The sequence below is a fragment of the Salvia miltiorrhiza genome, chromosome 4, assembly GCF_028751815.1.
Source record: "Salvia miltiorrhiza cultivar Shanhuang (shh) chromosome 4, IMPLAD_Smil_shh, whole genome shotgun sequence".
NCBI lineage: Eukaryota > Viridiplantae > Streptophyta > Magnoliopsida > Lamiales > Lamiaceae > Salvia > Salvia miltiorrhiza.
In genome coordinates this window covers 45,990,152-46,060,828 of record NC_080390.1, presented here as the reverse complement: position 1 = coordinate 46,060,828, position 70,677 = coordinate 45,990,152, and the positions used below count along the sequence as shown (strand labels likewise).

The following is a 70,677-nucleotide window of genomic DNA, read 5'->3' as shown; positions in this document are numbered from 1 at the left end:
CAACTACCTTTTATATACTCTCAATACACTCAACAATATTTTTTCTTAAAACCCGTGCCACTCCCTCCTAGGAAATTCTTTCATGGACGGAGGAAGTATATTTTATGTTATTCTTATGATAATTATATAAAATAATTTTTTATGTAAATTATTTATATAATTAATTAAATTAAATTAAATTAGTAATACATTTAAAATTATATTAATCTCAACAACTTTTAGCAATTAAATTATTAATTTTGTTGAGATCATAAAAATACTCATTAGTTTTCATATGAAATTTTATAAAAAGTTAACGCGTAAAAAAAAAAAAGAGTAGAAATACATATAAATTTGACATAGGTATGATGGCGGATCGATTTGTTGCATTTGTTGTTACAAGATTTATTAATTTTGTTCAATTTTTTTTTTATTTTGCCTTTTGACCATAATTTTATATGGAGTTTGAAAAATCATAATTGAATTGTGAGTATCATATAATTCCGAATTTCTAAAAGCATAACTAATTATGAAAATAATCTCGCCTGATATTTAAAAGACCATAACTGATTTATCGAACATTGTATCATTTGGAGTTTTAAGACCAACCAAGTTGTGGGCATCATCTCGTCGCAAACTTGACAGATCATCTCTAACTTCTGAGCATCATCTTGTCTGAAACTTAAAAGAGAATCATCTCGTCTAAAACTTGAAAGAGCATCATCTCGTCTGGAGTTTTGAGCATCATCTCATCTAGAGTTTGAGAGAGCATCATCAAATATGAAATTATATTCAACCATGACTCCAATTGTCAACTATCTAACAAACATAACTCTAACAATTTAGATATTTTATTTATATATGTAATTTTATTAGTTCAAACTATAGAGAGAAATGAAAGAGAAGAGTTCTTAAAGCAGTAAAAGAGAGAGCGTGTGCTTTATTTCATCATCGTAGGTATTTATAGGCATTACAGTCGGGGTAAAGTAGTAAATTCGTTTGGTCATCTATTCCGCATGCTCGCCATTAAACTAATTAAGGCTATTATTAGATTATAACTTGTCATGTCGTTGTCCCCTAATTACAGAGCTGGATTCTGTCCTCATCATCCCGCTCTGTCTAGTAGCTCTGGATTTCCTTCCTTGGGGCAGACTTTTACTCCTCCGCTCTGCTAAGTAGCTCCGCCTTCTGGCGAATTGTCTATGGCGTGTGGCTCCGCGCTCTGGCTCTAATAGCTTAGCTCTGACTCTGGATCTGGCGATTTGGCTCTGGCTCTGACTCTAACGACTTAGCTCTGACTCTGGATCTGGCGACTTAGCTCTGGCTCTGACTTTAATGACTTAGCTCTGGCATCTCTGCTCTGGCAACTTGGCTCTGGCCCTCTGCTCTGGTTAGCTCTGGCTCTGGCAGCTTTGCTCTGGAAGCTCTGCTTTGGCAACTCTGCTCTGGAAGCTTTGCTCTGGCATCTCTGCTCTGGTTAGCTCTGGCTCTGGCATCTCTGCTCTGGCTAGCTCTGGCTCTGGCATCTCTGCTCTGGTAGCTCTGCTCTGGCAGCTCAACTCAGCGGTGACTCGGCGGCGGACGAACCGCAAGCTCAGCGGCGACTATTTCGCCGGAGTCTAGAAGAAGGAACGATAACGGGTTATAGGAAAAAGAAATATTAGGGCTCTTGTATTAATTGCTTCGAATGGAGAATTCTCATGGGTTTAAGAAGTGGAAACCGAATCGAACTAATTAAGGAATGGAAGAGGGAGTCAGAGATGAGGCGGAGCAACGCCGCCCTTAGGACGGCGGCGACGCCTGAATTTAGAGAGAGAGAGAGGCGGGCAGTTTAAGGGGGGAATTAGGGCTCAATTTGAGTGTGCAATCGACTTTAGAGAGAGAAAAGGATTGAGAGAAGAGAGAGACAGTGAAGGGGGAGACGACGCCGACCTAATTCAGGGACGGCGGCGATGGGGTGAGGAAAAGGGAGTCGTGAGGAAGAGGGAGGCCTGACTTTTGTTTTAAAAGTGAGAATGAGAATATATAGATTGGATTCTCAAATGCCACGTTGGAGATTGAGATTGAAAAGAAAGAATTTGAGGCCTGCCACGTAGGCTAAGGCCTAATCGTAGTAGTATTATTATTATTATTATTATTATTATTATTATTATTATTATTATTATTATTATTATTATTATTATTATTATTATTATTATTATTATTATTGTTGTTGTTGTTGTTGTTGTTATTGTTGTTGTTGTTGTAGTAATGGACGAACAGAAACAAATAAAGTTTGCAGAAATGAAAAATATATTTTTCTTTCCTATATAAATAAAATGTATGGATTTATTTTATAAAAAATAAAAATAAAATTTTAATTATTTTGATAGACATATAATAAGATTTTGTTTTAAAGTAATCAGTTTATAGAGTTTGTGCCTTATTATGCAAACATGTAAATCAATGACCGGACCCGTTCATAATTTACATATATGTGCATGTCTCAATTCAAAATTAATTTTATTGAAAATTAAGAATATAAATATTACATATATATATGTATATATATATATATATATGTGGTGTGGTTCTAGAGAGAACTACATTATTCGTGAGAACGGGAGAACCATCAAATCTAATGCATTCACTGTAAAAATTAATGCATCCGCTGTTAAAATTAATGCACTAAAAAAAAAAATGCTCCCTTCAGGATTCGAACCCAGAATCTGCATTCATCCAACAAGATGATGCATCCACCGTAGATCTTGATGATCGAATGACTGAAAATGGTTCTCCGGTCTTCTTTTATTTATGGTTCTTTCCTGAACCTCTCCCTATATATATATATATATATATATATATATATATATATATATATATATATATATATTCATACAATATAATATATTGCAACATATACATATAATATGTACGCTATTGAGAAATATAAAATTAATAACAAATATACATCTAATCACTAACATTCAATTAAAATAATTTGTCGTACATAAATTATAATTTTTTTTCTTATCAGACATGTAAATCTAATTTTTATCTAGAAAAAATAAATAATAAAATTTATTAATTTAGATTATATGTAATGTTAATATTATTATTATTATATATATATTTATTATTAATTATATTTATTATGATTAATGAATCTTTATATAGAATGTAATAGTTAATTAATTAATAAATGATGAAGATTATATATGGTAAATTTTGAAATGGTGAGATTTTAGATATGCCATAGGTTAAGGCTTAATCCTATTATATAATAGATACTCCCTCCTGTCTCAATTATATAGGTGAAAAAGAACTGAAAATAAAAATATACTCCCTTCGTCCCAAACGAAATGTCTCATTTCTTTTCGGCACGGAGATTAAGAAATGTGTATAAAGTAGATAAAGTGGGTTGGTGGAAATTATTTAAATATTAAGTATAGAGAGAGAGTGTATTGCCAAAAAAGAAAACAAGGCATTTCGTTTGGGACAGTCCAAAAAGGAAAATAGGACATTTCGTTTGGGACGGAGGGCGTACAAGTAAACTTTCTAATATACCTATATTTATTATTTAATGATGAATTAAAATTAGAATAAAGTAAAAAATTATTAATAAATGAGTGAAAAAACATTGCCTTTTATGTTAGAATAAATTAAAGAATTAATAAAAAAAATGAGTGAAAAAAACATTGTCTTTTATGAAACAAACTTATATAAATAAGACGGATGGAGTATATATCATTAGATTATTCAATATTTGTAGATTCATCTCTTCATAATAATCTTAAATTCAAAGTAGATACTACTATATAACATAAAGAATGCAATTAATTGATATTAAATATCACTTTAAATGTTAAATTGAATTTATTTTATCTAAAATGTTTCGATATGTAAGAAATATTTATTTAAATATCAAATTACCAAATTGGTATCAATAATATCCCGAGCCCATTTTCCCTTTTTTGGCCTCGAAATCTTGTTGTGGATCACGGGATGCCTACTTTTAAATGATAGCACAAAACAAATACATCCTTCAGATTCAATTAACTTGATCAATATTCTTTTTTAAGTTGTCCCAATTAAATTGATCAATTTTCTTATATGGAATAAATATAAGCACGCTAATTCTCCTGTGCGACGGTCGCACAGGTGTGCGATGGGTCGACCCGGCCCAAACCCGCCCTCCTGACCCGGAACCCTGACCCGCGTGGGTTTGACCCATACTCATAATTATTACATTTGTTTATAATAATGGTTACTTTTAATAAACATAATATATACATTTGTTCATATAAATGTATACTGATATGTATAATATTTTATATTGAATGAAGGTAAATATTTATATTAATATAAGTATACATTTGTGCGACCAAATGTATATCTTATGCTTATTAAAAGTAAATACTCCTATTAGGGTTTAATGTTCAGACTTAGGGTTTAGTCTTCACCTATTAGGGTTTAGTGTTCACGCTTAGGGTTTAGTTTACAGGGTTTAGGGTTTAGTTTATAGAATTTAGGGTTTAGAAAATATAATACTGTATATTAAATGAAGAAAAATACCTATATTTATATAAGTATACATTTGTGCGAACAAATGTATATTTCATGCTTATTAAAAGTAATAATTATTATAAACAAATGTAATAATTTAGGATTTAAGATTTCGGGTCTGGATTGCGGGCCGGGTCGGGCGCGGGCCGGGGCAGACCCGTCGCACACTGTGCGACGGTCGCACCCAAGACCAGCCCATATAAGCAAGGCATATCTAATCATTTATCACTTTATTATCATACACACTTAAAACACTAGTTTCTTAAATTTCATGCCAAAAAGAAGTTGATCAACTTAATTGGGACGGAGGGAGTACCATTTTAAATCCCAAACTATACCCTTTTATCAAAAATATCACAAATTATAAGAAATATTTATCTAAACCTCAATCTATCAACTTTGTATCATAAATATCCCGCGTCCATTTTTTAGCCCTCAATCTCGACTTGACTCGACGATTGCCACTATTTTTCAGCCCTCAATCTTGACTTGCCTCGACAGATGCCACTCTCTAACTCTAATATATCAAATCATACATCATAAACTAATATATTTTCATTTATGATTTTTTTTTTGGAGAATCAAATTTATGATTCTTGTTATTACAGCGCCGTGCACAATAATATATTGGAAATATTAGACAATTGTGTTCCAATAGAATGGTCCTAGGTTTCCCATCCACATAATTCTTGTCCCCAAATGCAGGATTAAGATAGAAATAAGTTATAAACAGCATAACAAAATTGCAATGTCTGTACGTGAGTGCGTGTGCAGCAAGTATGAGAGTGATGTTGTGATCTAAGCAATATTATTAGTAAAAATGGTTAGGGCAGACGCAAGTGAGCTACAAATAACAAATCAGGTAGAAATATACAACAACAGAGATTGATGATACAAAGCTTCGCCTATATTAATATTACAGAATCCTTAGCTGTAAGTCCGGGTGACCAACCCTTGCTTTGTGTCGTTCGAAAAGATCTTGAAGCGCTTCCACAAACCGGGCATGGACCTCCGCAACCTTGTATTTGATGTTACACAAATCAAATAATCATACATATAAAACCTTTCCTAATGCACGTTATGTTTATTGAATGCTTCTACTGTTTCCTATCTTAATCTCAAGTTTACCCATGAGTTCCCATCACTAGTACAGACTCGTGAACTATTAGCAGCGCATTTTGAAACTCGGACATTTGAGGATGATCTACCTCACAGCATATACTATTTTTGTACACATATAGTTATAACTTATATCCATACAAGGGTATACCTCTTCTTTGGTAGGTTGTGGGTTTTTCTTCATCATAATCGGTTCACCGACCACCACGTGGAGCGGCTTTCTAAAAGGCAGAGGTGAACTGCAAAAGAATTGTCAAATTCAGCACAGATGAGAACTTTTTCTAACATCAAAATGGAAATCGAACTGCAGATTAGTACTTATTAACAGATGGCACTTAGTTTTCCTCGGTTTGAAATAAATGAAGAAAAAGAGTTGAGAAAAGATCTTATAGAAGGTATAAGGGCCAGGAGTCTGCGTTACACAGATACATCAGGTAGCACAAGAGCAAAAGAAAATTATGTGAAGACGGTTCTGTTAAAAGAATCTCCAGGCATTCATGATCTTAGAGATGAGATGATTATCAACATAGATCCTAGAACAACCAGACATCACATAAAATGCTCTTCACAATCAACCAATACTTTCCAATGATTGGAGCATATATAATCCAATGACAGAGCACCATTGACGTTGTTTCTCAATTTTAAGGCTTTCTGGTAAATTTTGAAATAATGAAGTCTTCCACCTTTCCCTATTTTTGTTAGTATATACGTCAAATCTTTTTCCCAATAAGTGATCATTTATGTTCCTCAATGTAAAAAGGACAAAGGGTTATAAAACTAAATTTCCCTCACTGAGATCTCTGACACTAGCAATTGGGCTTTAGTGGATGGCTATAGAACATCTTGATCTAAGATAAACCATTGAGGAGGTTAAAGATTCTTAAGAGCCTAAGGGTCGTGATTGCTCACATCATAAATTATTAATGGAACCTGTGGCCCTTGAAATCTCATATCATATACAATCGTGAGCATGATGGAAAGGGATAGGATTCAGTCAGTTACAATTATGAAGAAAAAAAGACACCTGCTACGCTGAAAATATTAAAGAATGAAATATGTCTTTCACGTCCTCAAAAAACCCCTCATTGACCTTCTAGTCTAAATCACACATTCAAATTCTAGATTCCTTTCCATTCTACATTTTAGGCTTATTTTAAAAAGTCTAAACTATCAATGACTCAGTATTTTCGAAATAACTAGCAAGGCTTCAAACAAGATCTAAATCGCATTCAAGAAGAAGAAACTTCAAGAATATCAAGAATTGAGTAACACAATTTTCCAAAATGAACATACCCTAGAACGCCCCAGAACACAAAGGGTGTGAACTTTATGGCTCTAGAGAATTCCCTGAAAAGTTTCCCACCTGGTTTCCACCATTTATATACATCACTCTGCAGAATAATTAAACCAAAGGGTCAGTAATGTTTTGAGTTTCTGGAAAGGGCTATAAACCATTACACAATTACAAAATATTACAATGCTCAAGGTGTAAGTAACTCAACATTAGTGTTAGTGCAAACAATAACTGCAGAGGCAAGTGCAACCACTTGCATAAACACTCAAGGCAATTTCACTCCAGGTTCTCGTTATTAATTTGCTTCATTACATTTCAAGTCTGTTTCTTTCTTTATTTTCTTTTTATAGCATGAAGTGCGTTGCTGGTATTTTTTTAAAAATTCCCTAGCATTTCATTAGCTAAATAAGAGATGCTGCACCATGTTCATCTTAAAGGAGAGAATCATTTAATGATTAAATTTGTTCAACACGCTCCTTTATGTGCTGGCAAATAAATATTTTAAATCCAAACATTGTGCATCGAATTGTTTTTTATGAACAGGTGATAGCGACAACGGCTTCACATTTTTTATATATGCTTGGTGCTGGGAGTTTCATCCACTGTTTCCTATGATCCCAGTCTTATTCTAACAGAGTTGGAGGGGTACACAGAGCATCCAAAGGTCATAACCCTCCAGCATGGCGACAAACTATCCCAAATTCATCAGGATGGTTATGATTCACCTCAACTCCGATCTAACTTATATTCAACCTACTAATTCTGGTAAGATAAAACCTGAATCAATAAAAATATGTGAACAAACTCATAAGAAATCCAGGCAGAAGCGCAAAAAAGCTGCTCGCTAGCAGTATTCCATTCGGAAAGTGTGTATTCATAGATATCCAATGCATGTCACATATATACGTAGTAGCACTGGTTTTTTCAAGTGCCTAATGGGTTACTCTTACAAATTTATAATACTATCGTCATTCCAAATGACGAGGGAAAGAATGAAAATTGACACACCTGACCAAAGCAGAAAACAGGAACAAGAGGTTTGCCGGTCTCCATAGCAATTCGCACAAATCCTTTTCTACTTTGAAGAAAGGCAACCTGTGCATGAAAGACAAGATAATTTAAACCAGCAGCTAGTTCACTGCAGCTTAAGGTAAGAAAACAGGGTAATTAGAATTGTTTTAACTAACTGTGATATTTAACAATGAAATCCAGCACTACCAACAGTCACACCAGCCACCCTTCAACATACAAGAGTAACATGAATTGTATACTGCCGTCAAATACATTTCCTGTCCCCAATTTGCCGTTACAATCTGAACAAAAGTGTGCAGACATGCATAGAGACTACATCAAACTATTCAAGTATAAAAGTCTCGCTTGCAAGTTTTGTGACAAACCCACAAATGGAAGCTTCTGGGCTTTTCACATCTTTCTTTTATAATATACAAAATAATCACACACACACACACACACACACACATATATGTATATTTCCTGCTGTTCCGTCTAATTAAATCTTCATCAATATAGGAAGCATGTATGGTTAAGAGGTGAGAATGTCATGAAGACAAAGTAGGTAAGATTTATTTACAGCAAGCTTCTTGAAAAGGTGAAAAGAAATGAAGATGGTAGAAGGACAAAAAATTATGTGATTAATTAATAGAGAAGCAATAGCAGAAAGTTTCTGAGTTGCTAAGGATCACCTCAGAGCCATGCTCCATGTAGCAGGCCTCCTGGACTCCCCCTGGTACTAAAATGCAGCTATAACCAGATGACAAAAGTGCAGTAAAATTTTTCCTTGTGGCAGATGAGAGTCCCAACCACGACCATATATGTCGCATGAATGGAGTGTAGAACACCTGAAAGGGTTATCCGTAATCAAATTTTGGATATGGAAAATCACTATTATGAGTTCAGGATATGTAAATGCATGTGATTCTTACAGCAGTACTCGCAAGAACCTTGATCTTCGGCAGAGGCATGAAACCGGTAAGATCTGCTAGTGCAACTACTCCAATAGGCCAAACTGAATGTGTTTCATAACCAAAAACTGCGACAAATAGAGGTCGGACTTTCAGGAAGCTGGGGATTCTCTTGTCTAAATATTTGGGCTATGAAAATTTAGCAAGACAAGGCACAAACTAGCTGAAAGAATAGCTCCCTAATTCCCTAGTAACATTCCACTAATGCAAATAATACGGACATACGGTAACCTTTACCTGTATGCTGTGATTGTACTTTGCTATAAAAAAAAACAATATTGGGGAAACTAAGTTGTATTATATTATTCATACAGCTCAAAGGTTTTGGACTTGACAATACTGATTCATACATATTAAAACTAGCTGAAAGAATAGCTCCCTACTTCCCTATTAACATTCCACTAAGGCAAATAATATGGTAACCTTTACCTGTGTGCGGTGATTGTACTTTGCTACCAAACAAAAAATTGGGGATTTTGTGTTATTATTCATGCAGTTCAAAGGCTTCGGACTCGGCATAATGATTCAGACATCTTAAGAAAGTGGTTGCCTGCTATTTAAATAAAAACTCTAACCTTCATTTAGGATAAATCCTGTTCAGATTACCAATAATATCAATTCCAGTTTGATAAAATTGTGTTATCTCAAAATGAAGCAACCAAGAGACTGTACTCTTGGTACTGCCACCATATTATCTTCCCTGAATTTCAAATTAGCATTCAACTTGAGCTCTCCATGCTCATTAGCATCGCAGAACTCCCTCGACTGGTCAATCTCAAATTTGTCGATTTCACTCAGATGAACTCTTTGCTATCGAGCCTACACTACCTTGCCAAGCTAATTAACTCAAGGATGATCCTAAATAACCATTTTAAGAAAAGCACATTTCCAGAAGTTGGATATCCTCAACTACAAGGAATGATCCGTGCAGCAGTCCCATTCACTACAGTTGACGGAGTTATTGACCCTCAGAATAAAACCTTTTACTTTGATTTAGGTAAATAACTCACAAGAAAAAGTGCTATATATGAAAAGAAAAAAAGGGACAAAATCACACTAGAAAAGAAGTAGCTTTACCATATGCCTCATTAGGATCGAAGGCTTTGATGTCTTCTACATGCAACGTCAACGGAAAGTAACCAACTGCATGCTTACATATATACCTGATAAATCATTCACCAACACATTCAATCCCACAAACGCATATAATTAAGAGCAAAAAAATGAATTCGCATATGCAAACTCCACAAGATAACCTGCCCAAATTCCGGCCCCATTTGCTGCGCTCATTGATTGGAATCACCATAAATATGAAGAGCAACACAATTCCTCTGCAACGAAGGCCGCGACAGATTCGTTAAAACCCAGAAAGGCGGAACCAAAACGCAGGCATTAATGATAACAGGGGTTACGAACCCGAGTGATTTGGGAAAGGGGAGGAAGATAAACGAGGCGAGGACGATGAAAACGATGAGATGGACGGAGCCCAGCCACAGAACAATTGCAAGAATCGAATGAATAAGAGATCCCCGAGTGCCCTTGAACTCGACCGCGGTATCCGCCTCTGGCTCTGACGAGGGCGATTTCCGCCTCCTGACGTCGCCGTTGGGCTCAGACGCCATTGGAGTAGAAGGAGCAGAATTGGAGAGAAGAAGACGTAAAAGCGATTGAAATGGGAGAGCTGGAAATGGCGTGTGGAAAACAACGCCACTTCACTATCTATTTATATCTCAGCGACTTTTCGTCCAACACTTTCTGGATGCTACCTAAAAGTTCTCACATAATCACATGTCAGCGCCGACACGTGCCATTCAATTTTCGATCTACAAGAAGAAAACAAAACTTCCAACTAATTTCTTACTGCCCAGTGTCCACTACTAACTATGGGTTAATTATAAGCTAGCGTCTGACCCGTGGAATTTCGACGGAAATTATTTTATATCATCATTTATAATTATTTTATGTTATTTTTATTACTATAATATAGGAGTATGAAATAGTTTATGTATAAATTATTTCTTTAATTAATTTAATATGATCAAATTAAATTAGTAATAATATTTGAAATAATATTAATCTTAATCACTTTCGCCAATTAAATGTATATTGTGATAATAGAAATGCATTTTTATATAAATATTCATTTGATGAAATTTATAAAAAGTTGATGTGGAATTAAAAATTTTAAAAGAAAAAAGTATGATACGATGTACGATTGATAGTGTCGCATCTGCTGTTAATCGTATATCGATAATATTTACTCTCTCCATCCCTCAAACATTTTTTTTTCTATTTTGGTTCCTCTCTCTCTTCCTGCAAATTTGCATCAAACAATTACTCAAGCAATACATGTATGTCTCTTGAAGGTCGTAGATAGCTGGTTGTCGTCTTTGATTCCTTGGAGAAGGAAGATGAACTGCATCCTTCACTGTCAATGATTCATCCTTGGCCAATATCCCGACCTCGAATGATTTTGCAATACAAGTTACTGTTAAAAATCTTCTGCGGTGAGCAACAATATCGCACAAAATTGAACTGTTCCTTCAAATTCTCGTCTTCCGCGCGTGTAGTGGATCGAACCGGATAGAAGACAAGTACAAGACTTTTCAAGTTAGGGCATCTCCAACCCTACTGCAAAAACCAAACGCATTTTGGGTTTTTCATCAGCTTTTGAACCGATAAATGTTAAATTTACTAGTTATTTATTTATTAATAATCAAGTGTTCTTGTAATATTTTATTTTATATGAAATTGGTGATTGAAATAGTTTGTGGACTAGTGTGTAATTTCAAAAACTATATAAATTTGATTGAAAAAAGGAATGTATAGAAAAAACAAACTTTTGAGTTCAAATCTATATTTATATAATAGCAAAATAAATTCTATCCTATGTGGCGCCGTATAATAACTCCATTTTATTTTTTCTCAATTTTCATTCATTTTTATTTTTATTTTTTAATTTTTAATCAATTTTCATATCTAAAAAATATTTATATTTGTATTTTATTTTATTATATAATATTAGTTTAAGTTTATCACATCATAATCACAAATTAATATGTATATATATATATATATATATATATAATACGTTGATATATAGATGTATTTATTTAAACAATTAACTATATATATATATATTACATATATGTGTGCATATCTTTTTATTTATAGTATATATTTTTGTATATATGATATATTTCATGAACGGATGAAGTATTTAAAATTTCTGATTGAATATGATTTCAAATTTTGGTGATGTTGCTTAAAGTTTGAGACGAGATGATGCTCATAACTCAATTTTCGTCTTTCAAGTTTTAGAGATGATACTCATAAGTAAGAGGCGAGATTACCAAAATTCAATTATGATCTTTCAAACTCTAGACGAGATGATGCTCACAAGTCAGTTATGATATTTCAAACTTCAGACAAGATAATGCTCAAAACTTAGTTATGACATCTTAAGTTTCATAAAAGATGATGCTCAAAACTAAGTTGTGATTTTTTAGGTTTCATATAAGAGGGTGCTCAAAAGTCAGAGATAACATGTCAAGATCCAAACGAGATTATTCTCATAATATGATTTTCAAAATTTTGACGTTTAAATGTCATATGTGGTCTTTAGAGCTTCAGATGATTATCTGGTCTTATTAGGTCCATATGAGATGATACTAAGATGACATATGTGTTTAATTAAATTATTTCTTACTCGTCAAATTTAAAGAATTTGTACAAACTTAATACTCCCTCCGTCCCCCAAACATCTTCATAAGAGCTAGAGGTTGACACGGGTTTTAATAAAAGTTAGTTATGTATTTGATAAGTGGAGAATGGGTCCCACAAAAAGTGAAATTATAAGAGTGATAGTTAGTGAAAGTGGAGAACGAGTCCCACAAAAAGTGAAATTATAAGAATAATAATTAGTGAAATTGTTTCCAATAATAGGTTAGGAAGATGTTTTGGGGACAAACCAAATAGAAAAAAAAATCTTTGAGGGACGAAGGGAGTAAATATTATCGATATACGATTAACAGCAGATGCGACACATCAATCGTACATCATATCATACTTCAAGTTTACATATTTTTTTCTTCTAAAATCTTAAATCCCACATCAAATTTTTATAAACTTCATCAAATGAATATTTATATAAAAATGTATTTCTATTATCACAACCTACATTTAATTGGCTAAAGTGATTAAGATTAATATTATTTCAAATATTGTACTACTAATTTAATTTGATCATATCAAATTAATTAAAGAAATAATTTATATATAAACTATTTCATTGGCTATAATAATAAAAATAACATAAAATAATTATAAATGATGATATAAAATAATTCCCGTCGAATTTCGACGGGTAAGAATGCTTAAAAAGATTATTATTGAAACACACAAATATATCCAATATATATATATATATATATATATATATAAATTTCGATAATTAAATTAAAAATTTATAATAATAATGATATAATTTTATCACAATTTAATTGTCGCATATGATAATCCAATTAGTAGTTTTGTATATAAAAAGTAAATATATAAACGTTCGCGTGCATCAGACTCTATTTGGTGTCTGACTAAGCTTACTCCTTAAAACATCTTATTGTTCAGGAATTTATAATAAACTCTTAAAAGCGTTTAACAAAATAAATTCTTAATAATTTAAAATTTATGTCTTCAAAAAAAAAAAAAAATTTATAGAAATAATCTTCAACAACTTATAAGCTATTTAAAAAATGAGTTCTCAAATCTAAATTTATTTTTCAATCTTATAAATAACAATTATTTTACAAAAATAAGTATTTGTTATTTTCAATGTATATATCATTTTAAATTCATCTTTTTTTTAACTTTCTATCTCTAACTAGTATTTTTTTTTCTCACTTTAACTTATAAATTTAATTATTTAAATAATTTAATAATTTACATTTTATAAACTTTTTTAAATATTTTATAAGAAGTTTGTTTAAATTAAAGCTTAATTAAACAGCTCCAAATATCGAGCATGGGGTTTCCAAGTTTATAACAAAATCCTAAACTGAAGATTGAAACACATGCACCATTGTAATTCAGTGCAACAGAAAGGGCAATTGAAGTAATTATGGAAAGCTATAAATAATGAGGAGATGAGAAGCAAGCACATAGCAGACCCCAGAAATATCTGAATCTCCCCTTCCTTTATCAGAATTCAAGAGCACAGAAAATCAGAAATCAATCAACTCAATCGCTATGGCTATTAGGTCGTTACCATAATTAACCTCTCAATACGCCTTCTCATTTTGTTTCGTCGCCTTCTCAATAATGTGAGCTTCGATTCTCTCTTCCACTTTTCGCTTCCGCTTTTAATTTTGACTCTAGATGTTTAATGGAAGTCAAAGTACTTTTGCCTTAATTTTGTATTCTAAGGTTATTTAATTTTTTTCTGGATCGGAAATGCTGATGATCGGAGGAAACTTCTCGTGTTAGATGATTAGTATTTCCTGGGTATTTATTTGTTTTCCGGATTGTGTATTTGTGTTTTTTTAGTTTCGTTTTTTTACGGGTACTGATATAGGCTGTGGACTTGTCGCAGTTCATACGTTTTTGTTTGGTAGAAGAGACTGATGCTAAATCGAATTATGATGTTTGCATTTGAATAGATGTGGTTACAGCTCTTTTTTCTTTTTTATTTTCTTTTTTGTGTGTGTGTTCTTTCAGACATAAGTTGTTGAATTTTTCATTCTCTAAATTGAGGTTCCTCAAATTATGCTAGTGTTGCAATCCTTAATGTCTGGTCAGTTTTTCTACGATATTTCCCCTATTTAGAAATACTCAGTTCATGGCAAATCCTCCGATTTTGGGAGGAAATGAGTGGAAGGTGTTGATAAAATAGTTTATTGTTTCTGACTGCTTAGTTTGCTGGCCAGCGTTTCAGATTGTCTATGCTAACAAGGAGGAGAGGGGGAGCATTTCTGCATTTTACATGGCTGATAATCGCAATGTTAATAATGCCAAGGCTGGAGCAAGTACAACCAGTCCCTTCACAATCAATCTTGAAAACTTCAGCAAACGGATAAAGGCACTGTACTCCCACTGGAATCACTTCAAGAATGATATGTGGGGTGGTTCCGAGGCGTTCTCCATAGCTACTCCTCCACGATCAGACGACCTCCGTTACCTAAAGTCGTCTGCCTTGAACATGTGGTTGGTCGGTTATGAGTTCCCAGACACAATCATGGTGTTCATGAAGAAAGAGATCCATTTGCTGTGTAGCCAAAAGAAAGTATCATTACTACAAGTTGTGAAAAAACCTGCTAGAGATGCTGTGGGTGTGGAAGTCATAATGCATGTGAAGGGTAGAAATGATGACGGTTCTGCATTAATGGATGATATACTGGAAGCTGTTCGTGCGGAGTCACGGGTGGATGGCTATGACAACCCCATTTTTGGGACCATTGCTAGAGAAACTCCTGAAGGGAGTCTTTTGGAGGTGTGGGATGAGAAGTTGAAGAATGCTAATTTTCAACTCACTGATGTAACTAATGGGTTCTCCGACCTGTTTGCTGTGAAAGATTCTGTTGAGATTACTAATGTGAAGAAGGCTGCATACCTGACTTCCTCCGTCTTGAAATATTTTGTGGTCCCGAAATTGGAGAAGATCATTGATGAGGAGAAGGAAGTTACTCATTCTTCCTTAACGGATGATACTGAAAAGGTCATAACTGAACCTGCGAGGATAAAGGTGAAGTTGAAAGCGGACAATGTTGATATCTGCTACCCACCAATTTTTCAGAGCGGAGGACAATTTGATCTGAAACCAAGTGCACAAAGCAACGATGACAATCTATTCTATGATAATACAGGTGTAATCATATGTGCAATGGGGTCTCGTTACTGTAACTATTGCTCAAATGTGGCTAGGACTTTCATGATTGATGCCAACTCGTTGCAGATCAAGGCATATGAGGTCCTCCTGAAGGCCCACGATGCAGCAATAGCTGCTTTAAAGCCGGGAAATAAGGCTGTAGATGCCTATTTAGCATCTGTTTCTGTAGTAAAAAATGAGGGACCTGAATTTGCTCCTCACTTGACAAAATCTGCAGGAACTGGAATAGGCCTCGAGTTTCGTGAGTCAAGCCTCAGTTTAAATGGAAAAAATGACAGGATATTGAAAACTGGAATGATCTTCAATGTGTCTTTGGGGTTTCAGAATTTGGAAATAGAGACCAACAATCCGAAAACACAGAAGTTTTCTTTATTGCTTGCAGACACAGTTATCATTGGTGGAACTGCCCCTGAAGTGGTGACTTCCCCATGTACGAAAGCTACCAAGGATGTGACATATTCATTTAATGACGAGGAAGAAGAGCCACTAAAAGCCAAATCCAGGCCTAAAGTTTCTGAGACACTCCCATCCAAGGCAACACTAAGATCGGTTAACCATGACGTATCGAAGGAGGAGTTAAGGAGGCAGCATCAGGCAGCACTGGCTCAACGGAAGAATGAAGAAACTGCAAGGAGACTTGCTGGTGGCGGTTCTGAAGGGAAAAATCATGGTCCCCTGAAACCCTCTGGTGAGTTGATTGCATATAAGAATGTCAACGATCTACCTCCTCCAAGGGACTTTATGATTCAAGTGGACCAGAAACATGAGGCCATCCTCTTACCTATCTATGGAAAGATGGTTCCTTTCCATATTGCTACCGTGAAGAGTGTGTCCAGTCAACAGGACACCAGTCGTACATGCTACATTCGGGTAATCTTTAATGTACCTGGTGCTCCTTTCGCTCAAAACGATCCCAACTTACAGAAATTTCATGATTCTATCTATGTCAAAGAAGTTTCATTTCACTCCAAGGACCCGAGGCATATTAGTGAAGTTGTTCAATCAATCAAGACTCTCCGCAGGCAGGTTGCCTCACGTGAATCAGAAAAGGCTGAAAGAGCTACTTTAGTCACACAAGAAAAACTCCAGGTTACTGGAGCAAAATTTAAGCCAATTAGGTTGTCGGACTTGTGGATCCGTCCAGTTTTTGGTGGTGGTGGAAGAAAGCTTGGTGGTTCCTTGGAAGCACATACAAATGGATTTCGTTATGCAACGTCTAGACATGATCAACGGGTGGATATCATGTTTGGCAACATTAAACATGCATTCTTCCAGCCGGCAGAGAAGGAAATGATAACTCTTGTGCATTTCCATCTGCACAACCACATAATGGTGGGAAACAAGAAAACAAAAGATGTTCAGTTTTATGTCGAAGTCATGGATGTTGTACAGACGATTGGAGGTGGAAAGAGATCTGCATATGACCCTGATGAGATTGAGGAGGAGCAGAGAGAGAAGGATAGAAAGAACAAAATTAACTTGGATTTTCAGAACTTTGTCAACAGAGTGAATGATCTTTGGGGACAACCTCAATTCAAGTCATTTGATTTAGAGTTTGATCAACCACTGAGAGAGCTTGGCTTCCATGGGGTGCCACATAAATCATCTGCATTCATAGTTCCAACATCAAGTTGCCTTGTTGAGCTCATTGAAATGCCCTTTGTGGTAATCACCCTTGGCGAGATTGAAATAGTTAACCTGGAGAGAGTTGGTCTTGGTCAGAAAAACTTTGACATGACCATTGTATTCAAGGACTTCAAGCGAGATGTAATGCGGATTGATTCAATCCCCACATCGTCACTAGATGGCATTAAGGAGTGGCTGGATACAACAGATCTCAAGTACTACGAGAGTAGGCTAAATCTTAACTGGAGGCAGATATTAAAAACAATCACCGACAACCCTGAACAATTCATCGAGGATGGTGGATGGGAATTCTTGAACTTGGAAGCTAGTGATTCGGATTCTGACAACTCACAGGAGTCAGATCAAGGATATGTCCCTTCAGATGTACAATCTGAGTCTGCTGCCTCAGAGGAGGAGGATGACGACAGCGAGTCACTAGTGGAGTCCGAGGATGGCGATGAAGATGATTCCGAAGAAGTGTCCGAGGAAGATGAAGGGAAAACCTGGGACGAGTTGGAAAGGGAAGCTAGTAATGCAGATAAAGAGAAGGGAAATGAGTCAGATAGTGAGGATGACAGGAAAAGGAGGAAAATGAAGGCTTTCGGGAAATCTCGGCCACCGGCAAGACGACCAGGAGGAGGAGGCACCCTCCCTAAGAAGGCCAGGTTTAGATAAAAAGGTAAGGTTTTGTGCCATGTGATTTATTTATTTATCATCTCTATGGCCTAGAATGTAAGAGGAAAACTGGAACTGATGTGTGCATCGTTTGTTTCAAAGAAAAATGGCTCAATCTTTCTTTCTTGATTGAAGTTGCCGCTAGATCCTACATAAGTAATTCTAACACTTATTTTCTATGATATTCCTATTCAGTGTTTTTGCTGTCTACTCGTTTAGAAACATGTCAAAATTGAATTTAAAATTTTGATTCTGCATATTGGTGATCACTGAGGATCATCTCTTAGTATGGAGGAAAAGTTGAGTTGAAATAACCGAATAGGTGTTTACATAATTTAACTGGAAAATGTTAGTATTCCAAACTGAATATAGACCAGTCAAGAGAGATTACTTTTTCAAGACCACTAGATTCTAATTCAATGTTGTGCAATTTATTCACACTAATAAACACAAAAACTTTTGTATTTTGTATGATATATCGGTACCATTACTAATTACTAATTATAATGAAGTATTAAATGAAATAGACACTTTAAGTAAATATGATGGACGTTACCTCCGTAGGCTCCTCGCGTGTCCCTTTGTATAATTGTTATATTTTTGCAGTATTTGTAATAGACGCTCTAATCCCTTTTATCAGAATGACAGGATAAACTAAGATTTAGGGGGGTGTATCTATTCAGATTTTATAAGATTTTTTTGTATTTTAAATGTCCGTAGGTATTCAATTTAGATTTGAGAGAGTCCTTAAAAATCTGTTGGTATTCAATTATAACTTTTAAATATCCATCTAAATCTAATAGTATTGAAATTTTTAAGGATTTTAATGTCATTGATTTTGTTGGATTTTAATGCCCTAATATAAATATAAAATCTCTACACAAATCCCACCTCTTCGTATGAGATTTCAAGTATTCTCACTCCCATGAGATACATGCGTCTTCTACAGAGCCGCGCCGGACTTCTTCAACCTCGTCGCCGTCGGCGATCTCTTCTCCGTCAGCCGCCCCGCCATATCGAAGCCGAGCAACATCTTCTCCTCGGCCTCGTGCCTCATCTCCGATTAAACCCTCTTCATCCCCATCAAGGGCGACGCCCTCTACTAGGACGCCCGTTACACCAAAGAAGTCGAATGTGGCTCCTTCAATTGGTACCAGCGCTATTAAGCTCTGCATCCCTTTATACGCAAATATATCCACCCAATTCGTGCGTGCTCATGGTTAGTTGTGGAAATGCTGGTAAATTACTTTTTTCTTTTTTCCTTTTGGAATTGCTGAGGAACTGATTTTGGCTTTGGTTTACCTAATTAGTGGTGTTGTATTTTTGAATTAGTTGTATTCTGTTCTTGGCCTTCCCAATAATGCCTGAGGATTCTGAAAATTGATCATTAAAACTTTTAAACTACTAACAAGTGAACTAGAAATTGATCCAAAGTGATGAGGATTAGGTGTATTATTTGAGTTTCACACAATTAATGTCGACAACTGGGAAATTTAGGGGGGAATTAGTCTTGTATAATTTATTTCTTGCTTATAGCTCAATGTGTAATTGAAGTGAGCTTCTCTAGCTGTTGATAAATTCCTAGTGAGGGTTAATATAATTTCTTAGTGAAGATCCAATCTTTAGAAGAATCATGGATTATCTTGAATTTCAAATGCTGGAAACAACCAGAATTGTGATTTTGTTTTGCTTCATTATTATGAAGGTGTTCATGCATATTAAGAACATGAGGTGGGAGAGTTGTGAACATTGGATGTGTTGTCTCTCAATCATTGTGATGCTATTCTTAGTTATTTTCTCGTTGTTCATTAGATAATGCTGGGTGTTCTTCAGTAAAGGACAATAAAACAATGATGGATAAAAGCACAATATAAGATTAGGACAAGTTTGCAAGTGGCAGATTTACCTGCTTTTCTTGCTGGTTAACACACACTTCTTTCATACTGCATAATCAAGGTTTTATGTGCATAGTTGTCTTAAGTAATTTCATAGTTCTTGCCTGTGAAGATTATCTATTTTCTGTGTGCATTGACATTGCACTTGAGGAGATGAACACTTAATTATTTGCATCTCTTTGTTAGCATTAACGATGACATAGCTTGACCTTTTTTCAACATTTTCCTTTCAGTGTCATTAGGCTGTTGCTATATATGGAGTGCATTGACAATGCAATAAGCATTGCAGGCACTTAAAAATTCAAGTGGGGGATATGTTGTATCTCAATTCAGCTCCTTATAGGCCACAGACGTTATTTGCAGCTGCTAATGCAAAGTTATCTCCTTATTTCTTTGGGCATTGAGGCAAAGGTGGGCACCGTGGTACATCGCTTGAAGCTTCAGCCGACTTAAGAATTGCAGTGACGCAGCATCCAGGCTCAGTAAATCGTCTGTGGTGATAATCACAGCAATAGCAACCACAGCTGCACTAGTCTCGTTGAAGCATAGGCGAGAAGCGTACAGAAGGGGCAGTGAAGTGGACTCAGCCTACTCTAGTTCATCACAGCAAAGGCGACCGCTGTTTGATAATGGCGGTGGCAGGTGTGATTTCAGATGGATGGATCCAATGGAAGCCACAAATAATCTGAGTGAGGAGATCATAATAGGAGCCATCTACAGAGCTGAATTGTTTAGTGGAGAGACAGTGGCGATCAAGAGGATAGCGAGCGAGGAAGAATGATCTGATGTTGGATAGAAGCTTTGTTTATCCTTGGTGTTTCTAACGTTTTCCAGTTTCTTCATTGAGTTTATGGAAATATATATATATATATAGGGTGCGGTTATAGTGAGAACCACACTTATCGTGAGAACATAAGAACCATTAAAATCAATGCATCTACTATATAAATTAATGCATTCGCTATTAAATATAATGCATCCGAAAATAATAAATTTTTTGCTCCCTTCAAGATTCGAACCCAGGATCTGCATTCATCCATCAAGATGATGCATCCACCGTAGATCTTGATGATCGAATGGTTTAAAATGGTTCTCTGTTCTAATTTTATTTAGTGGTTCTTATTTGAACCTCTCCCTATATATATATATATATATATATATATATATATAGGGAGAGGTTCAAGAAAGAACCATAAATAAAAGAAGACCGGAGAACCATTTTCAGCCATTCGATCATCAAGATCTACGGTGGATGCATCATCTTGTTGGATGAATGCAGATCCTGGGTTCGAATCCTGAAGGGAGCATTTTTATTTTATTTTTTTAGTGCATTAATTTTAACAGCGAATGCATTAATTTTTACAGTGGATGCATTAGATTTGATGGTTCTCCCGTTCTCACAAATAATGTAGTTCTCTCTAGAACCACACCCTTATATAGGGAGAGGTTCAGGAAAGAACCATAAATAAAAGAAGACCGGAGAACCATTTTCAGTCATTCGATCATTAAGATCTACGGTGGATGCATCATCTTGTTGGATGAATGCAGATCCTGGGTTCGAATCCTGAAGGGAGCATTTTTTTTATTTTTTTTAGTGCATTAATTTTAACAGCGGATGCATTAATTTTTACAGTGAATGCATTAGATTTGATGGTTCTCTCGTTCTCACAAATAATGTAGTTCTCTCTAGAACCACACCCTATATATATATATATATATATATATATATATATATATATATATATATATAGGGAGAGGTTCAGGAAAGAACCATAAATAAAAGAAGACCGGAGAACCATTTTCAGCCATTCGATCATTAAGATCTACGGTGGATGCATCATCTTGTTGGATGAATGCAGATCCTGGGTTCGAATCCTGAAGGGAGCATTTTTTTTATTTTTTTTAGTGCATTAATTTTAACAGCGGATGCATTAATTTTTACAGTGAATGCATTAGATTTGATGGTTCTCTCGTTCTCACAAATAATGTAGTTCTCTCTAGAACCACACCCTATATATATATTGAAATTCTTTTTTTTTTTTTTTTTTTTCTGACATGCAACCTTGGCGAATATTTGGGGCACCACAATGGTCAACTTGTGGTTTCTGTCTATAATTATTTAATAAGAAAAAACTACCCATTTGATATTTCCATGGTCTCCCCTTCCATTTGAATTATATTTTTGGTAGATACTGTTTGTAGTACCGTAATATCTTCATTAGGATAAGAATAATTTGATTATTTTTTATAGGTATTTTTTATTATAACAATCTATAGAAAATAGAGATAAATCAGTCTAACAGAATTTGTTAAACTCTACATAGAATTAATAGAATTCATAGATTATAAAAAATCTATTAAAATCTTTTAAATTCTTAATTGAATACACCCTCCTTAGTAAAGAAAATGTAGACCATAAGTAATACTTCCTCCGTCCACGAAAGAACTTCCTATATTTTCTTTTTGGGACGCCCACAAAAGAACTTCCTACCTATTTTTGAACTATACCCCATCACTTATAATCTTCTTACTTTTCACTTTTCACAACTCCCAATATTAATTATAACACTTTTTCACCACTCCCAATACACTCAACTACCTTTTATCCACTCTCAATACACTCAACAATATTTTTTCTTAAAATCCATGCCACTACCTCCTAAGAAGTTCTTTCATGGACGGAGGAAGTATTAGTAGAGGAGAATAGGTTCAAAAAAAAAAAATGCTAGTAGAGAAGAATAAAGAGTAGCAGAGAATTTGGTGTCCTAGAATTTAGAAATGAATGAACAACACATGCCTCACATTTTCATACGAGCACAACAGTCTATTTTTAATGAAATAACTTGTTAGCTACATACCAAACATGAAATAAACAATCTATGTTTAATGAAATAACTTGTTAGTTACATACCAAACATGAAATAACTTGTTAGCCACATACAAAACCATCGCATCATATCTTATCTCCTATATTTAATTATAATTTATAACTTTTTTTCCATTTTTAACTAATAATATTTATTTTATTTTTTTGTACTGACATTATCCCTACAAATTATACCTTTATTTTTCTTATAATAATGCTAACAACTTTATTAATATCCGTATTCATCTTTAAATGAGACTTTTTTCGTGGATCGAATGAGAAATACTCTTAAAAAAAGAAAATTTAAGCGATATATCTCAACTTGAACGAAAAATAATATAAAATAATGAACATAAAAGAAGTGTCCCCCCATGTAAAAAAAAAAGTGTTAAGAATTCGACTTGTTTATATATTTAGCATAACATATCTATTTATTATATAAAGCCAGGATAGTTTTGGCAAAAAAACGCAGTGAATCAGTGCAAAAACGCAACGCACATTCCCGCCTCTTTCTTCAGCCTTACAATTTTTTTTTCGTTTTGCGTGCGATGTGTTCCATGTGCACTAATTAATGTTCATTTAATTCTTCCCCTTTTCAAGCAAAAAAGGCATCTGACACCATTTATTACATCTCATTTTACTATTTCTCTCTCTTTACGTCTCCTCATTTTTCCTGATTCTTTCATTTTTATTTTTTCTCTACAATGCTCAGACTTCTTTCTTCTAATTTTATCTGCTGCTCTTGGTGAAAATCGTAATGGAGAAGGAGCTCATTCTCAAGGTGGAGTCGTCGCTAAGATCCAGGACAAGGAAGGTATCCCGCCGGACCAGCAGCGACTCATCTTCGCTGGGAACTGGAAAGCAGCTCGAAGACTGCCACACCCTCGCCGGCTACAATCGCCAGCAATCTCTCTATCTTTCTCCTGCCAAATAGATACCGTCGTTCGCCAGCGACAGCAGCACCAGCACCACCTTCTCCCTCCTCTTCCTCTTCGTTCTCTCACGTCAAACCGAGGTCTGCGTTGTTGGGCTCAAGATCTAAAATTTCTCTTAATCTTCGTTCTCTCATGTCAGTCAGCAGCCATAACTTAGCGACTTCTTCCGCCGCTGGCCACCATCGCCACCCCCATCAAATTCTACAAAAATAATGTGAATTGGGATTGTTATTCTCAGGAAAATGATTCCGTGGAAAATGAATCCTAATAGATTCATTTTCCAGTGTTTGGAAATACCAAAAATATTTATTAGTATTCTGGATTTGTATCATTAAATAAATATAATTAATCAATATATATAAGAATTAAATTGTAATTTAATCTTTATAATAAATTTCTCTATAATTTTTTTTTGTAACAACAAAGTACATTATTAAGGTTAATTATATGATTTATAATTCTAAAATTAAATTCAAATTTTCTTACATAATAATAATAATAATAATAATAATAATAATAATAATAATAATAATAATAATAATAATAATAATAATAATAATAATAATAATAAAGTGTGATTCATAGCTCTAAAATTTAATCTAGATTTGTTTATAATAATAATAATAATAATAATAATAATAATAATAATAATAATAATAATAATGTACATAAAGTATGATTTTTGTAGTTTTAAAAAATTAAATTAAGATTTTCTTAATAAAGTATGATCATAGTTCTAAGAATTAAATTATAATTTGCTTAAAATATTATTATTATTATTATTATTATTATTAATTTGATTCATAGTTATGAGAATTAAATTATTATTTGCTTAAAATAAATTATGAACTAATTAATCAATTAAATGATGATGATGATAATAATAATAATAATAATAATAATAATAATAATAATAATAATAATAATAATAATAATAATAATAATAATAATATAAAGTTGATACATAGTTACGAGAATTACATTATAATTTGCTTAAAATAAATTATGAACTAATTAAATAATAATAATAATAATAATAATAATAATAATAATAATAATAATAATAATAATAATAATAATAATAATAATAAGTTGATACATAGTTACGATAATTACATTATAATTTGCTTAAAATAAATTATGAACTAATTAAATAATAATAATAATAATAATAATAATAATAATAATAATAATAATAATAATAATAATAATAATAATAATAATAATAATAATAATAATAATAATAATAATAATAATAATAATAATAGAAACATTAAATTCCAACTAAATAAAAATTATAATTTACATTTTATTATAAAATAATACAAATAAATAAAAATCCTGAGAATAAGGAAAAAGAATACCTAAGAAAAGCTAGGGAATAAGAATCCTGGAAAGTTGCACTACTTTCCTTGTTTTCAGGATTCTTATTACTTTCCTTGACCCATAAAAATTTAACCAAACACATGAATTTAATATTTTGGAATCAGATTACTTTCCCAGGCCAGAATCCGTGCCAAACAAACATGCCCTAAATTCTCTCAAATTCTACAAAAATCCCTAAATTCTTGCAAGCTCCAGAGCAGAGCAGGCAGACGCCAGAGCCAGAGCCGGCAGAGCTGTGCAGCAGGGCCGAGCAGCCGAGCCAGAGAAGTGACAGAGCAGGCAACGTCAGAGCATGAAACTTCCAGAGCAGCCCACGGCAGGGCAGCAATCTCCAGAGCAGAGCGGTAAAGCCAGTGCAGACAATGCCAGAGTAGACCTCATCAGAGCAGCAAGCACCAGAGAAGCCAGCGGCCGCTCTCCAGAGCCAGAGCAGTCCAACATCAGCGTGGAAGCTCCAGAGCAGAGCAGCGGAGAAACATCACCTCCCGAACAGAGCTGTCCTCCAGAGTAGAGCAGACTTCCCTGGCTGAGAAGGCCTCGAGAGCAGAGGAGGTCTCCAGAGCAGAGGAGCTTTCCAGAGCAGAGCAGGGCTCCAGAGGACCTCCAGAGCAGCGTAGAGGCGACATCCAGAGCAGCGCGAACCAGCAAAACCAAACAACAACGAGAGAGGAAAGCAGAACAAAAGGGGCAACACCTCAAGAAGCTTCTTTTCTATCTTTAATGTTGGCAAATTCTTGCTTGAATGTCTACAATTTCTTTTCTCTAAACTTCTAGCTTTCGTTTTTTCATTTCAATTCAAAGCTCAAGCACAATTGAACATTCAAAATCAGCAATTCAATTTCAGAAATTGAAAATCTCACCAAATAAAATGGTTTATATCTTACAAACAAATCTTGCAAATTAAAAAACCTCACCAAATTAAGAATCATTACTCCTAAGAACGTGAGGCTTAGAGACGGAACTGAACGTCTCCACCTTGGAACGGTGACATCGCCGGATTCAAGCAGAGAAAGAGACGATTAGGGCTTGCCCCTTTTTTTTCCCCCTCGAGCGTGGAACTGAGATGAGGGGGAATGTGAGGCTTAGAACGGCGGGGCCAACAGATAGGCGACTTCCCATTGTCGGAGAAGTAGGCAACGCGGCGCCGGTAGCAGAATCGGACGGATGAGAGGGCTGGAACTGGATGGATGAGAAGTAGACAGTGTGTCTTTTATCTCTGATTAAGTACTATTCCTCTGGCGGTTGTGATTCCTCTGGCGATTGCGATTCCTCTGACGCGTGTGATTCCTCTGACGCGTGTGATTCATCTGGCGATTGTGATTCCTCTGGCGATTTTGATTCCTCTGGCGCGTCTGATTCCTCTGGCGAGTCTGATTTCTCTGGCGAGTCTGATTCCTATGGCGAGTCTGATCCTATGGCGAGCCTGATCTTCTGGCGAGTGTGATTCCTCTGACGAGTGTGATTCCTCTGACGAGCGTGATTCCTCTGACGAGTGTGATTCCTCTGGCGAGTGTGATTCCTATGGCGAGTCTGATTCCTCTGTCGAGTGTGATTTCTCTGGGGATGTGATTCCTCTGGCGAGGCTGATTCCTCTGACGAACGTGATTCCTCTGAAGAGTGTGATTCCTCTGGCGAGTGTGATTCCTCTGATGAGCGTGATTCCTCTGACGAGTGTGATTCGTCTGACGAGTGTGATTCCTCTGGCGAGCATGATTCCTCTGATGAGCGTGATTCCTCTGACGAGTGTGATTCCTCTGGCGAGTGTAATTCCTCTGACGAGGGTGATTCCTCTGGCGAGCTTGATTCCTCTGGCGAGTCTGATTCCTCTGGCGAATATGATTCCTCTGGTGAATTTGATTCCTCTGTCGAAAGCTATGTCGCTGCTCCCCGTGATTCCCCTGGTAAACTCATTCCTCTGTTCCGCATATATTACTCCTCATCAACTTCTTTCTCACAATATGAAATTTTATAGATTTTTTTTGAACCAACTATACTGAATTTTTGGAAAAAAAAAATAAAGTTAATGAATGTTTCTACATAGAGAATAGAGAAAAAAATATATACTGAATTTAAGGAGTACTCATAATTTCGTAATTAGATATGCTATATAGATAATTAATATATACTTTTTTGTATGTTATACTTTAATCTATTTTATTACTGCTCATTTTACTATTTCTCTCTCTCTTTACGAGCGTGCTTCCTCTGACGAGCGTGATTTCCTCTGACGTGCGTGATTCCTCTGGCGAGTGTGATTCCTCTGGCGAGTATGATTCCTCTGGCGATTGTGATTCCTCTGGCGAGCTTGATTCCTCTGGGGAGTGTGATTCCGCTGGCGAGTGTGATTCCTCTGGCGAGGTTGATTCTTCTGGCGAGTGTGATTCCTCTTACGAGTGTGATTCCTCAGGCGAGTGTGCTTCCTCTGGCGAGTGCGATTCCTCAGGCGAGTCTGATTCCTGATTCCTCTGGCGAGTCTGATTCCTGATTCCTCTGGCGAATGTGATTCCTCTGGCGAGTATGATTCCTCTGTCGAAAGCTATGTCGCTGCTCCCCGTGATTCCCCTGGTAAAGTCATTCCTCTGTTCCGCATATATTACTCCTCATCAACTTCTTTCTCACAATATGAAATTTTATAGATTTTTTTTGAACCAACTATACTGAATTTTTGGGAAAAAAAAATAAAGTTAATGAATGTTTGTACATAGAGAATAGAGAAAAAAATATATACTGAATTTAAGGAGAACTCATAATTTCGTAATTAGATATGCTATATAGATAATTAATATATACTTTTTTGTATGTTATACTTTAATCTATTTTATTACTGCTCATTTTACTATTTCTCTGATTCCTATGGCGAGTCCGATTCCTCTGTCGAGTGTGATTCCTATGGCGAGTGTGATTCCTCTGGCGAGTGTTATTTCTCTGGCGAGCATGATTCCTCTGGCGAGTATGATTTCATGGCAAACTTCAAAATCGACCCAAAGTTCATAATTTTTTACGTAATTAGCCCAAAAATATATTAAGTATTTTATCGAACAAAAAATTTCTGATTCATAACCCGTGCGTAGCACGGGTGCGGCACTAGTAGGGCAAATGGAGAAATATCCGTTATATTTTTTTTACCGTTTGCTAGGATAGGGACCTTCCTTTTCACCGGAATCTCTTTTTTTTTAAAATTATTGAGGGAGGCCACGGAATCATAATTACGTGAGATGCTAATGCAAGTAACGATTGAGTAAAGGATAATCCACATTACATTTGGAAATAAGTACAATTATTATTGTTTTCAGCTGGCCTGCTTTTAGGTTTGGTTTCAAAATGGCTTCATTCAAATAACATTAATTAGGGCTCATGTGAAACATTATTCCTTCAGTTATTGCTTTCTTTAGTAACTTTTTTGGATCTCAAAATATAACAACCACACCCTGTGCATTCGAATTGTGGTTAACTTTACATTCATTAAAAAATATATATATATATCTTTTTTTTAATTTTATAGTAACTGAAGAGATCAACGACATTGTGATGATCACGTGACCTAGTTTGTATAAAATTTTGGCAGAATCTCTCCAATTAACTCCATAATAGTCCAAGACAACAAATAAGTGACTTATTTCAAAATGCGTAAATATTAATATTATAATTAATGTTTTACGAAGTAATTGGAGTGTAGTACTAATTTCCTGAGTCTGAATCACGTGATATCTGAGGTTGAATCGTGTAAGCTTTAATGATGTACCACTTTGTCATAAAAAAAAATGATGTACCACTTTAAAGGCATCCTTATACAAATGCTATAATAATGACACAATGCAACGAAATATATAAGTAATCACAAATGTCAACGCAAGCCATCTCCGGTTTATTAGCACACAATATGTCAATGTACAAGTGCCTTACTTTTGAAAGTATAAGATAAATACTTCAAGGACTATATATTACTAAAATTACATTTTTTTTATAAGAATCTAAAAACACTGCACTCAACATTTACTACATTTTTTGCAAAATAAACTGCATTTGAAATTAAAATTGCCCAACATCAAGATATTGCATTCATCCATCAAACATTGCACTCAACATATAAAGTTACTACATTTTTTTACAAAATTAACTACATTTGAAAAGAAAATTGCCCAACATCAAGATATTGTATTCATCTATCAAGCATATGCATGCATACACCGTAGCGATCGAATAACTGGAAATGACTCTCAATTCTCACAATAATTAAGGGTTTTCATTTTAACCACTTCACACACACACACACAAATATATATATAGGGGATGACTAGCTAGGTTAAAAATAGCTCTTAGAGGTGACCTACTCATAGGGCTGGGAATTTCGGGTTCGGGTAATCGGGTACCCGATACCCGACCCGAAAAAATCGGGTATAGGGTACCCGATACCCGAAAAATTCGGGATCGGGTTCGGGATCGGGTATTTAGAGTAAGAAAAAATCGGGTATCGGGTATACCCGATCGGGTATCGGGTATACCCGAAATACCCGAATTGTTTAATTCCCAAATCCCAAATCCCATTTTCAATTCCCAAATTCCGTTCAATTCCCATTTTCCCAAATGTTGGGTATCGGGTTTTATGCACTAAGCTGCTCTCTTCCCATTTTCAATTCCCAAATCCCAAATCCCAATCCCAATCCCAGCCCTAGTCTATACTTCGTTCCCGTCTCCGGCGCCCCTCGCCCGCCCGCCGTTCTCCTCGGCCGTCGCCAGTGGGAAGCTCGTTCCCAGTCCCACCGCGACCCTCGCCCAGTCGCTCCGCCTCCGAGCTCCGACGACAGGTGAGCTTCTTCTTCTCCGACGACAGGTAAACCTCCATCCACGCAGCGTCACGCCGTAGCTGAACCTCCCACCCCGTCAGCCGTCCCATTCCCGTCGAATCGCCCCCACCGCGCCGCGCCTCCTATGTTAATCGCCCACACCGCGCCGAACCTCCCACGCCGTAGCTGAACCTCCTTTTCTTCTTCTTTTTTTTTTTTTTTTTTAAATACAGATTTTCTATGTATGATTTTCTTGAATCTTGATCTGTATGTATGATTTTCTTGATTCTTGATCTGTATGAATTTCGACTCAAGTATTGAATTGGAATTGATCTGAATTTCGACTGAATTTGGGCTGATTTTCATTGAATTGGAATTGAGCTGTATAATTTAACCGGGTATTAGGGTACCCGATTTTGTTTTCGGGGTCGGGGTCGGGTATAGGGTTTAGGGGATTTTCGGGTTCGGGTACCCGATTTTTTCGGGTAGGGTACCCGAACCCGACCCGATTCCCAGCCCTACCTACTCATAATCTAACGGTTGAAATTTAATCTTAGAAAAATCGTATGTAAATATATGAATTCTATGTAGAACACATATGAATTCATTATGTAAATGTCTTAATTGCGAAAATTAATTTTTTTTGCTACCTATGAGATTCGAACCCAGGACCATGAATTCATCCAATAAGGTGATCAACCGTAGATCTTGATGATATAAAAACTGAAAATGGTATCTATTTTATATTTTAAAATATGTTTTTATTTTAGCCCCCGTATATATAACAGTCATATGATACATTAAATCAACACCTACAAATCAATCTAAAATCTCATCATATATGAGAGATCTCCTTGGAACCATTCCCTATATATATATGGTTGAGATCCAGTGAGATTATTATATTTCGTGAGAATGATAACAACGAATAAGTCAATATAGATCCATGAATAAGCTGCTTGAAATGACATGAATAACATTCTCACTGAATTCAATCTCTTTCTCTATCATTGTCTCTCTCCATATATATAAATTAAACCTCATTTGAAAAATTATGAATCGCTTACACTTAACGTATAAATTATTTACAGTACTTATTAACTTATAAAGTTTTTGCACTTTCATGGTACATTGGTATTGGGTTTGAATCTCATATGAAGCACAATTCTAGTATCTTTACATGACCACAAAAGTGTAGTACGTTACTTTATACGTTAAGTGTAAGGTTTGTAATTTTTAAGTTAAATGAGATTAATTTTTAGTACTCCCTCCATCCCACGAATTTTGACATTTATTTCTTTTTGGGTCGTCCTACGAATCTTGACACATTTCTCAATAAAATAATAATTATTACATTCTCTCTCATACTTTATCACTTTTATACTTTATTAACTATACACTTAAAACACTAATCTACAACTCCTTAATTTCCGTGCCGAAACCAAACGTGTCAAGATTCGTGGGACGGAGGAAGTATAACTTAACCCTTATATATATAATATATATATCAGTAATATTCAGTTCTAGTATGATTTTTTTTAAGTTGGTTCTAGTTTCATCCTTAAGTACGCATTTTTCCTTTTTTCTTTTTTTTTATAGTAAGAGTAGCATATGTTTTTATACGATGGTTGATAAATCAGGGAAACAACTATTTTGATCTAAAAATTCGAAAAAAAATATCAAGTAACATGGCATGATGAGTATGAAAGCAGTGACCCACTGATTCATCTCACTCCATCACTAGTGTTTGAATATTGATCGATATAACAATGATCATTATAGTTGGTCACGTGAGTCCTCTAAGATGATTATTATTGCATATTGATCTTCATTTATGATAATGAATTTGTAATTAGTTCTGTAATACATCTATGATATCCGTTACACAACACTGCAAATATTAGGTGGTAGGAGTAGGACGTTGCATTGACAGCAATTTGAATCTTTCGGTAAAGAAAAGTGACATTTCATCATTTCTATATATATATATATATCATACAAATGATTACCATGATATATATAAAAGAAAAAGTTAATGATGACAAATTACAGCTAAGTAAAGTACTCCATCCAATTAATAAATTGAGGTCGAGTCGAGTCACGTATTATACATGAATGTTGTGAATGTTGATGTTGGTGAGTTATCACTAAAAAAAACAAAAAATTAGGGTAATATATAGTAATTGTTTTAGGATGGGTTGTGTTGTGTCATCCTTTTTGGCAACTTTCCCGTTAGAGCGGACACATGAATCTTAATGTCCGGATTCAAACCTCAAATTTCAATTTTAAGTAATAGGAAACAAGATTAATGCTTTATGTAGTACTAAAATTCAGAATTAATATTTTTCAGAATTTTCCCAGTCCAAGGACAATTTTATTTTGAGTGATTACAAAATGTCACTATCTTCTCGTGCCAAAAAAGAAATATTTTCTTGCATACAAGAACCTTTATTTTTCAATATTAAAACTAATATTTCTCAATTTAATTTCGAGTAAGGATGAATGGAACTTTTTTGAACCAGATACTTTTAGGAAGAAGAAATACACGTAAACAATCTGACTGGTCTTATTTTGTATATATACAATAAAATTGTGTCCAAATTCTGACATTTCTGGGCCGGGGGAGAAAAAAGAAAGGAAGCAGCACTACCCCAAGTGTGGGGATGTCAATATTGGCAAATGATAGATCCTGGAATTGGGAGTTCAAACTTGTGATTTATGTTCCACAAAATTACTAATCCTAATGTAGTAGTTCAACATGCACTCCAACTCCACCTTCTGTCTAACAAATTTAAACTTTCACCATCAAACAAGACCATGACTTCAATTTATAAATTTTGATCCTTTTTTTCGAATTTATGAGCTTCAACTGAAGCAGCAACTACACTTTTTGAGACTATTTCAGCATTAAGATGGATGTTCTATAGAAGCAAAGGAGGGAACAGAGAATACAGAGCCTAACAACAATGATGAATGTGTAAGCTCTGGAAATTGCTGGCTGCTTGTTTCAGTCTCAGTCTCAGAGATGTATTCTCATCTTTTGCTCTCCTAAACTCAGGCATACTCACTACAAAAGTTGTGATTCGCAGTTAAGTTTGCAATGATTCTACTATAATCTCCTCAGCAGCTGCAGCTACAGCCAAACTAAGCTTCTCCTAGAGTTCCAAACTACAAGACAACGATCATTTAACACGAATTCTGGCATAAGAATATGCAACATTCACATGTCCAAAACTCCGCTCTACGCTCTTTAACTTCCTCCATTACCAAACCGTATCTCTAACATACTTGACCTCAATTCGACTAAAATTCACAACATCAATACATGCCCAAAACTCCTTTCTTCAATACCAAATCCTATCTCTAGGGGCATAATAGTCAGCAAAAATCTAACTTGACCTAAATTGGATTATACATTCAGAAGAGCAGCACTGCCAGCACATGTTCAATAATCCACTTTTCACCCAAAATAACTTTCTTAACTTCCTCATTAGATAGTCATTACCAAATCCTATCTCTAGCAGCATAATAGGTAAGCAAAAATCTAACTTGACCTCAGCAGCATTTAAGCAAACACAAAACAGGCATTCCCATTTTCCAATTGATAATTTGATATACATTACTCATAACTTTAAAATTTAATTCGATATACATATTAAACTTTCAGAGAAAACAAACAATCATATACCAAAAACAGCAATGGATCATTGCAGAAAATATCCAGACAAGAAAAGAGCAAACCCTAGAAGCAAACCACCATAGATGAGCAGAAGTTTCTGACCAGACGTCAGCGCGTTGCCGCCCAATCCGAACTGCTGATTCTGCTCGAAGCCCGCAATCTCCATTCTCTTACTCTCGAAGAAGCTCTGCGACGCGCCGCAGGTGGGGCACCTCCAATCGTCGGGAAGCTTGTCGAAGGGCAGCCCCGGCGGAACCGGGTACGACGGGTCTCCGGCGGCCTCGTTGTATTTATACCCGCAGGATCTGCATTCGTAGATTCCAGTGTTCACGACGGCGAACTTCTCCTCCAATCGCCGCGCGCCGAGATTCGTCTCCGGCTCCTCATCCTCCGGCGGAGCCGGCAGGTCTTGGTCTTGGTCTTGCTTATCTTCTTTGGAGACGTCGATGGATTTTATGGAGGTGAGGGTTTTGGCGCGGTGGAGGAGCGTGGGGAATGCGGTGGGGGGTTTGAAGAGCAGCAGCGGCGGCGGCGGCGGCGGCGGACAAGGGGCGGAGATGGTGAAGAGTGTGAAGGAAGGTCTGGTGGTAGAGGAACACATTATCATTATTTTTTTCTGTTATTTTTGGTGCCTCTTTTTTTATTTTTGTTTTCTTTTTGGCTGTCGTTGCAATTTTGTTGAGGAAAAATAAATAAGAAAATAATTCCTTTTGTGGCTCCAAATTTGCCAGGAAATTGAAGATGAATTTTCTAAAGAGTATAAAGTGGAGTATATACCTACGTTGTTAAATGGGAAGTGGATAAGGCAACATATGCAGCTCCCAAGTTTTGAGTTTAGATAGTGATTTTAGATTAATAAAGTTTCTAATATGGTTTTGTTTTATCTCTGCTATTCCATTCAATCCGTTCACAAAAATATTTATCATAATTTATTATTTCCGTCTATTTTTTATTTTTTTTTTGAGAAAATTTCCGTCTATTTACCAAAATATGTTATAATTTATTTTAAAAATAATTTTACCGACTTTTTACCTTTTTTTTTTGACGAGTCATTTCTCCTGTAACTAATATACAATTATCTTTTCTTAAAATCCATGTCGACATCCCTTATTACTTTTACTAATTTTTGTATAATTTTTTTTTTCATTCACTAAATACACAACTTAATTTTCTCAAAATCTGTGCAACTTTCTTTAGTAGTACTTATTTTCGGGGATGAAGAAGTATTATATAAGAGATATTGAGATGCACAATGATAGTTTTATTTGTAAATAGTATGAATAAAACATCAGTCAATATTGTAGAATTATTCTATGATTTGATATGTCGAAGAAATGAACTTATTGGATATGATTATGTCATAACTAATAGAGAAGCTTGCAAGAGCATAGTGAACTCATAGAAATCAATTAAAGCTCTAAGCAAAAAACTATATACCGATATGTTAGAACTTAGAAGTATCTTTTTATAGAGATCCAAAAGTTAGCTATCAATAATTTTATGAAGGGTTAAGGTGCAGATAGGCCCCTCAAGTGGAGGCCCTTAGAGCGTTTCAGTCCCCTTACTAACTGTGTGTGCAAATTGGCTCCCGAACTCAAAAAAATGGTGCAGATCGGCCCCTCTGACTTAACACCGTTATGGGCCGTTAGTCAAGGGGGCGATCTGCACCGTTTTTTCGGAGTTCAGGGGCTAATCTGCACCTTTTAACTTTTTAATTAATTCATCTCTCTCGCTCAAAATTTGATCGTCGTTGTCGCTGATTCAAGCTCCGGCGAGGCCGGCGGAGGGCGCCGCCCCATTCTTTCTCTCTTGGGCCCTAAACCTCGGAGCTCGCTCGACTGCACACGCTTAGCGTCAAGGATGAGCCCTAATTCTCCCATTCCATCGGATATCGCCGCCGCAATATCCGGTGAACCCGCCGCCTGGCTTTTCTCGATGAGGAGTCGCCTAGCTTTTCTCGATAAGGAGTCGCCTCTTTCTCTCAAATCCGGCGAAATCCGGTGATAAAGGCCGACGATGCCCGTCGCCATCTACGCTATCGGCGTGCTATTGAAGAAGGACGCCTTCAAATCAGAGACCATGGCCAACATGATCTCGATCTCGATTGGGGTCACGATCACCGCCTACGGCGAGGCAAAGTTCGATTCGTTGGGGGTGATTCTGCAATTGAGGGCGGTGACGTTCGAGGGAGAATTCGAGTTTCCATTTCGATTATGTGATTTTCGGGAGCAATGACGCCGATTTGGAATTCCCGATTTGGGGCTTGGGAACTTGATTTCGTGATTTTCCTCATCTGACGGCGATTGACGCCGGAAAAGTTGGTCGGAGAAGATGAGATGTGATTTTTTTTAATGAACGGTGTGCAGATTAGCCCCCGAACTCCAAAAAGGGAAAAGCTGCAGATTAGCCCCTGAACTCCAAAAAAACGGTGCAGATCGCCCCCTCTGACTAACGGCCCATAACGGTGTTAAGTCAGAGGGGGCGATCTGCACCATTTTTTTGAGTTCGAGGGCCAATCTGCACACACAGTTAGTAAGAGGACTGAAATGCTCTAAGGGCCTTCACTTGAGGGGCCTATCTGCACCTTAACCCTTTTATGAAATGTGTCTCAAGGAATGGTCAGAACGGGCAGAAAGATGATAGAAAGCCATCAAGAGACCATTAGTTATCTAAAAGAAAGAGTAGAGCTTCCAATGATGAAGAATATTCGATTAAATTGTTTGATTGAGAAGCTACTCTTGACCGTCAGTGATAGAGCTAGAAGGTCAAATCGGTGAATTACCACCCAATGATTTTGCAGAAGCAAGGGAAAGTTAAGACGACGAAACCATGGATATAGTATATTCATGGATATAGTATATTCATGATTTTGTCAATGAATTAAAGTTGTCCTGAGCTTCCATTTCTTCTGCAAAATCATTGGGTGGTAATTCATCAATTTGACCTTCTAACTTCATCATTGCGATGAGTATATAAATTATATTCATTGTGGGATATCATACCGTAATTATTCAAGTCAATAATATGATAACACATATATGATTATAACATGCATACCCTTGATTATATTTAACAAGCCTCCGACGAAACATAACTCATAATCTCAAATGGCATTGTGCAATACCAAGGACTATGACGTCATATGCCCATTTAATCGCCAATAGCGATATATAATTCATAACTCAAAGAGTAAAAATATAATATTAATTAAAATGAAAAATAAATAGATCTATAACATGAATTAAATAAATTTCACATCTTAAATTTAAACTTTAAAAATTATTTTGAACAATTCAAATCAAATCAATATATGTCGCGCTGCACATGATCGCATAAAATGAAATATATGTCGCGCTGCACATGATCGCATAAAATGAAATAATAGTTATAACAATAATTATAAGGGCCTAACAAACTTAAAAGTCACTAACTAATTAAGAGAGCTAGGTAAATATACCTTAGTGTATTGTCAAGCCCTTAACTATAATTCAATATGTGATGATAGCTCAATTGTCAAAGATAAATGTGCATTCGTCTTATTATCCACACATTAAAAGCAAAACAGAGTTGACAGTCTTAGCCATAAATGTCGCACACTAAACCTCTCAAAATTCATTAAATTATCTCTAATTCACACAATCACAAACACAAACGAATACCGAACATGAATGAACCAAACTAAAAAATTGCAACACAAAAATGTAAACTCAAACAACTCCTAAACGAAATAAACAAGAAAAAACAAGCAGATAGGAGGATTTTCTCAGACCTCAAAACCGACGTATTACAGTGCGAGAAACTCGGTAATTCCTGAAACTACGAAATCTGGCAAGCAGATTATTGAGAAAACAAAAATCACCAACTAAGCATTTTCAATCCCAACTATGCAATTAAAATTGATACACCTATACAATTTCGATCCCAACTATTCAATTTCGATCCCTACTATGCAACAAATTCATACAACTATGCAATTAAAATATTCATTGTGCAACAATATCGAATCACACAGAAATGAGTGTAATTCAGTTTACCTTCCCTCCCCGAATTTGAAACCCACGCCTCCGCTATCTTCGGTAACTCATTGGTTCTTTCGAGAAACCCACACCTCCACCGCCAGGTCTTACAGAATCGCTGGTTATTTTGAGCACAAAAATCATGCCTCCGTCGCCGATTGTTACAGACTCACCATTTCGGTAAGTTAAATGGTAATATTGAGTTCAAACAATTGTAGTATAAATGCATGAATCGTGTAGATACTTAGATGGAGTTTGAGGATACGTGGAGGGAGATGATTGAAACGTATGAGTTAGAGAATCACAGCTGGTTTTCAGGTATTTATAGGCTTCGTAGTAGGTGGGCGACTATTTTCACAAGAGGCATTTTCACAGCAGGACTATTGGCAACATTACAGAGTGAGTCTATGAATAGGGTTTTGAAAGACGTATGTCGCGCCAGTTTGTCTTTATTTGAGTTTGTCAAAGAGTACAAAGCTATTCAATCCAGGTGGCGAGTTAAAGAACGGGAGGAAGACACGCATTGTATATTTCTACCTGGCCAATTTGTTGAAGGCAACGAGTTAGCGAAACAGGTCGCTATTGTGTACACACGAACTGTATACAAAATATTCGAGGGCGAAATGACGCATTCTTTCAATGTTATTCTGAATGAAGTTCTTGAGGAAGTTGGGTCGAAGTTGTTGTATTCTGATGCTTCAGCTGTTTCTGAGTCGTGTGTAAGGAATATTACATTTGATCTGATAAATAACCATGCTTGCTGCACTTATGGTATGTAGGAAGATCAAGGAATACTGTGCTGACATATTCGAAAGGTATACTATGTCAAGAATGTATTTAAGATTCTAGAAAATTTCATTTTAATGAGATGGTGTAAATCAGCAAAGCTACGAACATCTTTCCCGGCTAATGAAGCAATGGATGGTGATATAATGGAGTACATGCTCTTTGTCAACCAATGTATGCGTCAGGTGTATGATATAGCTACATCCACTAAGGATTGGATGCTGCTCGAGCATTGATCATAGAGCAACTACGTACATTGAGACTCGTAGTATCGGAACAACTTCAGGATGGAGATAACATTGGCGGGCCAAAGACCAAGAAGGTTAATAATTCTACTCAATTCCGAGATCCCAAGAAAATCAGACAATGAAATACCCGGAGAGTAGGTAACCACTTTGAAGCTGCAGAGCGTGGCCGGAAGAGGACCACCCCGCGTCGTAACGGTGTGTTTCTGAATTAATTCTTTTCCCCTATAGGTTTATTGTGACATGTTGAAAGTGATATACTTTTTTATGCAAGGTGGTTTGAAGAAGAAATCTGGTGAAGTAACTCAAGAATCCCTAGTCAGGAAGACAATAAATTTCTTATCCTAGGAGACAATCGTTAGTGAGAACGACGATTTAGTGACGCGGCTTTTGTAATAACAGTGTTGAGCTTTGGGATGTGATGAGCAACTAGTGTGCTATCACGATGGCTAGAAGGAGCTCATGCTTCACAACAACCCTCCACGGTGAAGCATAATGTAAAAGTTATTTGATCACACTGATCACCACTGTCAAATCTCATTCCAAGTTCTAGTACCAAGTTTCTATAATCACACATTGGATCATAGTGTAAAAGTTATTTCAGAATTGATTAGTCTACTGTACAACCAATAATGTTGAAAGTTATTTGTATTATAGTCGGTCAAAGGCTGTTGTGATATGATAGATAGAGAAATCTTCTTTAGTCTAATATAGAGGTAATGATGTTGTACATATAGAAGTAAATAATCAATTTTGTATTTTATAAGGATGTAACACCTTAGCATTATATTATGATGATCATGAATTCATTATAATTATATGCTTTAATCACATTTTAATTTAATTAATAAATTTAAATTACATATAATTTCCACAAATTTGTATTTAATTTTTATTCTAATCTAACGAAAGTCAGCATAGTAACAAAAACAATTTTTACCATATTAATGTGAACAAATTTCCACAAATTTTTAGATTAGTGTGAACAAATTGTAATAAAAATATTTTTGACCATATTAAATAAAAGCAAAGTAGTTAAAGTAAAAGAAAGTCAACGAAAAAACGTGTACACAATTTCTGTAGCATTAGTGAAAAAAACAATTAAAATGGAAGAAAGCCATTCTCGAAGAAGAAAATCAGCGAGAAAACGTGTACACGATTTTTGTAGCATCAACGAAAAAAATAATTAAAATGAAAGAAAGCCATTCTCGAAGTGCGCGTCAGACCATGGTTGAGCATTTGACTGTGGTGAATCCCTTTCCGCGTTAAAAATAAAGCCAAGCAAATTAAAAAACCACTTTACACGTGGCATCATCTAGAGAGACCTCATGCACTACATCTCATGTAGAATGGAACGTCCCATTTTTAATTATATTTTTTCAATTTTAATTTATTATATTTTAATATTATAAAAAATTAATTAACAAAGATTCACTCATCCAATTAGGATTTATAATTATTTTTTTTATATTTATTTGAATTCGTTAATTCAAAGTTAGGGTATTTAATTTTTTAAAATTTTAATTTTTATTTATAAATATTAATTAGAATTTATAATATAATAATATTTTTATTTTTATAAAAAATAATTATAAAATAAATAAATTAAGAATGGTGCACATAGGACAGATCCACGTTAAAGCGAGCGCCACATTCCTCTGGCTCCGTCTCACAACCCAAGACAAGAACAAGAACCCCACATTCCTCTGCCTCAATTTCCCCAGTGATGATGCCATGTTTCAGGAGCGTAACTATTAAAAAAATATGCACGAAACAACGACTAAGTTGATGGTGGAAGAACAAATGATTAAGTTAAGGAGGATGAGCGTGCAGGAATTACTGCGTTGGAAAAAGTGAAGTGGGGTGCATCGTGGGCTCTGTTGGTTTCAGTTTAACTTTAGGATTAAAGCAAGTGCCAACTTCATCTATCTACTCTTCACGTTTCATGTCTCACTGGGGTTTTCATTTTCAACTGTCCTATCCCTTGTGCTTTTATTTTGGATGCTTCTCTCTTCTTCTGTCTCTAATCAAACCCATTCGTCTTTGAGCGACGAGATTTCATATGGGTTCCATCAGAAATGCTCAGAAGTTGTTTCTTTTTCTGCATCTTTGTCTCTGTGTGTTTCTTGCAGTGATTGGCCCATCATTTTCCTCCAAGGTAATAACGCCTTTATATTGAGTGTGATGGTGAATGCTATGGGATTGGTTCTGATTTTGATTGATAAATTTGGTGCCTTTTGTTGTTTAGTTGTATGTGGTGTATATGGGCAGCAGAGGTGGCGATGGCCCAGATAAGATTTTGAGGCAGAACCACCAAATTCTTCATGATCTTCATAGGGGAAGGTTACTTCTTCACCCCCTCATTTCTTCTGCCTTTTGGGCCATTTCTAGTTCCTTGTTTTGCGTGTGTGTTTTTATCTAGTTAATGCCTCACTGTGTTTGTCCTGATCAATTGATTGTGTGTGTGTGTGTTCTGACTTTTACTGATCAATTTGATTTCTCTCTTGTGTGTGTGTGTGTGTATTAATGCAGTGTGGAAGAGGCCAAGGCTTCTCATGTGTATAGTTATAGACATGCTTTCAGAGGCTTTGCAGCTAGGTTGACTGAAGAGCAAGCTTCTCAAGTTGCAGGCAAGTACTTGATTCGGCTTAAATGCTACTTATGATTAAGATCAACAAAATAGATAGGCTGATTTATTGAAATTGTACTCTTTCTTGTTTCTGAAATTAATGCCGATGTCTGTACTAATAATGTTAGTGTGGTTGGGATGAATTAATGATACTCAGAAATGCCGGGAGTTGTGTCGGTTTTCCCCAATACTAGGAGGAATCTCCACACCACTCATTCTTGGGATTTCATGGGCCTCCTTGGTGAAGAAACTATGGAGATTCCTGGATATTCCACCAAGAACCAAGTTAATGTCATCATTGGTTTCATTGATACAGGTAACTACTTCATCAACAAGTTCAAATTCACAAGATTTTGGTTATCTTCTTATGGCCTTTTGCACAACTGTCATACAAGTTTATTCTTGGGAAGACTATTTTTCATGTTGTCCTTTGCTTATCCCTCTGCTGACTTGATATGTCGTAGAATCAAACTATCCACGCCTTACTTGCCTTCTGATGGATGTATACTTTTTCATTTTAAAAAATGAAGGCGCTACATGATCGATTTTTTTTTGCATTATGAGAACATGAAGGAACATGTTATGTATCTTGATCACGTTGCTGCCACACGGCCTCTCCTTTTTCTTGTCTCACCTTTCCACTCGTTTAATAGAACTTGGCATTCATGTAAAGAAGCTTATTACAGGTATTTGGCCGGAGTCCCCGAGTTTTAGTGATGCGGGCATGCCCCCTGTGCCGGCTGGATGGAAGGGACGTTGCCAACCGGGGGAAGGATTCAACTCTTCCACGTGCAATAGGTTGAAAACATTGTGCTTCTTCTTCACCAATCATTGCATTTCTTTTCATTGTCCATTGTCCCTTGCAAGAAGATGATGAAACTGTACTGAACTGTATGGGGTAATGTCTTCCTTCTAGGAAAGTGATTGGTGCAAGATACTACCTGAATGGCTATCAAGCTGAAGAAGAGCAGGAGAAGATAGTATCGTATAGATCTGCAAGGGACAGCGTTGGACACGGGAGTCACACTGCATCAACTGCTGCAGGTCGTTTTGTTGATAACATGAACTACAGCGGGTTGGCAGCGGGTGGTGCCAGAGGGGGAGCTCCGATGGCTAGGGTTGCTGTATACAAGACCTGTTGGAGGTCTGCTTGCTACGACGTCGACTTGTTGGCAGCATTTGATGATGCCATTAGGGATGGGGTGAATATCATATCCCTGTCTTTGGGTGGTGATTCACCACAGGGGGATTATTTCAGTGATGCCATTTCCATCGGGGCCTTCCACGCTGTTAGCCGCGGAGTGGTGGTAGTTGCTTCAGCTGGAAACGAAGGGAGTTCGGGGTCTGCAACAAATCTTGCTCCTTGGATCATCACTGTGGCAGCTAGCTCAACAGACAGAGACTTCACATCTGACATCATTCTTGGAAACGGAGCTCATTTTGCGGTAAATCATAATCTCCTGAATTTCCAAGCACTGCCAAGTAATTTTATTTCATCCTAAATAAGGCCTTTTATTCAACAGGGTGAGAGTCTGAGTATATCAAAGATGAACTCCCCGGCTAGGATCATATCCGCTGCTGAAGCTTACGGAGGATACTTCACTCCTTACCAATCCAGGTGAAGCAGAAAGGTAGTTTGTTGTGAGTACGTTCAGCATATCTATTTTCCACGTAGAAATTCAATTTTTTTTAGTCTTTCGTGTTCAAACCAGTTTTTGTTTGGAGAGTTCCTTGAATATCACAAAGGCGAAAGGTAAAGTTCTGGTTTGCCATCATGCTGGGAGCTCGACAGAGTCGAAGCTTGCAAAAGGTACTGTAGTGAAAGAAGCCGGTGGAGTCGGAATGATCCTCATTGATGAAGCTGATAGAGATGTCGCCATTCCTTTCGCAATCCCAGCAGCCATTGTTGGAAATAGAGTTGGATATAAGATCTTATCTTACATAAAAAACTCAAGGTTCTCTCTCTCTGCCTCTCTCTCTCTACTTAATTCTATCATATTTTTCATTTTACAACCTCGTTTCTAACTCACTTATTTGTACAAACAGAAAACCTACATCAAAAATTCTGTCTGCCAAGACTGTTCTAGGATTTCAATCTGCACCTCAAGTTGCTCCATTTTCTTCGAAGGGCCCAAATGCATTGACTCCGGAAATCCTTAAGGTGAAATGATGGATTCTTTTGCTTCATTTTTGGCTGCCCTTTTTGTTACTTGTCGAGTCTTTGGTCATAACAGGCATGTTTTTGGCCTATTTGATGAATTTGTAGCCCGATGTTCTAGCACCGGGACTCAATATCCTGGCTGCCTGGTCTCCAGCAACCGCGAATATGAACTTCAACATACTCTCGGGAACTTCCATGGCTTGTCCTCACGTAACAGGAATCGTAGCCTTGATAAAGTCCGTGCACCCGTCTTGGTCCCCGTCTGCCATCAAGTCTGCTATCATGACAACTGGTAAAAACTCTAGAGTTCCAACTTTTGAGTTGGTTTTGTGATCATAGTACAATATGCATTTTGCTCAAATTTGATCTGAAATGCCTCCACCAGAAACATGTTCTTCGATTAAAGAACATAACTTTATAACGTTTGATGCAGCTACGACATGGAACAAGCACCGGAAACCCATTAGGGCAGGCCCTGATGGTCGGAAGGCGAATCCATTCGACCTGGGCTCAGGCTTCGTGAGGCCAAAGCAAGTTCTTGATCCTGGTCTGGTATACGATGCAACACCCTCTGACTACAAAGCTTTTCTCTGCTCGATTGGCTACAGCAACAGGAAACTGCAGCTGATCACAAGAGACAACAGCACTTGTAGTAGCAAAGCATCGTCATCCGCCCTCAACTATCCATCCATCACGGTCCCAGATTTGAAAAGCTCGTTTTCAGTGTCCCGAACAGTGACGAATGTTGGGAGGCCGCGGAGCGTCTACAAAGCAGTGGTGTATCCTCCAACCGGCGTCAATGTCACCGTGGTACCTAAAAGGCTGGTGTTTTACAGGTACGGCCAGAAGATGAGATTCACCGTGAAATTTGAGGCGACTGCCCCGACCAAAGGCTATGTGTTTGGGTCGTTGTCGTGGAGGAACAGGAGATCATGGGTGACCACGCCGTTGGTTGTCCGTGTCGATCATTCGACGTAGGCTGCGCGCTCGGCTTGGATACAGAGAAGCCATACGATATGAAGGTGAAATTTTTGTGTGCGACTTTTGATTCGTCAGTAGAAATATGGTAGTTGTTGAACTCAATATATTCGTTGTTTAGAACTAGGAAAAGAGTAGGATATTATTGCAGCTGTTTCTTGTATTCAAAATATTCTTGAAAGCCTCATCTCATTTTTAGCAGTGAGTATAATTGTGTTGATGTTTAGTTGTATCTTTGAATGATATTACAATAAGGAATAAAAAAAAGTCTGTTGTGAAACTGTGTTCATATAGTCGAAGTTTTTGAGTAGGGATGGCAATCGGGTACGACGGGTACGGATACTGACTATCTATATCCATACCCACGAACTAAATAGATAGTGATTTTTAACCACAAAACTATTTATGGATATCAAATGATATCCAAACTCGCCACCCGCGGATACTCGTTACCCGTCGGGTATCCGCGAACCCGTTTTCCGGGGGTATCCGTCGGATACCCGCCACCCACTATCCGTCGGATACCCGCGAAACAAAATTTAAATATAAATTTATAACAAATTTAATTCAAAAAAAAAAAAATCAACACAAATAACATAGTTCAAATATATTTTAAATCTAAAATGTGGTGGCCCATATCTAATATGTAAATTTAAAGCTCATATTTTAAATATATTTTGTGGGTATTTCACGGATATATGATGGGTAATTGACGAGTATTTTTCGCGGGTAATCGGGTTTCGCGGGTATGGATAATAAGTATCCAAACTCATACTCACGAACTAAATGGATAGTGAATTGCAACCACGAAACTATCCGTGGATATCAAATGCCTCTCAAACCCACCCTAATAGGTTCAGATTTTCGCGGATATCTGTTACCCGCGGGTAGATTGACATCCCTATTCTTTAGATAGATTGGTGTAAAAGTGATAGTATCTACTATCTTGTTGTTGTAAAATCGATACGTTTCGAATTATAAGCTCATCAATAACTTATACATGTTCATAAAATTTAATAATAATTAGAAAACTCGTGATTAATTTAAATTTATAATTTTTTTGCACAATATGTACAAACTATCTCAAATTAACTGTATTTAATTACTATATAATATAAATTTCATCTGCATTTAGTTATACATTATCAATTGTAATAAGGAGTTCAATTAAGAAATTGCAATTTCAATTCACTATAAAAAAGTTAGTTTTTGTCTCCAAGGTAACACCAAGCAGTGCGAATTTCTGAATGTGAACAGTGAGGTATAGGGTTCAAATCACACCCATTCCTCTCTCCAAAATCAAAAATATAAAAAGTTAATTTTTCATTTGTATTACATCGATACCAATCATATTAATTTTATATTTATTTCATTTTGTAACTTAATCATCGTTGTGGGACAAATGAAGTATTATTCTTTAGAAAAAAATGGAGGATGAACGTAATATGATTGATACCTTAATCACCCACTCTTAGAAAATTGTTGATTTATCATGTTTGAATCTAAATCATAGTATATTAAAGGGTTAAGTATCAAATAAGCCCCTTAACATAGAGACTCTTATCACGTTTAGATCCATATAGTCGAAGTTGGTCCAACTAAATCCTCAAACTACTTAATTTCGAATAATCGGGCCCTCTGCCTTAACGGTGAGTTGACGCCGTTTGTTTTCAAAAAAAAAATTCTTTTTTTTTTTGTTCAGCACTTCAAACACGGATACCACCATCTGGTTGCCCTTGAGAAGGTCCAACGCCATGGCTAGTGTCTCGTCCATCGCTAAGGCCGTCACAATCAACACCATAAACAATTTCATCACAGATTGCAACAAGACAAAAAAGGGTGAAATAAAAAATCGTTTGCTGATGGATCCGAAGAACTCAAAGCAGTCGCAGGAGATGGCAAACCACAACAACAATAGCAGCAACAACGCTAAAAAAATCAAAGGTGCAGAGATGAAGGATTTCCAGATTGTAGTGGCGGAGAAAGACGAGTCCTAAGAAGCATGCTCTGGCTCCGAATCGGAGCTCCAACAAAGATCGTGAAATTATAAAACGACGATTAGATGTACGAGCGATGGTAACTGAAATTGAGGGGAGAGAGAGAAAGATAGGGGTGAGGGCGAGCGGTGGTGGCCATGGCTCCACCTGTGACGGTCGCCGTTGCCAAGGAAGTAGGAGGCGACGATTTGGGGAAAGGGGTTAGGGCCCAGTGTTTCAGAGTTTCAAAGGGAGTTGGCGGCGCTCATCGCTGATGAAGGAGAAGTGAGGGAGTCGGCGGCGGTGGCGCTCATCGGCGTTGAAGGAGAACGAAGATTGAGTATGAGAGATTGTATGAATATGTGTTTGAAGTGCTGAACAAAGAAAAGAAAAAAGATTGAAAACAAACGGCGTCTACTAACCGTTAGGGCATAGGGCCCAATAGTTCAAAATTAAGTAGTTTGAGGGTTTAGTTGGACCAACTTCGACTATAGGGATCTAAACGTAAAAAATGCCTCTATGTTAGAGGCTTATTTGATACTTAACCCTATATTTAAAAAAAAAAAAAACTCATCTAAAAAAATGAAAAAAAAAATAGATTAAAATATAGTAATTAATTAATCAATTGTTTACAAAATGAAACACTAAGGGTGCGTTCTCTTTGGTTGTAAATTTATCATGGAAAATGAGGGACAAATAAAATTTCACCTTTTAAATTCATCATTTTTTTCCACTCATTTTCTATTTGTCCCTTACTCATTCTTCCTTTACACTATAAAGGAGGGATAATATTATCCCTTCAAAAATAGGTGTGATTAACATTACTCCCGCCAGTCCCAACAAAAGCGGTGTGTATTCATTTTTTAGTTGTTTCAACGAAAGTGGTGCATTTCTTTTTTTGATAATAATTTTACACTACAAATAATGTGGACCCACACATCTTTACATATTTTTACACTACAATCTTATTCTCCTTAAATCTCGTGCCGAAAAGAAGCGCATCGCTTTCATTGAGACGGAGAGAGTATGACTCTTTTATAGTGAAAATGAGGAATGAGTAAGGATCAAATAGAAAATAAAGAAAAAGAAATAAAAGATTTAAAGAGCGAAATTTTGGTTGTTCCTTATTTTTTTTGATGAAAATTGGAATAGTGAAAATACAAATACTATTTTAAAATATTTTGTTTCTGGTACTAAAATTGGGATAGTGGATGTTGAAGTGGATGGATATTGACCATCAGCTTTTTCTCACAACCAAACCATACATTATTTTCCAAATGGAAATGGAAAATATCTGAAAGCTCCGCTTTCTTCCTCCTCCAACCTCGAACTGTGTCCATGGCCGCATTAGCCTCTTCTCTCCATTTATCAGCACCACTATTCAACTTATGTAGCAGTAGCAGTAGCAGGGCGAAAGCTCATTCAAAGAAGCAGAATTTGAAGCAAATTCATCTGAGAGTGAGGTGCAAAGGGAAAGACGATGAAGACCCCTCAGTTCCTGCGTGGGCCCGGCCCGGTTCGAAAGAGCCTCCTCCGTGGGCCCGGCAAGAAGCCCAGAAAGACACCTCGGGCTTTGAGGTTCCGTTCTACGTTTACTTGATCGCATCCAGCATCACCGCCATTGCTGCGGTAATTGCATTCTTACTTGTTATTTACCTTTGAGACTTTGCATTGAGATTATTTTTCAAGGGTATTTTTGGTTGCAGATTGGATCTGTTTTTGAGTACGTGAATGAGAAGCCAGTTTTTGGAGTATTGAGTTCAGACAGCATATTTTATGCTCCAGTGCTGGGATTCTTCGTATTCACCGGCATCCCCTCTTCTGTAAGTTCATGAGATAACTATGATAACATTCATCTTTGATTTCAACAAAACCAAAAGGCATGGTAAAACCTAGGAAAGACAATATAGCATATCAGAAAATGAGGTTAGGATTAGGAAGGTATATATAGTTGTGCATTACTATTTTCTTTGTGAGATTTTAATAAAGTGTAGTTTTGTTATGATGGGAATGTTATGCAGGCATTTCTTTGGTACAAATCCGTTGAAGCCGCTAATAAAGAGGCGGAGGAACAAGATCGGAGGGATGGATTTCTCTGAACTTCAACTATTTCCCTTTCTATCACATCACTTCTCTTATATAGGAGTATCAATTTTGTGAATCACCATCCACCACTTTTCTTTCTCAAACCATTTTTGTCATGAAACAAATGATCATAACCCATCCCACTTTTATAATTGTTGTTTACTAATGTGGATTGGAATATCCTGAGGCTCATAATTTCTACAACTTGCTTCATTCATATTCAATTCAAAGATATACTAGTGTGTGCTAATCAATCTTGATTAGTATAAATGTGATGATGGGTAGATAGTTAAAACATATGGTTGAGTATTTGAAGGATTAGATGATCAAACAAATTCAAAGTTAATCAATAGTAACATTAAATTAAATGGTAGATTAATCTATCACACATAGTAAACAAGTCTTGCTTTTGGGTGGATATATTTTTTGCATGAAGATTCTTGTTGCTCCATGGGAGAAGAAGTAGTTTCAGGTTCTGGTTTAAGATGTAAGGGATGTTCCATTAAGGAGGATTGTTGACCTACTTGGATTGTATCATTCTTGAAACCTTGGTTTGTTGGTTTATGCCAAGATGGAAGATTCTTGTTTATCCTGAACAAAACATCAAGTCGTTTTATTGATTAAAAACCAAGTTCCCATTTTATTGGTGGTTTAAACAACAGAGCAACGTAGAGTTATGTCCACAAAATAAGGTATCTTGTGCTCTTGTTCCAATTAACAATTGGCTTAGTTTGTAACGTGTTGTCATTCGTCGACACCACCTAAGGGAAATGCATAGTAGGATCCTAATTATATATGAGTTCGCGTGGTCTGCACTAGGAAGCCACACTCCTCCCCTTATCCCACTTCCTTCCATGGCTGAAATCAAGCTCCCCGTCGCGGAAGACGAATGCCGGAGGACTAGCCTTGTGCGCGCCCAATGGCTCAGAGCAGCCATTCTCGGGGCTAACGACGGCCTCCTCTCCACCACCTCCCTCATGCTAGGTGTGGGCGCTGCTAAAGAGGATCGCAGCCTCATGATCGTCTCAGGCATTGCCGGAGCTGTTGCCGGAGCCTGCAGCATGGCCGTGGGAGAATTCGTCTCTGTCTCCACCCAAAGAGACATTGAAAAGATGAGTCTGAACAAGTCCAATGTAGAATGTGAAGATGTCAAGATTCAAGAATCTCCTGCGGCTCCGTCCCCAGCGCGATCCCCCTTCATGAAGGCGTTGGCAATGCGAGGGGATGAGGCCGAGGTGGAGGAGACGCTGCCAAATCCGTACAAGGCTGCTGGAGCGTCTGCTCTGGCATTCTTGTGCGGATCACTTGTCCCTATAGCGACAGCATTGGTATTTTCCAAACAAAGGACGAGGTGCGTCGCCATAGTAGTTGTCACCACTCTGGCTCTGCTCGTTTTCGGTGGGGCCGGGGCTCGGATCGGCGGCTCCCCGGTTCGGATATCAGCCCTCAGAGTTCTAGTTGGAGGTTGGATTTCGATGGCTGTCACCTACGGATTGCTCAAGCCTTTGGACAAAGACCATGACTAAACCTTATCTATTTCATCATACTCTAATACTTACAAATATTAGAATGGCTGTAAAAATGTGTGTCTGAATACTATGGTCTATGATATATGCATTGAATAGAAGAAAAAGAATTACTATGGTTGTTATTACTTGTATGAGCATAGTATAGCAAGTGGTTTTTATTGGAGGCAGAATGGATATACCCAATTTTGATTTTACTGAGAACAAAATATAGGGAAAATGAAGAACAATGATTGATCTTACTTAAAATAGACAATTATACTTATTCTTATAAAAACATACTGTAAAAAATGCCTATTTTCTATATTTATAAGATGTCAGTGTTTACAATCTTAACTTCGCTATTACTATATTGTTCAATATGTTAACAAATTTATAGTGATTATAGATTGATCGTTTTTAGTTTTTACTAGCCTGTCTTTTAGGTCCTGAATCAACAAAACACTTCAAATATAATAAGATAGTAGCCATGCTTTCAACAGAAAATCCCACATCGTCATGGTGCTTGATTATACCTTACAATCATTTGGTGCAGGAAAAATTAAGCTTAATTTTATTTTACTAGTGAAGTAAGATTACTGGATGTTACAATTTGCGAGTAAATTTGGTTCTGTAAATATTTTCGACGAATGAATATTGAGGTGAAAGTTGAGAACCGTCAACAAACTTAAACGCAAGTCTTTCTAAATGACGTAGCTTGATATTAAGTAGATGACACTACAGGAACACAAAAATATATTAATGAATCAACAAGAAGTGAGACAAGCAACCATAGAAGTTCTAATACATTTTTGTGTTCATATAGTGTAATCTAAGTAATGTCCAAATTCGTCGTTTATAAAAACTTCTTTTTAATCCACATATATGGTTCAGACTTTCACATCAATATTCATTCGCTGAAAATATTCATCGTTTGCAAAATTAGAGAATATATGAAAATTTATATATTTGAAAATAAGATTTTATGTTTGTTTTATAAGACCAAAAATGTATGTAGCCAAACAGTGTTAGTACCTCTTTAACTCTCTTTTGACTGCAATATTGATTGTTTCATTGTGAATTTTTGATAGAGTATAACTAAATTTGAATCATTTTTTCGAGTCTATTTATATTTCAGACTGAATGAATTGGAATTCAATAATATTTTGGGAATTTAGAGTAGTCAGAGCGGGACTCGTTAGCAGACTCAAGTCGTGCTCCAGCGAGCCCTGCCCCCAGGCTCGAGAGGGGGTGCTCTGAAACGAGACGAGCGCAATAAAGCAATCAAGACCCATTAACCAATAGTTAAAAACTTAAATCTAATATCCAATTTTCTTTTTTGAATTAAATCTAATATTCATTGGATAAAGCAAATTCTTTGCTTTAATATACATATAGATATAGATAGATTTATTTTGATTGTTTTCAATTAAAAATCATTAAATATGTGGTTCTCATATTTACGATTTTACTATATTACCCTTTTAGTTTTTTCTGGTAGTTAACTAATTCTTCAAGCAGTGGTGTACACACACATAAATACGCGCCGACTCTCCTTTTCGAAAAAAGAGGTGGCCGAAAAAAGCCTCATCCCTCAAAATTAACACAGAAATACTTGGAAAAAGGGGAACTATATAAATAAAAATCGAATCTTGGAGCTTTTCCGTCGTCTTTCCGTCCCACCACGGCCCTCTCTCTCGTCTCCGGCCTCTCTCCCTCCGACTTCTTTGGAAAATTTCCAATTTCCAATTTAAAGGTGATTACTTTAGATCCACCCTCTTTATTATTTCCGAGGATTGAGATCTTCCTGCGTAGATGTAATAGTTGTAAATTTTATCTGAGAACCTGTATAAGAATTGCTTTATTTGCCGAACATGGATGTGAATTTGATGATTTGTTGAGGAATATAAGCGTTGCGATACTGTTTTCTGCAGGGTGCGTGAAGGGTTTATAGCAGATTTCTTAATTCTTGGGACAAGATTGATTCTTTGAGTTGTCACATTGTAGAAGTGGGAAAAGATTAAACGGAGAGAAATGGGTTTTACTTTGTTTTCGTCTTCAAAGGAGATTTCATTTTCTTGCTTAGAGAGCATTTCTCAGAACAGGAATTGGAAACATGTTTTGCCCAAGACTTTCAGTCGACTCGGTGAGCTGAACAGAGAGGAAAAAGGTGATGGTGTTGTGAAGAAGGGGTCTGTGTCGAGTCATTTAGTACGAGGACACTTGGAAGGGTCGTTTGTCTGGAAGAAACAGCTCAAAGAAGCATCATCGAAGCTGGATTTTGTACGCACGTTGCTGATTGATAACTATGATAGTTACACGTATAACATTTATCAAGAGTTATCCGTCATTAATGGATGTAAGATATGTCACTTGTTGCTGTTCCTTATGCTTGGTACTTTTGCAATATGTGGTGGTTGAATTGCAATTTTTGTCTGTTTATTTCTATGATGAGAAGATGCATTTTGTGTGTGATTATTTATAGAGTGATGCGATGGTAGTTTTGAATGTAAACTTTAATTATGCATGTATTTAAAGCTGGAAAATGATAGGGAGAATGAGGGACTGAAGTTAGTTTCTAATATACAATTCAGCGAGATTGGTTAAAGGAAGATCGGGTTATTGGATTTCTACAAGAGTGTTTTTACAAAAACAGAAGCTGGAATTAGTTTTGTCTTTGCATGATTACCTTCATTCACATCTTTGCTAACGTTATTAAATCAGCTAGATTATAATAGGTCTTTGTGTTAGTTGATTTTGGATGACAATTGCTTTGACACTACTATAAAAGGTTCTATGATAGTAGTCCCAATGGTTTTCTAGTCCAAGCAAGTCAAGCCTATGACTCATACTCTCTTTTTTGATGTGGATATTATACCAGTGCCACCGGTGGTGATCCGTAATGATGAGTGGTCATGGGAAGAAGTTTTCCACTACCTGTATGAAGAAAAGCTATTTGACAACATCGTGATATCTCCTGGCCCTGGTTCTCCAACCTGTGCTGCTGATATAGGTTGGAACTGAAAACTGCGTTCCAAACACTTTTACAATTTATATATTCACCATGTGAACTATTGTGTTTATTGGAATCATCGCTATCTTCCAAGCATCTCATATAGGAAGGCCAACATGCACCATCCTATGCATGAATTGCTAATCTTATTTTCGTTGTGTACAAACAACTCACCTTTGCAGCAAAAAAAATAGAAGCACTTAGCAAGGTGAAAAGACGAGTTTGTTGGATCTTCGTTGATGCGTTAGATTCTTAGGACAAAAACTAATCCAAGAAACATGAACTATTCCATCCGCATATTATGAAGTTAGCCAAAACTAATATTTGTGCAATATGTGTTATATTCAAGGTTAAATGTGTCTGTGATCTCAAAGCTTCAAAATCGATGCTTAATGGTGCTAACCTTTTGTAATCACACTTTTGCTGGATATAAAAAGAATATTCTCGTTTAAACTGGTTTGTAGCGAAAAAGAACTTCTGCTCTGCTTTGGAGCATTTGTGATTGCTCCAATATGTTATATCAGTCATAAAAACTCTATAGCCTTCTGTTAACATTTGATGCTGTTATTTGTTAATTTGTCTTGACTTTGAATTCTGAATTGTTGTTCGTTGCAGGAATATGCCTCAGGCTACTGCTTGAATGCAGTGACATCCCAATTCTAGGTGTTTGCCTGGGCCATCAGGTATATTTTGTCACCATAGCCTAAGTTTATAGTACGTGTTTTTACTTTTTACGGATTTCTATCTTTCTAATGTATGATAAAATTAAGCTTAGAGCCGATGATGTTCTGATGAGCCTGCTTGTACATCGACCATCAACTTCTTACTCGTTCAAATGTTTAACTCATTTGTTGACATGGGAAATTGTACAGGCTTTAGGTTATGTGCATGGTGCTCGGATCATCCACGCCCCCGAACCTATTCATGGACGGCTAAGGTAAGATATATGTTTGCTCTCTTTTTGGCGTGCTGAAGGTCTTAGATTTTGTATGAAGAGTCCTATCTTCATTCTTCAAATACTGACACAGTTGAAGGTGTTTGTGATCAAAACTAAAGTTTTCTGTAATATGGACTGCTGGATTCTTAAATCTATAATGCAGAGTTAATTTCAAAATTCTTGTGGCTGACTTGAATTATTTTCTTGCGACTTCTACAGTGATATCGAGCATAATGCTAGTGAACTATTTAATGAGATTCCTTCTGGACAAAATTCAGGATTTAAGGTGACAATTACATATCTTATCTTTATGTATGTATGAATTGGTAGTTCATGATGGTGTTTAGCATCTTGCATGGCTCTACTATAACATCACTGCGACATGGTGGAAATTGCTGAACGTCTATTGTGTTGACCTTATGCAGGTGGTCCGGTACCATTCTCTCGTGATAGACCCAAGCTCACTTCCAAAAAAACTTGTACCTATAGCCTGGACATCATCCCACGAAACAATCCCATTTCTTGGACTCCAAAATCTTGATTCCTGCCTTGATGGTTTTGAGAGACGAGGTGACCTGAAATTTTTTGCTAAATCTGTATCTACGAAGTCAGAGATGCAGACTAGCAATATTCTTATGGGCATTATGCACTCTAGTAGACCTCATTATGGCCTGCAGGTGAATGTTTGTCCCAATTATAATTTTTTCGACTTGGTGTAATTTATTCCAAAATTGATTTGTTTTATTTATTTGGTTGTAGTTTCATCCAGAGAGTGTTGCTACTTGCCATGGGAGGCAAATATTCAAAAATTTCGTAGAGATCACAAAAGACCACTGGTCTCAATTGAGATCATCCTCGGAAAGCATGAGGGACGTTTATTGTTCTGGTAATCTACATGAATAAATAAGACGAGTTTGTCATTTTATTCGTTTAGAATATCCAGACATGGAAACCACCGTAGAAATTGGTGAAAGTTGTCAATCTTGATTGGTGCTATATTGCAATATGTAATAGGAGTTTCCATATCCATGGTAGTGTGCCCTTTCAGTCGCTCTGAGCAGTGAACTTTACTTAGCGCGCATGCAGGTTCCTACGGTAAATCAACTATTCCAAGATGTAGCGAGGAGCAAGCATTTGATGAATGGATTTGGTAACCTGAAGCATGCCAGCCTCTGCAACTTAATGAAGTCATCATCACACTCGAGATTTGCAAAATATTTGAAGTTGCAATGGAGAAAACTCGAGTGTTCTGCCAACCAAGTTGGTGGTGCAGGAAGCATATTCTCCGAGCTGTTTGGAAGCCATCGTGCTGAAAACACATTTTGGCTGGATAGTTCCTCGACTGAGATGGTTTCCTTCTCCTTCCTCTTCTTCTCTTCTTTTCATTTTGTTCATTTAGAAGTACATATTCAGTTTGCATTTTTTTAATCTCTGATGATAAACCATCTTGTCTTTGTAGAACAGAGCTCGCTTTTCATTTATGGGGGGCAAAGGTGGATCACTATGGAAACAAGTGACATTTAGATTGTCGAATAAGAGGTTAGCCCACAATCTTTATGGTTAAAAGGTACGACTGTCTTAAACAATGATTTCACTTACAAGATCCATCTGTGGATACCAGTGGCGGTGATACGTCATTTACTCATGGAGGCTATATGTCAGTTGAAGATCGCGAGGGCTCTATTACAAACACTTATTTGCAGAAAGGATTTTTCGACTTTCTGGATCAGGTAATTCTCAAGAATCTGGTGTTTGTTACCAGCCTTCTCATGTTTTCTTGGTCTTACGTCCCTACAAAATTTATATTTTTATTATCTTTGCACTTATTTAATCGTGGTTGTTGGTTGCCCATAGTCCTATAATAATGAGTGTATGTGTCTTCAGACAGTCATTGGCTTTGGGTTTAGTAACACTAGCATATCATTGTGGCACGTATTTATGTTGTGAGCTATGCATTCCCTTGTAAGACTGCACATTGCAAAGGCTCTATTTGTGGGGAGTCGTATACTTTTATCAATTGGTTTGTGATATAGGGCAGTGCCATGTCTTACCCCGTGTATGCATGTGTTACTCGTTCGCCTGCATTTACACTGATACATTGCGTTATCTCACTCTTTCTTGCATTGCACATATATTTTCTTTCAGATTTGTGTAGGAAAATGCTTATCTGTATAAAGATTTAGAGGGTGTTTGGTTGAGCTTATTTTAAAGAGCTTATAAGCTCTTAGAGCATATAAGATGTTTCAAGAACTTACAAGAAGCACTAGTTTCTTAAGAGCTTATATGTTGTCAAAGTGTTTGGATAATTGAGCTTATAAGCTAGAGAGAGAATTTTTAGTTAGAAAGAGAAAATTGAAGAGAGAGATGAGATTATAATGATGTATGATTAAAATAAAAAATTATAGTTAAGTTATTTTTGCAAAATGAGTGCTGCTTATAAGATAATGAGAAAATAAGTTGGGGTAGAGGAACTTATTTTTTTGGGGAGCTTATAAGCTGTTTTAAAAAGTTTATAAGCTCAGCCAAACACCCTCTTAGTACCTCTTGGAGCAGTTTTTTGCACACATGGAGATTTGTATTAATTCATCTCTGTCTTCATGCTTCAGGAGCTCAAATCAATCTGCTACGATGCTGCAGATTTTGATGGACTGCCTTTCGATTTTTATGGTGGCTATATTGGTTACATTGGGTATGCCAGCTATGTCGACACATCTATTAACACGACTTTTACGAATATTCTGATTTACGACATAGACTTTTGATTTTTTGCACAAAAAACATGACCTTATCCAATTCCTAGTCAGGCCAAAGTGACATGACATACATTGACATCTACTGTCATACATTATTTTCGTCAAGATTTGCCTTAATCAACGCACAAATCCTAGATATATCGGTGTTGTAAATTGCATAAATTATAAAGGTTGTATTTTGGTGCAACAATTTAGAAGTCGTGTTGTAAACTGAAAAATTGTGTTAACAGATGCAATTAACCTTATAAATATGCATCCATGAATTATATTTTCATGATTGCATAAGCTTGATTGTGATGTTTCACACATAAACGACTTGTTTTTTAAGTGTCTGAGAATGCATCATTTGCATGCAGGTATGATCTTAAAGTCGAATGTGGCGCGTCTCTGAGTCGCCACAAGTCGAGCACCCCCGATGCTTGCCTTTTCTTCACGGACAATCTAGTCGTGATAGATCATCACTGCGATGATGTTTATGTCATGTCCTTACACGATGAAGGCACGGGCACGACTTCATGGATGGACGAGGTTGAGCAGAAGGTGCTCCACATGAAACCCCATCGTCGTCCAACAAAGCCCATCTCTGTTGCATCAGCAGGTTTCTCCCCAACACAAGGATTCTCAGCTGAGAAATCAAGGCAGCAGTACATCACGGACGTCGAGAAATGCCAGAAGTTCATCAGAGACGGCGACAGCTACGAGCTGTGTCTCACTACGCAGATGAGGAGAAGCGTGGGCGAGCTGCATTCCCTCACGCTTTATCTAGAGATGCGCGAGAAAAATCCAGCTCCCTATGCCGCGTGGCTTAGCTTTCCTAAAGAGAAGTTGTGCATCTGCTGTTCCTCACCCGAGAGGTTCCTGCGTTTGGATAGGGATGGCGTGGTGGAAGCGAAGCCGATCAAGGGAACCGTAGCTCGTGGAGCCTCTCCGGAGGTGGATGAGCTGCTCAAGCAACAGCTGCAGTACAGGCAAGTCTGCTAAATCAAGAAACTTTTCATTTTAGTAGGCCCTATAAGCATGACTTGTTGTATATATCATCACCTATGTATTTGTGTGAATATAAGGCTCAATTCTTTTATTAAGAAACTACATAGTGCAACATTTAAGTACCTCATAATTAATTGTTGCACTTTTGAATATAATAGACTACTTTTATCAAAATTTTGAATAATTTTAGATACGAAAGGATTATATAAAATAAGTATGGGGATTAGAATTAATATCAAATTTTTGTAAGAATAGCCACTCTTATAATGGTCTGTTTTTACTTCTCTTTGCAGCGAGAAGGACCAGGCCGAAAACCTGATGATCGTGGATCTTCTGAGGAACGATCTGGGACGCGTGTGTGAGCCCGGCTCTGTGCACGTGCCTCATCTCATGGAGGTCGAGTCCTACGCCACTGTCCACACGATGGTGAGCACGATACGGGGGCAGAAGCAGCCTGACGCCAGCGCGGTCGACTGTGTTCGTGCTGCGTTCCCCGGTGGCTCGATGACAGGTGCACCGAAGTTGAGATCGATGGAGATTCTTGATTCCTTGGAGACCAGCTCCCGGGGCGTCTACTCTGGGTGCATAGGGTACTTCTCTTACAACCAGACGTTCGACCTCAACATTGTCATCAGAAGTGTCGTCATCCACGAAGGCGAGGCCTCCATAGGAGCCGGAGGTGCCATCACGGCTCTCTCGAATCCATCCGACGAGTACGAGGAAATGGTGCTCAAAACCAGAGCACCAACCAAAGCTGTTATGGAGTATCAGAACAGCATTCTCTCTATAGATGATGAGCCATAGCGGAGCGCGATCCGATCCCACTAAGTTCGTCTTAGGCGATGTCGTTTGGCTTCGTGTTGATTCACCCATTATAGGAGAAATTGGTGTGCAGATCAAAGGCTCAAGCGGAACTGTGTCCCACACAAATATATTGAAGTAAGAAGCAATAGCTTCTGATTTGAGACCAAGTATCGATACGAGTTTGTTGGTATTCGAAATTTTAAGTCAAAATTACATGAGATTTTTTTTTAAAGATAAACGATTCTTCATTTTCTTTACTCGAGATTGGTCGGTAGAAGTAGTATTTAGAATTGTATCAGAAAATATTACTCCACAAATTTGAAGTAAAAACACTATGAGATGTGTTTTTTGGTAGTTGTGTCATTTTCTCTAGTTAGTTAATTGTACTTTCTTGCAAAGTGGAGTGGTGTAGTGATAATTTTGTGTATAAATTGAGTTTTGTGTGAAATTGTGATGTTTTAGGTGTGGAAGGAAAGATATTGACGTTAAAGCGTTTAAAGATTTTGAAGTAAGCTTACAATGATGCAAAAGAGAGTGTGCAAATCTTGCTAAACGTGGCGCACAATGAACCTAGGTGACTAGTTGAAGAAAATTGAACAAAAAATGCACGCTGACTTTTAGAAGAAAAGCGGACAGAATGCCTAGTCAACCGTGGCTCACTGTCAACCGAGCTAACTGGGACGGTTTTTAACTTAAACCGTCCTAACTTATTTCTGACAGGATTTTGGTCTTCAATCTTCATAAACAATTTTTAGCAATTCAAATACTAAGCTTTCACCTTCAACTTTTATCTTTTATCTCTTATGAAGCAAGAACTTTAGGAAAACCTCAGTTTATCATTTAATTTCAATTTCTCTACGCATTGGGAACGAACTTGCACTTTAATTTAGTAAGAATTATTTTATCTTTCTTCTTTACTTTCATTCTATGGATTGCTTTTTCTCCTATTTTAATTTCTACAACATTATGAACTAATTTAATTGATTAATCTTTGTAAACGATGAATGAGATCGATAGATGAATTTATTGTTGGATCATGGTTTAATTAACGTTGGATTTGATCGAAAACGTGTAATCTAATTGATTTGTTAGTTCTAGCTAATTATTTTGCATAGTCATGAATACGAAAGTTATTGCATTGAGTTCCTATGTGAATGTGTTGTTATGATTGATAGATTGTGTTCATCTTTTGTTAACGTGTTAACTCTCGAAGCGAATATTCCTAGACACTAGACTCGTTTTTCCTCTTGTTATTCGTTTTATAATCAATTTTGTCTTTGCTTTAAATTTGCTTTTGATTCTTTAGAAATAAACATTGAACTAGTTGGATAGAATGTTTGGGATGTATTTATTTTCCGTGTGTGAAATATAGATTGGTAGCTCTGTTAAGCCTTCTTCGTAGATACAACTTGAATAATTTATCACTCTATGATTGACCTTGTTCTCTTGCGAGCAATCTAAAGGTACACTTTAGATTGAACAAGATGAGCAGGTACTAAAATTCATGTTGGAACATTTAAAAAGCCGATTCATTTTAACGACATTTTGAAACGAATAAACATGACCTCACCCTCAAGTACATGATGCCTAACTTAAATTGATTGTTTATTTATTTTAGAAAAAATCATTTTGTGCTATATTATTTTAAAATAAAAATTTAATTACACCATGTTATCTGACAAGTTACATCAAGATTTCGAGGGTAAAAAAATGGATGCCAATTTTTTTGGGGCTAATTGTCTGTAAATCCCTAACGTTTACACGGAATTGGTTTTTGCACCAATTTTTATTTTTCTACTTTTAAATACCTAACCTTTCGTTTTTGTCTCAAATTTATCCGGTGACCGATTTTTTCTTATGCCGGCGCTGGAAATGCCACTGTGGCTGCCGGAACTGATGAGGTGGCAGCCGAAAATTAACATGGTGTCACTTTTGTGACATGTGGAAAAAATATATAAAAAAATTAAATAAAAAAAACATGTGGAAAAAAAAGAAAAGAAAAGAAAATTTCTCCCCTCCCCCCATCGTCTTTTCCCCCCTTCCCCCCCTCCCCCACCCGGCGCGCCCCCTGCCACCTCCACCACCGCTAGCGCCGCCACCACCACCAGTGCCCGTCGACCTTCAACGCTTCAATTGTGGTGTCGCCTTCCCCCTCCCCCTTTTCAGACCCGCGTCAGCCCTCCCCCCTTCCCCACCTCGGCGCGACCACTTCACCCTCCGCCTCCCCCTTTCCAAACCCGTGTGGAGACCTTTTTCTCATTCTCAATTTCATCGTGCTCGGAGGATTTGATGACAGAATTTGGTGGGAATTTGATGTTTGCTGGGAATTTGATGATGAAATTTGGTTCTGGTGGTGGGAAGGACTGACGGAATTTGGTGGTGGTGGTGGGCCGTTGTTCACGCCTGCGAGCAATTGAACACTACGAGGCGGCAACGCCGCCCCCTCCATCAATTGAGCGCCCAGATCCACCCATCGTCTTCCCCTTTCTCTTCCCCACCCCCAAACTCTAGTTTTCTGAAATTTCACGGAATTGTGTGGGGGGTACTGGCGGCGTCGCGCGACTCCACGAGGCCGAGGCGCAGCGCCTCCGCAACGACCTCCAGCACGGCTGCGTTGGTCGGCTCTGGGATGGAGAGGGTGGTGGTGGCGGCAGGGGGCGACGCTGGTGGTGGTGGCGCCGGCGTGTGGTGGTGGCAGGGGGAGAGGAAGAAGACGAGGGGGGGGGGATTTTACTTTTTAAAAAAAAAAAATTTGCCACGTGTCAATGAATAGGCTATGTGTCAATTTCCGGCTGCCAAATCAGCGATTCCGGCTGCCACAATGGCATTTCCGACGCCGGCGTAAGAAAAAACTGGTGATCGGACAAATTTGAGATAAAAACGAAAGGTTAGGTATTTAAAAGTAGAAAAATAAAAATAGGTGCAAAAACCAATTCTGTGTAAACGTTAGGAATTTACAGGCAATTAGCCCATTTTTTTGCTATAAAAGTTGATAGTTTGGGGTTTAAATAAAAATTTCCTATGGTTGAAGACATTTTTAATCAATTTGGTGAATAAAAAGTGATATTCATTTATGTTATGTCATTTACATATTCCATCCGTCCACTAAATATAGTCATTTTTTGTTATTTTGGAAGTCCACAAAAATTAGTCTATTTTTATTTTTAGATAATTTTCCGCAACTTATTATCCTTAATACATTTATTCATTACATTATACTATATTAGTATGCATTTAGTTATTTATATTTTAAGAGCTATACGTACTAATTCTTTTAGGTGATTTGAATATATAAATATATTAATTGGAAGGAAAACATCTTACTAGCATAATTAAATTGTAATCTACATACAATACAAATAGTTATTTGATTACACATTTAGATGCAATTCTGTTTCAAATTTATTTAATCACTAATCTTAGGAAGATTAGCTTACCTATGTTATACTCAATTTGTTAATTGAGAAGTGGAGAGTGCTGAAGTATGTAATCGAAGTATTATTTGTCTATTTGTCTCCGTCCCATTTTAAATATTTTTTATTTTTGACACAATTATTTAGAATGAGGTTAATTAGATTATCAAATAGTGAAGTTTAAAAAGAGTAACCCCTAAAGATTCTCACTTGATTAATCAAACATATCAATCGGGGTGTAATCGAATCGAGCCGAACCAAATAGTGATGTGTTCAAATTTGATTTGTTTAGTATCGAGTCAAATCCCAAAACTTGTTTATCAAATATTTTGAAGCTCACAAACTTAATCGAGCTTATACGAACTTTCTAAATTTATATATTTGTATTCAAAATATTGATTAGTTCCTATTGAAAATAAATCATTTCATTCAATTCCTTGCGGTGGGAATTGATGTATTTCTTGAGATCGGTGTCGAGATACTCAAGGACGAGGTAGAGGAGCGGCTTGCCATTCTTGTTGTCGACGTGCTCGACGCGGAGAAGGCGCACGACGTAGAGTTCTTGAGAGAGCATTTGGAGGAGAGAGACCTCGCAGTTTCGTCTGCATTTTTGGGGCTGGTCTTCTTGCATTTTTTTTTTGTTCAATCATGGTTTAGTTTAAATTTCAATGTGGATTTTAATTTTTTAAATGCCATGGTACGAAACGATCCATGTCATTTAGTGATATTTACCCTAAAAATACTACTCCCTCCGTCCACCAAAGATATGCCATAATTTTCTTTTTCGGCCGTCCACAAAAAATTAATATACCACATTCATTTTTAGCAGTAGGGTCCACATCATTCCACTCACATTTAAAGTGTGACCCTTATTTCACTACCAACTTCACTCACATTTTATTAAAATTCGTGCTGAAAATAAAGCGACATATCTTTGGTGGACGGAGGGAGTAAGACTTATCCTTTGTTCACTAAAATGAATTGAAACTTTTGAAGATTTCAAGGTCCCTGGTAATTTATATTATTTGAATTAGATTTTATTTGATTCTTGTACTCGATCATATATATAACTTATCAATTAATAATTTATTAATTAAGTAAATTAAACATCGCCTAAATGAATGGAAAATATCAATTCACTATTTGCACTTTTTTATAATTATATTCGATGTATATGAAGTTATAAATTATTCTCTTCGTCGTAAAATATTTGTTAGCAATACATTGTTAAACAAAATTATATTTTACATTAATTCGTAGTTACAAGCAGACAAATAATTGCTAGTTACATGCATTTTTATTTTTATTTTCAAACGGCAATCATTAGTGTTTCTGTTTTCTTTTTTACTTTACGAGGCGACTTTGACGCGGTTGATTCCAACATACTTATATCTTTTTAATAGTTAAACTAATATTTTTTTAATACGAAATTACTATTATGACTATGGTATTAATTATTTCTAAAGTTCTGACTTTTTTTGACATTATGTTCTTATATAAACCTTTTCAATAATTTAACACTTTTTAACTCATGAACTAATAATTCTATTTACTTCCAATGAATTTTGCTTTCTTAATTCATTTTTAACATTAATGCATAAACTATTAATATAAAGAAAAAATCAGTAAATTATGAAAGAAAACTATGAGAAGTTTATTTGACAAAATAAAAACTCGAAAATTCATTTTTTTAAAATTAAAATACTCATGAATACCGAATGACTCAAATCCTCGATTTATTAGTTGGATAATAAATATTTTACCAATTGAGCTATACTTCATCTTTAAAAACTTAAAAGGTTATAGAATATAAAAATTATAGTATATATATTTTTATACTCCCTCGCGAAAATTGTGGTATGAATTATGGATGGAGTATAAATGACAAAACTGATTAAATGAAGCATCTCATCTCATGCCAATATGTCACCGCGTCTGTAAAGTTCCCTACATTTCAAGGCATTCTAATTTCCACAATATCCCACCTTCCACCCAATCATTTCTGTTAATTATATTTATATATGCAACTGGAAATATTAATTAAATTCTAGTTGCAAATATATCATTTTTCTTCCCTAATCACATTCACGTATATATTTTTTTAATAAATGATACTTGCTACCAATTCGGACTAATTAAAAATTCAATTGATCAATAAAGATAAATTTGTTCCGAAAATTGATTACATTATAGGCTGATCCTGTGTGTATATCAATACTAATACAAAAACAAAAAACAAAAACAAAAAAAAAGTTTTAAAATATTAAAACCAGTGTTCGGATTCTATTAGTTTAACTAATAATTAGTTATCGAAGCCCTAACAACTCTTTGGACGGAGTTATTTATTTAAGGATTATTGTTGCTTAAATACACGAATTTTGACACTTCAAAAAAAAAAATACACAAACTTTGAGTATATTTTAAATTTTCCTACAAAAAATTTAAAAGTTGTCAAAAAATACATAAATTTTATGACTAGAACCACAATTTTAAATTACGTCAACATTAAAACTGACATGATATCTCGAAAATTCAACATAGATAAAACATCCGGTTTAACAAACAATGTCTTACAGATTGCACATTAAAACGTGTCGTTTCATGAGGAAAAGTGAAAGAAATTATAAAGAACATTGTACTTTAATTAATTTCACTTGCCCTCATAAAACGACTACATTTTATTGTGCGATTTGTACGACGTCGATCATTAAATTAATCGGCCATTTCGTCCATGTCAGATTTTTGAGATGTCATGTCAATTCCAATTTGGGCATATATAATTTAAAATAGTGGTAAAATTATTAGAGTCATAAAATTCGTGTATTCTTTAACAACTATTAAAATTCATGAAAAAATATCAATATGAACTCACAATTGGTATATTTAGACGTCAATAACCTTTTATTTAATTTCTTCTAAAACTACGCTCCTTGTTACCCGAATTGATGGTGGATCCCTTTTAATTTAATAACATTTGCAAAATCATCTAATCGACATTATTTCAATGATTATCGCGTAAATTAAAATATATGAGATTAATAAAATGTAGAAAAACAATCGATCTGATCGTGTAGAAGCGAGACTTTTGAAGGAACAAGAGACAATGTCAAAAGCCAAGAAATAATTTACGGTTTAATTGACTTAAGGTGCGTCGTGTCGTGTCACAAATTTTATGTTATGTGATCGTGCATGCATGTATTAAATTAGAATCCTCGTGCCCAATCAAAACATACATGTATTAAATCAGAATCCTCGTGCCCAATTATACTAATTTTTTTATTTGATTTTGATTAAATTAAGGAATAATACATTTAACTCATATTGGGTGATATTCCTTTTTCCCCCCTTGCTTTTGCTTCGTTATTCAAACTTTCTTCCACAATATTTTTTGTAGTAACTTATATAAAACTTAATTACAAAAACTATTAGTTCTGATTCTTAAGTCACTATGGCGAGTTTAGAGATAATATCAACGATTTGCACTAAGTCTAGCGTTAATTCTCTCAATTTATTATAGTATATTATATATATAATAGTAAATGCAACACCACTAAGTTTAATTTATATTTTTAATTTTGTCAAAGTCAGTTTTTCTTTATTGACATTATTATTTCTCCATTAATTATGTAATTAAATACGTCTAGTTATAGAAACAATAAATTGACTTCTAACACGGTAAGCTATTGATGACTCGAACTTTTAATTTATTGATTATAATACTAGAGAAAGAATTTAGAAAGATAAAATTTTAAAATATAAATTTTAGAGAGAGAAAAAAATTTGGAGAGAAAATTATTGAGTGATACTCCCTCTGTTCCTTTAAAAGTGGCTCGTTTTTCATTTTGATAAATCTTGTTAAAAGTAACTCATTTTCATAAAAGATAATAATTAATTTTTGAAAAGGTGTAGGGTCTATCATTTTTATTCAATTTATACAAATAGCGGGGACGGAAGGAGTAAAATTTATAGAGATATAAAGTTTACATAGAGAAAATTTATCAAGACAGAATTTTTTAGAGAGAAAAAATTTCAAAGGAAGAAAATTATTCAGTGGGAAACTTAGGAATTTTTTTAGAGTGTAATTTTAGAAAGAAAAAAAATAGAGAAAGAAAATTTTATAAAGTGAAAAATTTAAAGAGAAAAGAAAAACTCCGAAAAGAGAATATAAAATCTTTTCAAATTTTTCTCTCTCTATAATTTTCTCTCTGCAATTTCTCTATCTAAAATTTTTATTTTATAACATTTTTTTTCTTTAAAATTTCTTAATTTCAAACTTTTGTCTCTCTAAAATTGTTTTGATACGAGGGAAGAGAATGACACAAAATGGTAATTTTATATAGATATGTACAGTAACAATTAATTATTTCGTATTTCTTGTGTATACCAAATATAAAAATCAACCAAGATTATTTGTCATTGCAATCTTATCTTCGTCCATTTTCCCCTCATTTCATTCTATATTTCTATTATATTAAGCGTGATCTAAAAGCTGTATAACTGCAAATTAGGTCACAAGTGGTGATATTGCAATTAACCCTTTAATAATTTAGCTAAGCATCTTTTGGGATTCTAATAATTTTTTGAAGCGTGATTCATTTTTAGACCTATACATATTTATTTTAATGTAGTATATTTTTACAAGGCAGACTTTTTTTTTATCAGAAAAAGATAATGCATTCAAAGGGGTACCAGAAGTACCTAAAACAAAATACAAGAAGAAAGCTCAAAATCATTTGAGCACCACTCTGCAAAACTCACCTCAACGTTTACAATTTCAAAAATTTTGTTCCAACTCCAAAGTCTTCCTTTGATTTCCCCAAACACTTGTGTAATTTCCCAAACCTGACCCTCAAATCTGTTGTCGTTTCTCTTCATCCAAAGTGACCAAATAGTGCAAATCCACAATGCCTTAAGAAGTTTTCCACATTTCTTCCCTTTTCCCAAAGATATGAACTGCAAGAAATGTTGTGTGATAGAACTCGGTCTTGCCGAGCTAATTCCCAGCCAACAGTAAATGCAATCCCAAAGTTGGGACACTTTCGGGCAGTAGAGAAACAGGTGATTCACCGTTTCGATACAAGATAGACAACCATTACACCAAGTCTCCACAGTTGGAATCACCACCTTCCTCTTAATCAAGTTATCGCATGTAGCTAACCTGTTTCTCAAGCATCTCCATGTTGTAACTCTTGCTTTGTGTGGAGCAGGCGCGTTCCAAAGCTTAGCGAAGCCTTCATTCGAGTCATGTGGATCATGTACTTCAGTCTTTCTAGCTGCAATGATGGAGTAAGCCGACTTCGTTGAAAAAACTCCTTCCTTGGATGCTTTCCAATTCCAATCATCCGCTTTACCTGCATTTGGATCACAATCTGGAAGAGCATTAGTAAAAGTATCGATCATCCCTCTCTCCCTCTCGAACAGTTCCCTCTTCCATTTGATCTCCCAAGCCCATTTGCCATCCACCCTCTTCCCTGCCTCACAAACAAGAAGATCTTTATTCTCACAAAGATGAAAAATTCTGGGGAACTCAAACCTAAGAGGTTTCTCCCCCACCCACCAATCTAACCAGAACTTGGTGCCTCGGCCATCACCGATACGACGCTCGATATTATCCCAAAACCAGTTCCCCGCTCTCCTCCCCTTTGTGCCAATAACCTTCGCCCACCAGCCACCTCCCTGCCCTCTTGTCCCCGAACAGCTCATCCCCTCTTCCCCCCATTCGACATCCCCGTAAATTGACCTAACAATCCTTGCCCACAACTCGTCACCTCCCTCAAGGAACCTCCACAACCATTTAACAATCAAAGCTTCATTAAACCACTCAAGGTTCCTAACATTCAAACCCCCAACATTTTTATTACGACAGAGATCGCTCCACTTAACCCACGAAATTGTAGACCCATTCTCGCTCCCTCCCCAAAGAAATTTGCCAAACAAAGAATTAAGACTTCTCACCACTGTTTTTGGAATAAAAGAGAAGGAAAGTTGATAAATGGGGATAGCTTGCAAGACCGATTTAACCAAAGTAATGCGACCAGCCAAAGACAGCGTTCTCTTCTTCCATCCTGCAATCTTCGTTTTAATCTTCTCGATCATCGAATTCCAGTCGACAACATTTTTCCAGCGACCTCCAATTTTGATTCCCAAATATTTGAAAGGAAACTTACCCACCTTACACTTGAGTTCCGCCGCCATTCCCCTGATCTTGTCTTCCTGAATTCCAACGCCCAAAATACAGCTCTTGTTGAAATTGACTGCAAGTCCCGAAATGAACTGGAACAGTTGAAGAATGACCTTAATCGTCTCCGCATTCCTTTCATTGCCGTCAAACACGAAGATTGTGTCATCGGCGTACTGAAGGTGTGAAACCTGAATTTTCTCCTTTCCGACCATGGCAGGGAACAGTAGATGATTTGTTGTCGCTCTCTCGATCAAGGCATTTAATCCTTCGGCTGCAATAAGAAAAAGAAATGGCGACATCGGATCGCCTTGCCTCAGTCCTCTCTCCAAACAAAATTCTCCCGAGGGAGCACCATTAATCAACACATTTGCCGTCGACGATGATAAGCAGCCCTTGATCCACTTCCTCCAAATAGGGTCAAAGTTGAGTAACTCAAGCAAAGTATCAATAAAGTCCCACTGAATGGAATCATAAGCCTTTGAGAAGTCGATTTTGAAGAAAACTCTCCCCATTTTTCTCTTTTTTGCCTCCGAGATGAGTTCATTCAGAATCACCACGCCATCCAAAATGAACCGCCCCTCAACAAAAGCACTTAGGTTCTCGGAAATGATCGACCCCATAACTCTCTTCATTCTTCCGGCAAGGATCTTGGCGATAACCTTGTAAAGACTGCAGATCAGGGAGATAGGTCTAAACTCCTCAAGCGTTTCGGCTTCCTCTTTCTTGGGAATGAGAACAATGAAGGACGCATTGCAGCCTCTGGGGATCTTTCCATTTGAGTGAAATTCTCTAAGGACTTGTATCAGATCGTCTTTAATAACTTCCCATGACGCTTTCCAGAAATTCAAGTTAAAACCATCTGGTCCCGGACTTTTGTTTCCGTCGCAATGCCACACGACTTCCTTAATCTCCGCTTCCTAGAAAGGACGAATCAGCCATCTTCTCTCCTCGTCCGACAGTTTTTTCCCCAAAAAATCCCGGGGGAAAAACGGCAGCTGTCTAGATTTCTTCCTAAAGAACGATTCAAAATGTTCTTTCACCTTCTTTTTAACTATCTCTGGCTCTTCAATCCACTGATTATCAAAGAGAAGTCCTGAGATTTCATTTTTCTTCCTTCGGCCCACAATTGCACGGTGGTAGAAGCCTGAGTTGAGATCTCCTTCCAATGCCCATCTCCCTCTTGCTTTCTGGTGTAAAAGATTAGTCTTGTCCTTGAACTGCAAAATTAATTGAGCTTTGATATCATTTCTGCGAATAACCTCAGAATCCTCGAGCCCAAGAGTATCATCAATGGCGTCCCATTCCTGAAGTTCGTCCTTAAGCATTTGAATTCTGTGATCGATGTGACCAAAGGAGCTTTTGTTCCACTCTTTCAACACTTGTTTCAAACTTTTGAGCTTCTCTTTAAACACAAAGAAGCTCCATCCTTCAATTTTAGTTTCCTCCCACACCTTTCTCACAATTTTCATGAATTCCGGATGGGATGTCCATGCATTAATGAACCTGAAAGGTTTTGGACCCCAGTCCGCTGAACGTGTTGTGAGGAAAATAGGGCAATGGTCAGATAAGGTTCTCTGCAAGCCACGCCCGAAGGTTGAAGGCCAATCACTCAACCACCTCTCGTTCACCAGAAATCTATCGAGTTTGCTTTTACAAGCCCCATTCGGCTGATACCATGTGAACTTCCTTCCTTGCGTCCGGATTTCCACCAAGCCACTTCCTTTGATAAAGTTGTCGAACAATCTTGCATCTGCATTTTCAAAATTTTCCCCGCTGCCCACTCTTTCATTAGGCCTTCTAACAGAGTTGAAATCTCCCAGAACACACACGCAAGTATCCTCGTTTTGCTCGACGATGGACCCGATGACGTCCCAAAGAAGTCTCTTCTCTGCCGTTCCAGATGGTGCATACACATTGATAAAAGCAACATCTGATGTTTCCTTGTTTCCAGATACCATTGATCACAACTGCTCCTTGACAATCCCAGCTGCTTGAAGTTTCAAACACCTCTCGATTCCACGCGCATAAGATTCCGCCGGATCTTCCCTCTGAATTCCTCACAGCCACCTCAACATTGTCCATGCCCCACCACGAGTAACAGACCCTAATTGAAAAAGACTCCATCTTCGATTCCTGAATGAAGCAAAAATCAGCCTTCTGCGATTTGATAAGTTCCCCAATGTCCCTCTGTTTTGCGATGCTCCCCAAGCCCCTAATGTTATAAGAGATAATATTCATGATTAAACACTTTTTTCCTTTCCCAGACCTGATTTTTCCGCATCCGCAGTTCCTTGCATGATGATTTGGTCAGCCACTTCTTCATCTCTAAGGTCGCTTTCGAGCCCTAATTTTTTCCCAAGGCTCCAAATTTTCAAACCCTCCTCCCTCTTTTTTTGAAATAGGATTTCATCAGTCGTACCTTTGGAAGATCCCATTCCAGTTTCCCCTTCATTCAACTCTTTATCCCCACAATCGATTTGGTAAATAAATTCCTTCCATCTCAGACTTGCTTCTTCTCTGAGCCCAGCTTTCTGCTTCTTTCTTCTTCCTTTTGGTTGTA

At 36.5% G+C, this 70,677-nt stretch overlaps 8 protein-coding genes across 14 annotated transcripts; 6 read left to right on the top strand and 2 right to left on the bottom strand.

Moving 5' to 3' along the window:
* Positions 1 to 5,310: 5,310 nt before the first annotated feature.
* On the bottom strand, positions 5,311 to 10,788 carry LOC131023772 (diacylglycerol O-acyltransferase 2D). Its single transcript, XM_057953355.1, has 9 exons — positions 10,339 to 10,788; positions 10,179 to 10,253; positions 10,000 to 10,085; positions 8,884 to 8,990; positions 8,644 to 8,799; positions 7,949 to 8,035; positions 6,940 to 7,037; positions 5,795 to 5,882; positions 5,311 to 5,542 (listed from the first exon to the last, which is right to left on the bottom strand). Exons 1-9 carry the CDS (start codon positions 10,542 to 10,544, stop codon positions 5,441 to 5,443), a joined length of 1,005 nt encoding a protein of 334 aa, XP_057809338.1. The 5' UTR covers positions 10,545 to 10,788; the 3' UTR covers positions 5,311 to 5,440.
* Positions 10,789 to 14,062: 3,274 nt separating this feature from the next.
* Positions 14,063 to 20,871, top strand: LOC131023771 (FACT complex subunit SPT16-like). 7 transcript variants are annotated; one of them, XR_009101519.1, is made up of 4 exons: positions 14,064 to 14,240; positions 14,852 to 18,107; positions 19,053 to 19,341; positions 20,232 to 20,871. XR_009101519.1 is itself a non-coding variant. In XM_057953354.1 (3 exons), exon 2 carries the CDS (start codon positions 14,900 to 14,902, stop codon positions 18,101 to 18,103), a length of 3,204 nt encoding a protein of 1,067 aa, XP_057809337.1. In that variant the 5' UTR covers positions 14,063 to 14,240; positions 14,844 to 14,899; the 3' UTR covers positions 18,104 to 18,107; positions 20,232 to 20,871. The 7 variants fall into 7 exon arrangements, 2 of the variants coding, with proteins under 2 accessions (XP_057809337.1, XP_057809336.1); XR_009101520.1 differs by having other exon boundaries at positions 14,844 to 18,107; positions 19,053 to 19,322; positions 20,288 to 20,871; XR_009101517.1 differs by having other exon boundaries at positions 14,844 to 18,107; positions 19,053 to 19,322.
* A 12,691-nt stretch (positions 20,872 to 33,562) lies between these two features.
* On the bottom strand, positions 33,563 to 34,466 carry LOC131023770 (uncharacterized). The gene has a single exon (XM_057953352.1). It carries the CDS (start codon positions 34,253 to 34,255, stop codon positions 33,674 to 33,676), a length of 582 nt encoding a protein of 193 aa, XP_057809335.1. The 5' UTR covers positions 34,256 to 34,466; the 3' UTR covers positions 33,563 to 33,673.
* A 3,446-nt stretch (positions 34,467 to 37,912) lies between these two features.
* On the top strand, positions 37,913 to 38,686 carry LOC131023513 (protein FAR1-RELATED SEQUENCE 9-like). Its single transcript, XM_057953056.1, has 2 exons — positions 37,913 to 38,435; positions 38,547 to 38,686. The coding sequence occupies exons 1-2, from the start codon at positions 37,913 to 37,915 to the stop codon at positions 38,684 to 38,686; spliced, it is 663 nt and encodes a 220-aa protein (XP_057809039.1).
* Positions 38,687 to 40,342: 1,656 nt separating this feature from the next.
* LOC131023769 (subtilisin-like serine-protease S) lies at positions 40,343 to 44,743 on the top strand. Its single transcript, XM_057953351.1, has 11 exons — positions 40,343 to 40,853; positions 40,944 to 41,038; positions 41,228 to 41,325; positions 41,482 to 41,640; positions 42,011 to 42,122; positions 42,241 to 42,769; positions 42,848 to 42,942; positions 43,037 to 43,279; positions 43,371 to 43,485; positions 43,591 to 43,777; positions 43,919 to 44,743. Exons 1-11 carry the CDS (start codon positions 40,758 to 40,760, stop codon positions 44,461 to 44,463), a joined length of 2,274 nt encoding a protein of 757 aa, XP_057809334.1. The 5' UTR covers positions 40,343 to 40,757; the 3' UTR covers positions 44,464 to 44,743.
* Positions 44,744 to 47,628: 2,885 nt separating this feature from the next.
* LOC131023768 (uncharacterized) lies at positions 47,629 to 48,704 on the top strand. The gene is made up of 3 exons (XM_057953350.1): positions 47,629 to 48,068; positions 48,146 to 48,262; positions 48,461 to 48,704. Exons 1-3 carry the CDS (start codon positions 47,778 to 47,780, stop codon positions 48,536 to 48,538), a joined length of 486 nt encoding a protein of 161 aa, XP_057809333.1. The 5' UTR covers positions 47,629 to 47,777; the 3' UTR covers positions 48,539 to 48,704.
* A 674-nt stretch (positions 48,705 to 49,378) lies between these two features.
* Positions 49,379 to 50,050, top strand: LOC131023512 (vacuolar iron transporter homolog 2-like). The gene has a single exon (XM_057953055.1). It carries the CDS (start codon positions 49,379 to 49,381, stop codon positions 50,048 to 50,050), a length of 672 nt encoding a protein of 223 aa, XP_057809038.1.
* A 1,514-nt stretch (positions 50,051 to 51,564) lies between these two features.
* Positions 51,565 to 58,877, top strand: LOC131023767 (aminodeoxychorismate synthase, chloroplastic). Its single transcript, XM_057953349.1, has 14 exons — positions 51,565 to 51,785; positions 51,964 to 52,388; positions 52,911 to 53,042; positions 53,658 to 53,725; positions 53,915 to 53,979; positions 54,199 to 54,265; positions 54,405 to 54,656; positions 54,739 to 54,865; positions 55,055 to 55,329; positions 55,439 to 55,518; positions 55,601 to 55,709; positions 56,586 to 56,668; positions 57,089 to 57,700; positions 58,013 to 58,877. The coding sequence occupies exons 2-14, from the start codon at positions 52,064 to 52,066 to the stop codon at positions 58,521 to 58,523; spliced, it is 2,706 nt and encodes a 901-aa protein (XP_057809332.1). The 5' UTR covers positions 51,565 to 51,785; positions 51,964 to 52,063; the 3' UTR covers positions 58,524 to 58,877.
* The last annotated feature ends 11,800 nt before the right edge of the window (positions 58,878 to 70,677 follow it).

Excerpts from the sequence above, each read along its gene's own strand:
- LOC131023772 (XM_057953355.1), bottom strand. The coding sequence starts at position 10,544 with ATGGCGTCTGAGCCCAACGGCGACGTCAGGAGGCGGAAATCGCCCTCG. Across the intron at positions 8,991-9,999 it reads CGATCCTAATGAGGCATATG|TTTTTGGTTATGAAACACAT; the intron begins GTAAAGCTACTT and ends TATTTGTCGCAG. Across the intron at positions 8,800-8,883 it reads AGGTTCTTGCGAGTACTGCT|GTGTTCTACACTCCATTCAT; the intron begins GTAAGAATCACA and ends TAACCCTTTCAG.
- LOC131023771 (XM_057953354.1), top strand. The coding sequence starts at position 14,900 with ATGGCTGATAATCGCAATGTTAATAATGCCAAGGCTGGAGCAAGTACA.
- LOC131023770 (XM_057953352.1), bottom strand. The coding sequence starts at position 34,255 with ATGATAATGTGTTCCTCTACCACCAGACCTTCCTTCACACTCTTCACC.
- LOC131023513 (XM_057953056.1), top strand. The coding sequence starts at position 37,913 with ATGGAGTTTGAGGATACGTGGAGGGAGATGATTGAAACGTATGAGTTA. Across the intron at positions 38,436-38,546 it reads CCATGCTTGCTGCACTTATG|CAAAGCTACGAACATCTTTC; the intron begins GTATGTAGGAAG and ends GGTGTAAATCAG.
- LOC131023769 (XM_057953351.1), top strand. The coding sequence starts at position 40,758 with ATGGGTTCCATCAGAAATGCTCAGAAGTTGTTTCTTTTTCTGCATCTT. Across the intron at positions 41,039-41,227 it reads CATGATCTTCATAGGGGAAG|TGTGGAAGAGGCCAAGGCTT; the intron begins GTTACTTCTTCA and ends GTATTAATGCAG. Across the intron at positions 42,123-42,240 it reads AACTCTTCCACGTGCAATAG|GAAAGTGATTGGTGCAAGAT; the intron begins GTTGAAAACATT and ends TCTTCCTTCTAG.
- LOC131023768 (XM_057953350.1), top strand. The coding sequence starts at position 47,778 with ATGGCCGCATTAGCCTCTTCTCTCCATTTATCAGCACCACTATTCAAC. Across the intron at positions 48,069-48,145 it reads GCATCACCGCCATTGCTGCG|ATTGGATCTGTTTTTGAGTA; the intron begins GTAATTGCATTC and ends TTTTGGTTGCAG. Across the intron at positions 48,263-48,460 it reads TCACCGGCATCCCCTCTTCT|GCATTTCTTTGGTACAAATC; the intron begins GTAAGTTCATGA and ends AATGTTATGCAG.
- LOC131023512 (XM_057953055.1), top strand. The coding sequence starts at position 49,379 with ATGGCTGAAATCAAGCTCCCCGTCGCGGAAGACGAATGCCGGAGGACT.
- LOC131023767 (XM_057953349.1), top strand. The coding sequence starts at position 52,064 with ATGGGTTTTACTTTGTTTTCGTCTTCAAAGGAGATTTCATTTTCTTGC. Across the intron at positions 55,710-56,585 it reads TTTTCGACTTTCTGGATCAG|GAGCTCAAATCAATCTGCTA; the intron begins GTAATTCTCAAG and ends TTCATGCTTCAG. Across the intron at positions 56,669-57,088 it reads GGCTATATTGGTTACATTGG|GTATGATCTTAAAGTCGAAT; the intron begins GTATGCCAGCTA and ends ATTTGCATGCAG.